The 70,784-nt window shown below is 49.5% G+C and overlaps 2 protein-coding genes across 2 annotated transcripts in view; both read right to left on the bottom strand.

The window, feature by feature from the left end:
- Positions 1-8,094, bottom strand: part of LOC127022480 (sodium- and chloride-dependent GABA transporter 1-like) — a 24,408-nt gene extending 16,314 nt beyond the window's left edge. The window contains exons 1-3 of the mRNA XM_050906099.1: positions 7,860-8,094; positions 2,975-3,106; positions 2,185-2,285 (exon numbers count right to left, since the gene is read on the bottom strand). Of these exons, the coding sequence (XP_050762056.1) occupies positions 2,185-2,285; positions 2,975-3,106; positions 7,860-8,094 (468 nt within the window). The remainder of the gene's footprint in view (positions 1-2,184; positions 2,286-2,974; positions 3,107-7,859) is intronic.
- Positions 8,095-31,886: 23,792 nt separating this feature from the next.
- SLC6A12 (solute carrier family 6 member 12) lies at positions 31,887-70,088 on the bottom strand. The gene is made up of 15 exons (XM_050906111.1): positions 70,063-70,088; positions 62,305-62,501; positions 58,530-58,664; positions 57,002-57,142; positions 55,339-55,426; positions 53,597-53,729; positions 50,545-50,679; positions 48,229-48,332; positions 46,543-46,667; positions 46,140-46,252; positions 44,640-44,777; positions 43,071-43,173; positions 36,606-36,706; positions 35,347-35,517; positions 31,887-32,030 (listed from the first exon to the last, which is right to left on the bottom strand). The coding sequence occupies exons 2-15, from the start codon at positions 62,495-62,497 to the stop codon at positions 31,887-31,889; spliced, it is 1,824 nt and encodes a 607-aa protein (XP_050762068.1). The 5' UTR covers positions 62,498-62,501; positions 70,063-70,088.
- Between the last annotated feature and the right edge of the window lie 696 nt (positions 70,089-70,784).

The raw sequence follows: 70,784 nt of genomic DNA, 5'->3' as shown, positions 1-70,784 counted from the left end.
ATTACAGCTTTTGGCTAGCTTCACTCAACAAGTGGTTGGACTTTCCTGCACAAAGATTTGTTTCTTCTCTCTCATTTATACCAAGCTCCAATGCTTAAAAAGCAATGTGGCATTGAGAATGGGGGCTAACGGTTTGTCTACACGAATGAACTACTGCAACATAAGCCCAGGAGTAAATTTAAAGTGTAGTGGCTATTTCATGCTGTCCCCTGCCTGATTACCAGCAGCACAAAGGGATTCCTGGGAGATGTTTACACGATAGGTAGCAGTGTGACGGCAGCACACCACTACAGATTTAATACAATCAGCTCTGGCGCTGCAAGCAATGAAACTGCAGCATCAGGGGCTGTGTGAGCACTCAGGGCAACTCACCCATGCCGTGTAGTGCCACAGCCGAGGTAGCCCAACAAGGGCAGCTCAGATATGCCTCCATGTGCAGCGATCTCATTTCCTGAGTGCAGTACATGTAGATAAATGCAGAACGGCTATTCTGGATGATTTCCCTCTGCAGATAAGACCTCAGGCTCCAGCTCAACAAAGCTTTAAGAAGATGTTTGTATCCATTCCTGTTCATCCACGAACACAGACCCCTTTAGAAATATTATCTGTGTTTTAAGTGCTTTGCGGCATCAGTACCTTTAAGTGCTGCCTTCACCCCCCATCTAAATCAGTTCACTCCAGCAGGTGATACCTCCTAACATTCACGCTGGCTTAGCAGAAGAAGGGCTATGGGAGGGGCAGGTGGGGACACCCCGGTGGCCACCCAGGCTGTTTGTACCCACCCAGTGATTTCATTGTGGGCTTGCTAATTGCACTGAAGCAAATGCAATGGCTCAAGCAGCACCGCGCAGCAGCCCTTCAGCCAAGCGGTTTCACATCAGAGACGCTGTGCAGCTCTTATAAGGAGGGGCAGGCAGGGGGACGGTTTGTTGCTGCTCCCTTTCCTCTGAATTTCAGAGGAGAGAAACTGCAGAAGGCAAGCTGGGTTCCTGTTGAAGTTCAAAATACTCCTAGTCAAATTTAGGAGGAACAGGGGACAGGCATCAGCCTAGCTTTTTTATTTGTTCCTTGGCTCCTTTGGGGAATCTGGAATTATCTCTGGTAAAAGAAAAGGCCTTGAGCCGAACACCTGGAGCTGCCTGTGTAGATACAAGCACTGTCACCAGTTGGGTCTGTGACACCTGACTGTATCAAAGCCTCATGCTAAGATGCATCCTGCTCAGGGCGGAACGGGGATGGGTTCCTCTGGGGTAGACTTTTGTTCATCCCCCAAGGGTCCACATAATCATTCACGACTGACAATTTTGTCCTGGACCCAGGAGCCTACAGTGGGTGTTGGCGGTAGAAACACAGCTGGGAATGCCAAACAGAATATTTTAGCAAAAGTCTTGATAGATACTTGAAATTTTTGATCAAACAAAACGTGAAACTGGATGTACAACATTCATAACAGCATTTCAGGGTTATACCTAAATGAAAAAAGATCCCATTTGAACCATGGAGTTGATGTCTTTAAGGCTGCAGGTTGCTCAGAGAGTTAAGTTAAGGGAGCTCTTCCCAGCTGCTGGGCTGAAATAAATCATTTAGCTACCTAGAAGTTAATGTGGGGCGTGATTCTGACCTTGTACGGTAGAAGACTCTGCTATGGAAGAGGAACCCACTGTAAACCACAATGCCAAAGTACATGCCAAGGGACAGCCACAAGCAGATGTCTAAATGCTTTCTGAAACATTTTCCCAGCAGAAAAAATCCCTGGGATTTCATTTATCAAGAAAAGCGTAAATGAGGACTAATTAAGATCAGGACTAAGTCCCGGGTAATAAGAACATGTTGTGACAAAACCAGTTGTGGAAATGTGCAGCTCTTAGATTCACACAGCTCTAGAAATATGACAGAGACACAGGGTGGGTTTTGAAGACTGATGTAACTGGTAACAGTTCCCAGAGAGGGGACGGGACCATCCGCTCCAGAGGACCACCGTCTCCAGAGGACAAGCATCAGTACCCATCTTCTACACGACTGCCCTCTTTGGGAAGGGTCCAGCAGGGTGCTGACGAAGGCTCTTTGCACAAACTACAAGCAGTTAGTGCACGTGTTGTGGCATAAACAACTCCTCCCCATAAAGCAGGGAGTAAGGACCCAGAGCGCAGACAATGCCATGCTGCAGACATGTCTGTGACTCACCGTGGTGAAAGAGTTGAAGAGATAGTAGAGAGCCCAGGCGATGATGACAATGTAGTAGATGTTCAGCCAGAAGGAGAGAACCACAGCTGCCAGCCCCACTCCTGCGAATGAAGGCAGAGAGCAGCATCAATCCAGGTCTCCAGTGCCCAACTGTGCTCACGGACATCACAACCAGTTTTGTGGCAGAGCCAGAAAAAGCGAACCAGCTCATCAATGCAGCACCTGATACAGCTACACTGAACTGGTCAGCAAGGGAGGCTTGTTCTCTCACATCTCTCACGCACCCATTTCCGCTGGGTGAACACTGCTACCTTTCAGTATGCTACAGGTACTTCAGGGCTCCATGAAAACACGATCTGGTCACTTCCCTGACAGAATTGCTCTTTCCCACATCCAAGGTCTTTCTAAATCACCACTGGTCTCCAGAATGCTGCTACTCCAGACATGCTGACAGATTCACGTCCCCTATCTACAGCTTTCCCATGCAATTAAAGGGAGCCCACTTGGGGGGCTTGGGGCAGGTCTTCTGCAACCAGAGCCCCTCCATCACAGTCACTGCTGCTCATAAAGCGCCTTGTCACCATGCAAGACTGCTTGAACAGAGCACAGTGATGCTAGTGACTGCAGGCATCAGGGTCAAGGACAGCTTGATAAAGACAGAGCGAAAAAGCTCCCGTCACCTGCCACCCCATCCCAGTCCCCAGGGATGTGCTGATTTGCGTCCCAGACCATTAAGGGGTTTTTTTCTGTAGTTACGCGCTATTGCCTTCACAAACTTACAGTACAGTACCTTTAAACATGGGTGCTAATTTCCAGACTCCCAGTCCGCCAACAGAGGTATACTGGCCCAGAGCAGTTTCCAGCAGGAAGAGAGGAATCCCAGCAAACACCAGCGTCAGGAAATAGGGGATGAGGAAGGCCCCTGAAAGAAGGAGCAATGTTATCAGACAGCTCCCCCTTTTACCAAGAAGTAAATGCCTCCAGCTGTGGTTTCTTGCTCCGCAGCACCCACGTGACAAGGAGCAGATTTGCTCGGAGGTGACAGTTTGCAACTGGAATCAGTGTGTTCAATGAGTCTCCCATTGAGATCACCACTGCCTTCCCCTTATCTGTTCCTGTCACTATGGATATATACGTATCATATATACATATATACTGGCATCACTAGCTATGTGCTGCCAGTCTCACTTTGTTGTTAGATATTTGGGCAATGCTAAGCCCAATCTGACAACAAACCCAAAAGCTTGGACACTGACATTGGTAACTTCTTCTTGTTGATGTTTTCTGTCTTACCTGCAGCAGCTCCCAATTCTTCACCTTGAGGGAAAAGGGCACAGGAATATCTGCCATTGGCTGCTACTTTCTTTGTTTATAGCTGTTTCAGTCTTTTAAGGAAACTGTGGCTAAGACTGTATGTGCTCTTGTAACATGCATGTGCTGGAGCATGCCATCATTCCTGAGGAGGACAAACTCTTGCAGAAGATGCTGGCTGGGGAGAAAGAGGGGACACTCAGTTTGCTCAGAAGCAGCTGGCCGTGTTCGGAATGGCACTGGTTTCTGCACTAGCCGGAGGGCCGAGCTGTCAGAGTCTTCTTCTCCAGATATTAGTGGGAAAGCAAACACGGAGCCAACAAGCAAAGCCACTCTGGAGAGCTGCAGCCCAGCTTGCACCTGGCAGAGCCAGGCTCCAGCAGCTGCTCTCCAAGGGCAGGGAAGCAGCAAGGCACAGCCAGGGATGCTGGCTCAGGGGACACCCAGCTGGGGATGCTTGCCTGCCAAGCGGGGAGCTGAGCCCAGCTGGGAGAGGCAGGCGCCAGCACCCAGCGTGGGCGTCCATGGGAGACAGCATGCAAGCGGAGCTGGCAGCGGGTGGCAGGGAGAAAACTCGCTCCGGGCCAACAGCTCGATGACCATGAGCCTGAATCGCAAGCTGGCATGGAAGTGCAGGCTCTCGGCTTCACCAGCAGCCTGGCGTGGAGGAGCAAACAGCTTTGAGCATCGCTGCAGGAGGAGTGCTGACTGCTCGGCATCCTCCCCTGCGCTATCTCTAGCAGCCACAGCCTGCAAGGTCCAGCCTCCTAGGAGCCCTGCAGGAAGCCAGGGTCTGCTCCAGGGACACAGATGCTGCCTCGCTACCTTTGTGCCTCATTGTAGAGTTTGGAGACTGAGCTTATCAGCAGTCACAGTGCCTCGCTCGCTCCTGTGCAAGCAGCTAATGAAATTTGGGCACAGCCCTGATGATCCCGCATTTTTCATCTACGGCAGGCCAGGAAGGTTTGTAGGTGAAGGATTTTATTAGACTATTGAGAAAAAAACAGACAAACTTTTGGACCCAGGCATTTATCCTGGCTTGACAAAAATCATCTAGAATAGGGGAAAATCTACAAACCAGACCGCAGCCTTGAACTGAGGACTGTTGGCAATGACGTTACCACTCTGGAGGGTCAGGTCCCAGAGCAGGCATGGATAACATCCCCAGGTGCTGTACAGCCAGAGGGGAAATCAGTTCTGAAATTTGTACCTAAAGTTTGCATGCCTGTGCCTAAATCCTTGGCACAGAGAGAAAAGGATGGTCTTTAATCTCTGGCCCTGGATGGGCTGCTGAAAGGTCTGGTTCGGTTCCTGGGCCTGCTACAAATGATTGTGTGTGACCTTGGGAGAGTCCAAACTTGTCTCCAAAGTCCCTGGGTCAAAGGGGTGATGGCGCTGGTCCTGCCCTGCCTGCTCAGGGCACTGGCCCTTGGAGGCAGGGAAGGATCACATAGCGCCTGGCACTCACTGTGCAGCCCCAAACCTGCCTGCCATCTCCAGCTCCTAATGCCGTAGAGCAAGGAATAATAATTAATCCTTAAAATGGTGAACACTGCCCACGAATCAAAAGTTGAGCATTACAAGCTGTTACATGGCGTTGCTTGGAGTCTCGATGTGTAAATGAGAAATGCATGATCCTTATTTAAAGAAATGTTCTTCTCTCAAGTTATTCAAGCTCAGGATCTCACAGACAATTTTTAGCACCTACTGAGCCACATTTAGAGTCAATTTAGAGTCTGGTAAAATCCTGTTGACATCAGAAGGACTGCATGAGGTTAGAAATCAGTGTAGAGGCTGGAGCGTTAGTCATAGCTGAGCACATTCAGCTGTGTGCAGAGCCAGCAGGGAGCCCAGGCATCACTTTGGGTAAAGCCTGCTCCCCGCAGCGGATGGGCCTTGTGCTGGGCTGCCTTACCCTGGCTGAATATCCCCTAATTATGTGCCCGATTACAATGCCGAGCAAATGAGCCGTGAGCTGATACAATGTGACAGTGGTAAGTGAGACGACAATATTTCCATTCAGTTCAATTTGCCTGTGCGTAATGGAAGCAGCCCACACGACCATGCTCTGAGCAGCGCACATGCAGGACACTAAAATTAGAGTCCCACCCACAGTCTGCTCTGCTCCGGAGGCGCCTCCGTCGGGGCAGAGCCAAGACGGTGCCCACCCGATTGCGAATCAGATGCCGTGCGACCCTTCCTCGCTGCTCCGCATCGGCTCCCAGTGACGCTTTCGTGCGTCAGCTCTCCTGCCTGTCTTCCAGCATCAGCAGCCTCCACTTGCTGCTCATTATTGCCGGCTGCGGGAACAGTCGTGCCTGCAAACAAACTGGGTAGAGGTGAGAGGAACGAGTGATACAGGCTGCCACGAATGGCATGAACCAGCAGGCGAGGCAGGGCGTTTGAGAGGAGGAAGCCACCAATTCCCGTGTTTCATCTGTCCGGCATTTTTGCTCACAGCCGGCTGACCCCTCTGCGTGCCTGCAGCTGCTGGGGCAGAGATCACCCTGTGTGCCATTGCTAATGCTAATAATAGCGCTCCACACCTCCACAGCACCCTCTGTCCTAGGATCTCAGCTGACTTTACAAATAGGATTGATTTTAGCTTCAAAACACCCCTTATCTAATTATAGATATCATCATCCCCACCTTTATGTGTGAGGAGACAGAGCCATGGGCAGCGCATATCTGGTGTGTTTGAGATGGCACAGTAGTCACAGGGCAGAGACTGGGCTACAAACCAGTCCTGGGACTTAGCCACGGGGCTAATGTTATATGAGGAGGGCTAGCGCAGTGAGGTGCCAGAGTGTAGCTAGATAAAAATGGCAGACTCGCACCGTGGCTCCAGAGTGGTGGCACAGGCTTCCCTAGGTAGACCTGGCTGATTCCCATAAACCTCACCTGGCTCAGCTGCACACTCGCGCCTCTGCACAAAATGAAATACTGAATTAGAAATCTTGTCAAAACGGATAACTGTCCGGTCTCCCACTGAGGCTCGCTCCATGTGCTTCAGAGAAAGGGCCAAGACCCCGCTAAATGCCATGGAGCTACATGGACAGACCTCTGCAGGGAGCCAGACCACTCTCCTCTTTCCCAGGATGGGAGGAGAAGAGCATCCTACACCACCTACGGCATGGACAGGAGAAGTGGGCTGGCAATATGAGAAGTCATAAGAGCCAGAGACAAAGCAGGTTTTGAAAAGGGAATTCAAGGCAAAAGGAAAAGAAAAAAGGTGTGGAGAATATGCATGAGAAGAAACCCTCAGAGCAGCATGAATGAACGTGGCACTGGGGATGGGGACTCTGGGCAGTAAAGAGCTAAGAGGGAAGCCTCTGCTCTACTGTCATCAAAGCAGCTCATAATCCCCTCCACAAAAGCATCTCCCTGCCAAGGCTGAAGAAATAGCACCATTTTAGAGGGGAGCTGAGGCACAAGGGTGTATTTTCTGACTGGATCCAAGACATGCAGAAAGTCTGTAGCTGGGCAGGAAGCTGATCTCCCAGATTTCTTGATTTCGAGCCCAGCACTGTTTCCCCATCTGCTTGCCTTTCTCTAGCCTTGCAATGGTTTGGCAAAGTTTCGGCAAAGGACTGGTAAGGAAAGGATGTAGAGGGGCAATAATAAAGAGAGTTAAAAAAGCTGGTGTTAGCTGTCCGCAGAGGAAGGCACTGCTGCCAGCTGCATCACAGTTACTGTAAGTCCTTTGCCAGCTGCTGCCTTCCCTCGTGGCCTCTGTTTTCCAAACATTAGGACGGAGATGATAACTGTGACCCTTCTCACAGCACTGTAATAAGTCAAAGCTCATTTCCATCCACAGATGATGACACTTACCTGTGCCTTTGTACGTATGTATGCCTGCTTGTATATATGTCTACATGGCCCTGCTATGGTCCATGCAAAGCTTCTAGTCAAAACTCCTCAGACATGTGACCCAAACTCAGATGCAAAACTGTTACCCCTTGAGAATACACTAGACTGAGGAGAAACCCACCATTAGCAGATATAAACTGATTTCCCTGGGAAAGTCCCAGCATCCAGCTGGGTGTGTGTGTGCATAGCCCTCCTTGTAAATAAATGAGGTCCCCAGACACTCTTTGTTATAGCCCTGCAAATTTGGACTGCAGAAGCTTGACAAAACTCGAACTTCTTGTTATATTTCTTTGGGCTGCTTCTTCCCAACTTGCACTTGCTGGTAAAGCCCACAGACTGGGGGAACTAGTCTCCCGACAGCTTAATAACTCACATCGTGAGGGAGCACTCTCAGCCAGGGGACCAGCCACTTGCCCAGACCCACACCAAACTGAAGCCCGTTCAGGGGACAAGGCTGCTCAGGGACGAGCGCAGGCGCTATGCTTTTTTCTTACCTCCTCCGTTCTTGCCACAGAGATACGGGAAGCGCCAGACGTTGCCCAGCCCAATGGCATAGCCCACACAGGACAGCAAGAAGTCAAATCTCCCCTTCCAGGAGCCTCTGTCTGGGATCTTCTTCTTCTTGGTGCTCACGGCCTCGAGGGCGATGGGCTCCGACTCCTCCAGAGCTGCCTGCTTCACCTCGGAGGGAGAGCTCAGCTCCACAGAGGTGTTGTCCATCTTGCCCATCGTGACTCAGATGTATGGCCACTCTTGCTCAGGGGCTGGAGGAGCAGGAAGGGCAGCCTCCACCCTGGCCAGCACGGGTGAAATGGGAAACGCTGGGCAAAGCTCCTGATGAGAAAGTAGAGAAAGAAGGTATCCTGTGTTAGAGTAGCAGGCTTAGGGGAGGGCCTTGCTGGGTCTGGACTCACTGGATAGACTGGTGCACATCAGGGCAGCCTATCCATGCCTCCTTACTTTCCCCAGAGAGAAAAAGAAGGATAATTTTGCCTTGCTCCACAGCCGCCCTTCTGAGGAGCCATGGTCACATAGACTGCTAACAGGCTCAGACCTGTTTGTTACCAGCACACAGCAAACCCCTCAACTCTCATCTTATCTCCTCTTCATCCCAACACCTGCTCTGCAAGAAAAGCTCCAGGACCAGTATGCATGCAGGGAAGTCACAGCCTGTGGGTGACCCACCACAAAAGAGTCCAGGCAGAGAAATATATCTAGCGTATATAAGCGATGGTGGAGAAGGGCATGATGGAGGTGCCACGTCCCTCAGGGCTGGGGCCCAAAACTGAGTGCACCAGCCACGGAGTCATCTGAGCGATCGTGTGGCCCAGCCAGCCATGCATGGCTGTGACAACGTAGCCTTGCAATGGCACCTGCGCTACGGACATGCCTCACATTGCAATCACATGCCCTAATCCCCTGTCATGGCAGCGACACAGCCGTGATCACAGCTGTTCACCTGCAATGCCTGGCAAGGAAATCGCTGACCTGCTCAGCACCTCCTTGTACACCATGTTGCGTGTGATATTGTAATCGCCAGGTGTATTCAGATGATGCTCACTAGTGAATATAGCCAGCCTGTGAACCACTGAAATCCCACTAAGTCAGGACTCCAAAGTCCTGAGGATTAGTTGGACAAGTCTGACTAAAAATTTAATGAATATTTCCATTGATTTTAGGCCCTAAGAAGTATATAACCAGCACACCAAAACAATTCAGAAAGAAAGGGAGAACAGGCTATGTTATTACACCGGTGTCTAAAACAAGATTGCACTCATGTCTTGAAAGCTAAGTGCAGTTCTCCCTTCCCCTTACAGAAGCTATGGCAAAGTCAGAAAAAGGCATGGAGGAGAGCCAAAAGGATGCTCAAAAGTGTGGAACATCTTCCATATGAGGAAAGGCTAAATGAGCTAGTATCCATCGTCCTGTGGAAGAGGTGACTGACAGGGGCCTATAAACCTATCAGTGTCATAGAACAAGAGTATTCACCATTTCTGACACAAGAACTACGGGGGATTAAATCAAGACAGCAGGTGGTAGGTTTAAAAAGAGCAAAAGGTGATACTCCACAAAATGCACAGCTATGGAGTGAGACTCCCCACCCCAGAACCTGCTGGATGCTAAGAGTTTACATGACTTTAAAAGGAAATTAAGAGGAAAAATAATGGAGGGAAAATCCACCAGGAGCTACCACTGCGGTTCAGGAAATCCCTGAGCTGCAAGTTGTTGAACGTTGAGGGACTCTTCAAAGGAAGTATCACTGCCTACTTTTCCTGGTTTTATCCTCTCCCCTCAGCATCTGCCCTCAGACAGTACAGAAGACAGGGTCTAGGACTGGCATGGCATTAGCTCTCACCCAGTTCTCAGCCCATTTTACACAGAGCCAAATTTAAGCCTCAACCAGGGGCCATAAGGGTGACCAGTGCTACAATCTCCCAGAGAAGTCTGTTGACAAAAACTTTCTCAGATGCACACATTAAAAAAAAAAAAGAAAAAGAAAAACCAAGTGGGTATATCAGGAAACAAAGCAATGCTATGAAGAGGTGGCATGCTCTAGCAGTTAAAGCTGGCCTTGCTTGAGCTGCTTACTCTTGGCAGTCTTGTCTGCTAAGCAAACAGCACCCATTTGCCCCATGGGATGCTTGGGGGACTCATTAACTAGCGTTTCTAAAGCGTCCTGAACAGAGATGGTCTCCCAAGCCCAGGCTCAACGGCAGTATCGGCTTCTGCTTACTACAATTGACACCCCATGATTGCAGCAGATGGATTTCCTTCCCCCACAGAATTTGTCGCTGAGGTTAGAAAAACTGTGTCAGCTGTGAAGGGAATGGCTGAACCAGCAAATAACTGTAATTCATCCTGGTGCATCAGTGGAGAAGCCAGAAAACTCCTTGCTGTGGGATGAAGGCTGTAACCAAAGCCCTCAGAACTACCGAGCCAGCCCCGAGCCTCCCAACTCCTCTAGCCCAAGCACGGTTGCAGGTAAGCCCAGAAATAAGTGGCAGCACAAAAAAGCGTTCTGGGAAGAAGAGACTGTTTCACATAGCCCATGAAGCAGACGCCAGAAGGAAGCATTGCTGGACACCTGAAGCAAAGGCTTTGGTCAATGGATCCGCTTTCTGTCCTACACCTTGTGATAGCACTGTCACACCAGCTCCTGGCTCCTCAGTAAGGCAGGGAGCAAAAAGATTATACGGAACGTGTAGGAGGAAAGTAAAATAAAGACAATTTATAAATCAAAACAGAAGAAATAGCACCAAAACCCCTGGGAAGAATTCAGAGCTGGGCCAAGTCAGGATAATTAGCTATGCCTGGAGACATAACAAATTAGGCTCAGCAGAAGCCATTTTGACTCACTCTTTTTTCTGAGACAAAAAAAAGCAGGTAAGCTGCTATCTTAAAAAAGTATGTATATATCCTGCTCTCCCTGTACTCTTCCCCCTATTCTTGCTGCCACAGTTCTGGAGTGATACTGCAGCTAGATGATCACACCTCGTATTTCATATACTTGGGGTAGGATGATAGAGGAGCAGCAGACCATACTGGCAGTTTCTTCTTACCTGAGAAGTGAGGTCCTTCATCTCCAGCTCAAAAAGAATAAACTAGATTTATAGAGGTTTCTCCACAGTCAAGAAACAGAAAAACAGTCAAGAGGATCCACTGAAGGTTCATCCCACCTACACTGTCTCCTACAGTGATGGATGATTAGGGCAGAAGGGCTCACGCATGTCCCGCAGCCCGGCCGCGCCATGTCCTTCCCCCGACACGCAGCTCTGACCAGGAAAAATACAGGCATCAGTTGCTCCAGGCTAAGTGTTTGATTCCTATGTTTAGACATCAGCTCACATGCTGGACAAGTGGTCCTACTGGGACAAAATGCACCAGCCCCCCCACTTATCCACATTGGTCTCCTCCAGTGCAAGCACAGGGCTCTGCCCTGTGCTGACAGCCTAGAGAGAGCAGAGTCGGTTCAGCAGCTCTCTGTCATGTCACATTATTCCTTCTGAGAAGCACACGGTGCTTTGGGCAGAGCAAAATGCCTGAAGGACTCAAAATGATAATCAATAAGAACAGAGCTATGAGCTGGAGGTGGGCTCTGCTTCGCAAGGGCTTGAAAACAAGGTCAAAGAGTTTAAACATGACACTATAGCAGGTTTCTCATTCGGCTTCTTCTAAATACATCATATTCTGAAGCCAAGACTTTCAAAGCAATCAATAAAAGCTAGGGTCATAAATCCCTGGCATTAAAGTAGTGACCCAAGTTTCACCAAGTCGTGCAGAAGGCCTGGTCTTCTGCTGCTCAACTCAATAAAAACAATTGCATGGTCCCCAGCGGGTGCAGAGCCAGGCTGAAACGCATTCTGGAAAACAGTCCTTCTCCTCCTTTTTTTGAGGAATTTCACTTCAAATAAGAAAATAGCCCTGAAAAAGTATTATGTCCACTTGAAATGCTGCTGCCTGAAACTGCTAACAACGACCTTTTTGCTTTCCCCTGCTTCAGTGTGAAATATTAACAGTCTCCTCAAATTTGACAGAAACCAAAAATTTCAAGGGCATAGAATTGCCTGAAATGAAACAGCAATATTACCTGTGGAAACACATGTAAGAAATACTTTCACACCTCCCCACCTCTTATTTGTCAGTGCTTTAACAGCAACACAAATCACTTCTGACCCATGCAGGTAGAGCCACAATTAGTTTAATTACACGGCGCAGGCTGTTGTTCAGTCAATTAGACTTTTCCTTCCATCCACACCATTTTAATGACAGCCAAGTAGCCCCAATGCTTTTGCATCTTGTTTAGAGCCGTGACTGGTTGATCAGGGCACAGCAGACTCTCGGCCGATTTTCTGCTCGCTGCAGCAGCAGCATATACTGGAGCTTCCCGCATCCATGAAAGCTGGAGGGTCTGGAGAAGAGCCCCCCATGGGAGCCTGAGGATGCTGGTGGGGTGCTGGGGGCCCCACGTGGAGCCCTCTCAGGGCTGGAGCATCGCTGTCCTGCCCAGTCGGGTCAGGCGGACAGCGCTTGTGTTTCACAGCCCTCTCCACGTGCTGCCCAAAAGGCAGTCACTGCAGCCACCCAGTCTTTCATCTCCCTCCCCCTGAAGAGAGGCGATTGCTTGGTTACAGGAGAAACCAGCGCTCACAGAGGACACGAGAAGAAAATAAATCAGCTCTCCTGGGTGATGGAGCTGCCAGGTGGCCTCCACCTCCACCCCCCTTTTCCACTCTCCTGCATGAGATTTGGGTTGTTGATGTCCAGGTCTGACCTGCAGCTGTTGCCCAACCTCCCTTCTCTGCCAGCAGCCCCGGGTGACCCGTGTCGCTCCCGATAACGTGGCAGGTGAGGTTGGCACCACACCACAACCCTATCCAGATGAGCAGAGGGGACAAGGCGGGCATGAGCTATGTTTCTTAAACCCTTAAACAAACAGAACGTCTACACGAGGCCAGAACACATCTCACAGCCCCCGGCCATGATCCCGGGAGGGCTGTGGCAGTTCCTCATGGCCCTGAAAAAAACAGGTGAAGAACCACTGAGCTGCTGGTGCTGGCTGCAGCCTACTGCGTGGTCGCTTTGCCAAGCAGCACGTTGATTTTTGCATTATGCATGCAGGAGGAGTCGGGTCAGCTATTGCAATGCTCTCCCTGGCTCCGAATGCCCACTTGAATCTCCTCTGGCTCCTCATCCCACAGGGGGAAGTGGGGTCAGATCCTGCTCCCAGCCGCAGACTGTGCTTCACCCACCACTGCTGCTCTCAGCTTGGTGGCTGGGGCCGCCTCACGTTGCTTCTAAGGAAAGAGGGATTTTTGTGCCTTTTTTGAAGGATGTAAACGGTGCGGCTTCTGAGCTGTTTTAGCGCTCTCATTTAAAGCTCATCCTGGCACCTGAGAAGCTTCCCTGGGGAGCAGAGACCCGGCAGAGCTCTTCCTCGGCTCCTGCAGACTGCCCAGGCCCAGCCCGAGCGGCCGCAGCAGCATGAGGATCGATGCCGGGCCATGTCCCGCTCCCCTCGTGGCAGCCTCCGAGCAGACTGCAGGCAGCTCCCTGAGCCCCCGCTGGCTTCGAGATTGGAAAAGACAGACAAGTGGCTTAAAGGCATCCCTGTCTCCACCCTCCTCAGCAAAACTACCACATTAAAAAGATTAAGGGCCTATTTCTGCCCATTTTAAATGTGCTGATTAAATTAAGAACCGTTTTCCTTTTCTTATATAGTGCAAGCTGGCATGCTGGGATGCCAGTTTGATGATACTGGTAGTTTATACAGCTTTGCTACATTATTCTTTTGCCCTGCCTGAAGCAACACAGACATTTTTAGCCCAGCTTTCTTGTACAAAGACCCATCTGTCTGTTCCCAATCCCAGTTACTTTTTGAGCTCACTGGCGAGTTTCACCCATACTTGAAAAAGGAGCACAGCCCTCAAAGACATCAAGTTCCTCAAGAAGTAGGGAATGGAGAGAGGGAAGAGACTCAGGTTAGTGCTTCTGCTGAGGAAGGGCTGTGGGGTGACCCTGGGAGTGCCCCAATGTGCATCATGCGCCAGCCAGCCAGCGTGCACGGGGCCAGGGAGGACGGAGGCAGCTCCTAGGAGGGCAGCCTGGAGACATGTGAGACAGGCAGGAGCACTGAGGATGGGGTGGTGTGGGGGACTAGAGAGACAGTAAACACTGCTGTAAGGGACCTGTCATGAGAGGTGGAGGGACAAAGGACATTATGAAGAGAAAAGCAGGTATCATTAGTTCTGCTGAGCAAAAAAAAACCCAACTCACTCTTCCTCCTCTAGGATGGAAGCTGCTGTTTTGCATGTATTTCTCCACTTTTTTTGTACACACATCCCAGGAATAACATTCTTTGGCCTCCTCTGCCTGCCTTGTTCCTTGCTAAGGGACAGTCCCACTCCAGGGAGGCTAATGGCAAAAACCTTCCAGTGACTTCAGCGAGAACATCGCTGGGGCAGAAATGCCTAAAAATGAACGCAGAGGGCAATTTCAGCTGGAATTTCTCGCTTGCCTTATACCTCCTGTTCCCTTTCATTACAGCCCAGCATGATGTCCAGGCACTGCCACCACAGTGCAGGCAGGCATCCCCGCTGGCCCCTTGGCCCCTTCACTCTTTCCCCCAGAGAGGCTGCAGTGTCACAGCTCAGCTGATGCAGCATGAGTTACTGCTCCCGCTGGCCACCACCTTACCAAAACTGCGCCACTAAGCTAAGATTTTAGCTCAAACCCTGAGCTGCAGCAACATCCTCAGTGAGACTGTGGCCTTCACAGGGGTAAACTTCCCCTTCTCACCAGGAGTCACAAGTACTGTGCAAAAGGCATGACTGTGCAGTGCATGAGGAGTGGAAATAATAACTTCATACACGTAGAGCTGGATTTGATGCACTTCCAGAGACGTTGCAAGTAATGTCAGTGGTTATTTGCTGTATTGGGCTTGATATGTTTTGGGTTTTTTTTTAGTTTTTCCTTTTTTTTTAATGAAGTCATTGAACAGAGCAAATTGGGTGAAATTGGTCTTGCAATGGAAAGTGATGACCTTCACCTGAGAAAGTCCCCTTGGACTTTGTTGCCACAATTTAATAATGAAAAAGTGAATTAAAAAAAAAAGAATTGACAAGAAAAGAGCAGAAACAAGCATGAGAATTATCCAGAGACTGCCCTGAAGTGTCCAGCATGGCAGGGGAGCGATCATGGCAGGGGAGCGGTCTTTCCTCACCTTGCATGGCAGAGGAGCAAAGGACTAGCCACTGCATGTCCCCTGTGACTTGGAAGCTCGCAGGTGGGGACATGACCCATCCGCAGGGCACAGACAAATCCAGCCCGCTCCACACTGGCCAGCACCTGCTGCTCATGGAGTAAGATGAGCAGGTAGAAACCCTGCACTGCCTCAAAAATCTCTGCTCCTGCATTCAGCTAAAAACACAAAGGGGAAGACAGATGGGAGAAGGAGGAGACAAAACGCAGACCTTCCCCCTGCTCCTTCTGGGCAGGGTCACAGCAGCTACCGAGCACTGCATCAAGTCACCAAGAGCTCATTCAAAACGTGGCACCTGTGAAACTGCCCGGCACCACTCTAGCACGCGTATTCAGCTCTGAGAAAGACCAGAGCCTCACCACACAGAGCACAACGTTTTCCTGCTGCAGCACAGCCAAGCCAGAGAGGAAATCTGTGTCCCACTTTCAGATGCCAAACTCTTTGTTCTCCTTCTCCATGAAACTGGAGAGACAATCATGCCCCAGAGCCCTGAGGCTGCTGCAAGGCTCCATTTGTTCATATGGTGTTTTGGGGAGGAAAATAGAGAATAGCAGAGCCAGCTCCCTCCGCAGGAACCACGCATGAGCATTGTTAGCCGGCAGCCCCTTGGCTGAGGTTTTCCACGAAATAGCCCAGAAAACGTGCTCATTACCCAGCAAGGGCACAATTTCCCGCCATCTAAGATCAGCTTGCAACTAGCTGGGCATTATTATCTCTACTACTTTAACAGCTGGATCTTCCTTCTCCTCTCCCTACTTCTTGTGCTAAGCACGATACAGTGGTGCAGAAGGAGCAGCTCTTCTCCTGGGGCTTGTGATACCAGGAGATAAGGCAGATGAAGGAAAGGCTGTTGTCCCTGTTGCCTTGGCTAGAGACCCAAGCCACAGCTCACACAGCCAGTCCATACCAGAGTGCAGACCCTGACCCTCCAGGGCCAGCCACAGCCTTTACTGCATGAGCATCTCCACAGGGGCCAGACACGGCACTCGCTCTATCCCCAGGAACAGGACCCAGCGTCATGGGGAGGTCCACCCTCCGTATAAGGACATTAGTCATTTGTTCCTTGTGCCCATTAAGTTTCTCCAGAAGAAAACATATTTCCAGCTGCATTTCTTCAGCCTGATTTTTGTTCTCCTCAGAACAAAATCCCAAACTGTCGCAGAGCTTCTCTTGGAGGGATGAGAACCGAAATTAAATGTGCTGGAGGTCTCCACCAGGCGCTGGCAGAATCACAGCAAGGGCACCAGCGAACTGGGGAGCCTTTGGTAGCCAGGCTGCGGCTGTCTCTTCCTCTAAGCAGCACTCGCGGGAGGTGGGGAGCAGGGAGTAGGAAGGGAGGGAGGGGGCAGATGAGTTTGGCCAGTTCTCCAGTGCTGTGGAGACAGAGGAGGGATGGGGAGGGCTTCACCTAGGGAGTGAGGCACCTCCTTCAGGGTCAGAGTCTCTTGGAGATAGGAAGGAAGAACACAGACATAGCCCCCTGAAACACCCCAGCAGCTGTACAGGCAGGGAAGCTCAGCTCCACTGTCAGAGACCGCCAGAGCTTGCAGGACCTCTACAAAGGGGTGCCAAGAGCCTGAAACGCTGTATTTCAGGTTGATCCTTGGGACTTGGGACTGCAGCGCACAAGGCTGGGAAGGGCTGTCCCAGCCCCAGGGAGGGGCAGCTGTACCCATCCCTCTTCTATGCATATCACCTAGACCATCCCCTGAGCCCTACCCACTGGAGACCCTCCCCAGGGAATCTTGCCCTGGGGTTTCACCTAAGGGCTGTTACAGCATCTTTACTGAGCCATCATTTAAGCTCACTACATCTACCCCCAGCCCATAGGCACTGTAAGAAGCTTTCCACTTTCTGGGCCCCCAATACCACTTTCAGGTGCTGCTCTGAGACCGCCATCGTCCCCCTCGCCCTGCCTGGCAGTGCCAGCTCCCCGGATGGGAGCGAGGGGCTGCTCACCCGGCAGGGCAGGGATCAGCGCCCGCAGATCCTCCCCAGCCACCCCCACTGCAGCATGCGGGGGGTGATGGCTCGTGCCCCGCTTCTCCACTGCAGCAGAAACACCCTCCCCAGCCCAGGCTTTTGCTCAGGGTGAGGGGGTTTTGAAGTGGAGGTTGGTTGCTGCAGCTGCCTGTTAACACCAAGGGGAATCCAGTTAGCTCTGTGTGGTAGTGACAGATGGGAAAGATGCTGCCTTCCCAGCAACTGGTGTCTTTCTTGACCAAGGGGACATTGCAATGCCAATGGTAATGGCAACTGGCAGAAGAAATCTAGGCATAGCAGTGGTGCAGCTGAGGGTAAAGCATAGACAACTCCTGTTCCTGCTTTGGGCAGCATACCTGCTTCACACTGCCCCAGTTGAGCACCAGGCAGGCAGGTCTGCCCCCATTTGCTCACCTCTCCAGCACCTTTTGGGAGGCAGAAACCATCCTTCATCCTGCCTTGTCCTCAGGGTGCTGAGCCCCTCAGCCCCACATCCAAACCAGTGTGGATGGAGGAGAGCTCAGCACCTGCAGCGGCCCTTCCCCAGGGATGCTCATGCAGGCAGGCAGCTCTTCCCCACCACTGCTGCAATGCTCCCTTCTCCAACCCCAGCGCTCACGTCCCCAAGGCCAGACACTGCTCTCCCAGTGGACGCACCTACCTCACAGTGCCGGCCGGTTGTGGGTCCTTGGGGTGCGCAGAGCTGCTCACGGAGACACCAGCCTGAGGAGGCACGTACTGACCTGCTCCCACACGCAGAGGGGAGCTATGAGCCCCTCCGGCCGCAGGGCCCTCTCCCCCTGCCTCACCCCATGCAGCCTCTCATTGCCCATATCGACGAGCCCTTAATGAGCTTTGAGCTCACGTCCAGTCAAATCAACACCCTGCATGTCGCGGGTGTGGGGCGGGGGGGTACCCAGAGCCACTGGAAAAACACACGTCGCTGGGAGAGAAGAGGCTCCAAGGGCATGGGCAGGAGGGAGGGCAGGAGCGCAGGCAAAGGGCCTGGCACCGAAAAAAGGGGGGAGGCAGCAGGTGAGTGGGTTGTATGGGGTTGGTTGCACCCATGTTGCTGCAGCAGTTTCTGCAAGGACAGCTGCAGCAGTACATAAGAGGCTGTGCTAAACGCACAGTGCACACCCCTTGCCCTCCATGTTTGCAGTCAGACAGGTGTCTCCATCTTCTCTGCGAGCAGGGCTGGTTGCAGCCATGCAGAGGACGCAGAGGTCCAGCATGCCATGCGCGGCAGGGAGGTTGGGTCTCTGTCCATGAGCGTCTCCTGCTTTCACACAGCCTTGCCAAACACAGCCCTTGCACAGGGCCAGGCTTGCAACAGTGCAGCCCTGTGAAGGGGGAACAGGGCAGGCAGGGCTCAGGAGGAATCGTCCCAAAGGACACCACAGTGTCACTGGTCAGGTGCACTGCTGGCTGTGGTCAGGCTTTTGGGGTGTAGGGGGAAGGCAGAGGAAGAGGGATACTTCTCGTTTGAAGTGTCAGGTACCAGCCACCAGCCAGGGGAAGGAGCCACATGCGAACGACCAGTTGCTTAGCATGTAAATCCTGTCATTGGCTCTAAAAGGGGTTGCGTGGAGCCTTTATTTCCCTTTTCTTTTTCTTTCTGGGGCCCCAGACAATTTGCATCCACTGGGAGCACGGAGAAGTCTCTCTCAAAGGCAGCGTGTGGGAGCTGCCGGCTCTGCGAGCATTGCCTCGTTAGCGGCAGCATTTTCAGAGGCGCAGGGGAAGGAGCCCAAGTGAATTAAAGTATAATTCTGCCCAGAGCTTGCCGACAAAAATGACACCTTCTCACTTACCAGCTCCTCTCTTTGTGAGAAAGTAGAGCTAGGTATGCTTAAATTAGTGATAAAAGTACACTTAGTGGCTTTCAGCGCTGCGGAGACAACGTGGCCAGTGACCTGGATTCCCCCCGTACCCCCCAGCCCATACACAAGGGCTTGCTTCACCTCAGCCATGACCCCGCACCAGCTCCCCAGGTGCTCAGGTGGGCTGAGGGTAACCCAGCAATCCCACACGTTTTATTCCTCGTTAGCAAAACTCACCTTCTTTAAAGGTCCCCCATGTCTCCTTAGAGCAGGCAATCACACCCATAACCCATCACAGCTAAACCTAATGCAGCTCATCTGCCAAAGCCCTTAACCCATACGGATGCGAGGAAAAACATGCTGCCTTATGTCTTTGCTGAGGTTGCTGCTCGTGTTCCCATCTACGACTGTGCTAATATCCTGCCAATGGGCTACATTTAAAGATCACGTTTCAGGCTAAGCGGCCACTGGAGGAGCATGGAGGAAGCAGTAAGACCCCCACCAGGTTATTTCGACCATTAAAGGAGAAAGACAGTAGTGCCAGGAGGACTGGCAAGGCTGGCGAGAGGGAAAATGGAGAAAGAAAATTATTTTTGCTGGGTAAACCCAGGAGGGTTTGAGAGCTGAGTGGGAGGATCGCACGCAGGCTGGAGGCATCCTGACAAAAAGGCATCCTCTCTGAGCTGAAGCAAATGCTGTGAGCGGGAATCTCTTCTGAGAGTGAGCCATGGGTCTGACAGAGCACCCTGATCCCTCTCCTCTGCCAGGGAACCTGTGTTCCCCACGCCGCTCTGTGAGCTTGAGTACCTCTTATTTAGCAGCTAATAAAGCTAAAAGAGAGGTAAACTACATCTGTCTCAGAAATCCTTCCTTTAGACTCTTGTCTGGGATAAAAAACAGCCAGTGAAAATTTTGTGCTGCCCTCGCTCCCTCGAAAACCCATTCTGTGTTTATGCAAGTGAGCACAGCCTGCACTGGCCAGACCTGCAAGGACAGGGAAATCATTATCGCCCGTCATGGCATGGAGCTCTGCTGGAACTGCTGCCAGTTGAGCCCTGCAGGAGTGAGATCAAGTCCCTGCCCCATGAGCCAAAGCTCGCAGTGTTTCAGAGAGCTTCTTCACAGCTCTTGGTGAAAGCAGGACTGGTGCACTTCCCCTGTCCCCTGGGGAATGTGCGGGCACAGCCCTGGATGTGCTGGACCATGTAGGAGGCTCAGCTCTCCCTCATCTGCCAGGCTTGCTTTGCAGCCACCACAGGGCCCAAGCCAGGAAAGGGCTTTTTGAATGTAATGCTGTGTTACCAGGTCAGATTTACTTCGGCCAAACAAACCAAATTAGAGCAGGTACCTGCAGATGGTAGTTTCAGTGGGGAGCCAGCAGCAAAGCCCCTGGCCTCCTTTTGTCAAAAGGAATGAAACTTCAGCTACCAAGGTATCATAACTCACCCTTTCCGCAGCATGCCGTGCCTGGCATTAGCCTGTCCATCACTGTTACCTCTTGGTCTTCAATTTCTCCTCAAGGCCCATTGCTGATGTGACACCTCCTAAAATAAAAAGACAGAGAGAGACAGTAGCAGTTTGTTTGCAGGGCAGGTGCAGATCTCAGGCCTGAGGGAATCAGCCTGTTATGTGTGTTTTCACAGCTCCCCACACAGTCCTGGCTGAGGACCACCTGAGAACCACAACAGGTCAACTGGAAACACCAGTTGCCATAGGTAAAGACATTCACTCCTTTCACTGGAAGCACAGCAAACCATCTCCCCACTTGATGCATTGCTGGTCTGGAGAGAAAACAGGCCAGAAAGCAGCCATTTCCACTGAAGGGATAAAAATTGATTTTGAAATCAACCAGTGTTTTCTGTATAACATGTGTTGTGCGAGTTAGAGGCAGAAGCAGGCAGTGAGTATCGAAGGCACTGGGGAGGAAGAATGTCTCTCAGCATCAGTCTGAGCAATCCCTTCCTTTCCCAAAGAAAGGAAAGTGGGACCAAGAAAAGAAGAGAGTACATGGATATTTCATACTTGGCTAGAACCAGACACGGACTGGTAAGCCCAAATGAATTTGGGAACATGCCTTAGGAGAGAAGCGGAATTTGTTTGGAAGAGCGGGATTTGGAGCTGTTCTCTTGGTTGTTGTCCATAAACATTCATGAGACTAAATTTTGATTCACCAGTGTGTTCCCAGAAAATGGGAGCTTGGCAGATACTCAAACAAATACTCGCTGGCTTGAGTATTTGCATTTGAAGCGTTTGGGCTGCCACCTCCAAAGCTTTTGGTGGCTTGGGAAGTATCCAGCAAAAGAGCCCAACCCCACCATATAATCTGGGTGAGTAAACACAAGTGCAAAGCGTGTTTTCTGAATAACAGCTATTGGATGCGATGACAGCAGTAAATGCAGCCAAATAATCAGGCTAGGCATCTCTTGGTTTAAAATTCATTTGCAAAAATCATTAGCACAATCATTGTAAAATAAGCAGAAGTATAATCACTCGAGGATAATTTGCAAAGAGGAATAGGGCTGCACTCACTGAAAAGAGCTGCTGCTAGCTGTGAGGCTGCCTGGCTCTGACTAAGCCCACCAAGTCCACCACCTCCAAAGGGAAGCAAGGCTGGCCAGCACAGCAGGTCTGGCAGGCATTGCTTTTTTCGGCCCGGTCTAAGGCAACCTCCTCCGCAACCTCAGTGATCCTGCCAGCCTGCGGTGGGGGCCAAGCTGGCTTGCCTCCTTCCTCCCTGAGCAGGCTCAGAGCTCAGGTCTGGTCTGACTCCTGCCGCCCAAGCCATCCTCCCTCAAACGGTGGTCAGCAAGGTATAGACAGGGAAAATGTGTAAGACCAGGGTAGGTAAGGCAGGACAATTCCTGTGCTCAGTCCTCCCAGCTTCCACCCACAGGTGCTATACAGGACTCCCAACCCAGGTGGCCTGTTGAAAACTCACCTGGTGGGATCTAGAGTTGCTTTGTCAGCAGTGGCTGGGCTGTTAATACCCAGTAACGTAATCACCTCCCAGCCTCGCTGGCCTCTTCTCCCCGGGAAAGCTGCCACAACCTGGGCTGCTCCCGATCTTGGGCACCTTGTGCAATCACTCCCAGTCAAGTTGGGACAAGCCAGTCCTATGACATAGGGACAGGTCTTGCCCCACACATTTATAGTTCTCCACAGGCTGCCAGCCATGCTCCTGGGACACACAGCTGCTTTGAAATATCCTTCCCCTGGAAACCTGTCCAATATTTTCCACAGCTAGCACTTTTATTTACAGTTGCCTTCACCCACTGGTCTTAAATCTACATTTATGCCGCTTGCCCCTGCAGCTGCTAGGAGCCCTTGGGAGCAATTTCATCTGGAGATCACTTGTTTCAAAGACTGGGCATTTTTAAATCACTTCCACTGCCAGCAGCACAAACAAAGCAGAACATGGTGGAGGAACAAAAAATATAAAAGAAATATAGTAAGAACAATACTGAAAATAAGTACAAGAAAAGAAAAGGAATTTCCACTCTGGAGGAGATTAAAGGTGACCTGCAAAAGGAAAATAGATTGGATTGGAGCACTTTTGTTCAGGGCTCACCTATTCATTTTTTTCCCCTGGAATACTCTGGAGACAGGGAGAACTAGTGAGATAATGTCACTGGGGATACTAGCAGTAGGACTTCATCAGCCGTGAAACAGCCAAGTTCTGTTAAGCTCAGTGTTTTTTTCTGTTGTTTGTCCTGTGCACTTCACCTTAATTCATGTGGTTGAGAAACACCTGGGAGAAAAGCTTCCTCTGCTAAAGATTTATCAGCACTGAGCTTTCAGTCAGCAAGTGAGACCTGAAGGACCAAGAGTCCTCCAGCACAAAATGAAGAAGATCAATCTGACAAGTCCCGAGATGTGTTATGGGAGGAGGGGGGATATTAGGTAGGAGAGAAAGAAAAGGCCACTAAAATAAAATCCATGCATTCAAAGAGGTCACAATGGCATTTTCCCTACTCCTTCTTTCAATGAAGAGCCTTCACCTCCAGTTTGTTTGGGTAGAGTACTTCTAGGTGTGTGACCAATTTTTCCATTTGACTGAAACAAATAGGGCTGTATATATGGAAGTTTCTGAGAGGAGAGAAACACACTGCTGCACAAGGGGTAGCATGCCTATGCCTTTTGTTGACAGCTAAAGCACAGTGAAAGATCAGGCCTCTGCACTGTCACAACATCTCCTTCCCCGGCCGCAGCAAAAATGGCGATGGTGCTTGAGGATGGCCCACACCTGTGGGCAGCCCAGCCCATTCGTCTGATTGTGCCGATAGCTACAGCACCTCACTGCGACACAGATTGAGTTTCCTGCTGGGCAAAACCAGACCTGAGTTGCCCTTCCAAAGTGCGAGGTTTAATTACCAGCGCCTGCATCCCAGGAGCTGCCAGAAAGCTCTCGAGCTGATTGCTCATTAGTCTCCAAGCACTGGCAAGGGTATGGCACCTGCCATACCCTGCTTTCTCCAGAGGTGCTCCAAAGGCCGGAGTCCCCCGAGTGCAAGCGTGCCTGGGGTCCAGGTGACACAGGGACACTGGTGTTCCCAGGGGGCCCCAGAGGGCCCAGGAGGCCACGCAACACTGGTGTCCGTGGTGGGATTTGGGAGTAGACTCTGAGCACTGCAGAGTCTCCCCTTGCCCCCATCTTCCCGGCGATCTCCCCTGCCGCAGGGGTATCTGAGTGAAACTGGGTGTCCAATGTCCCTGTGAGGTCCACCTCCTGGCCAGCACACCAACAAGGGGCATGAGGCCCCAGGAATCAGAAGCAAGAGCTATGATGGACACCAGCCACGGGATTTCTGCAGGGAGAAAGACTTCTGGCAGGACTTGTGTAGCAGCAGGGTTACAGTACCTACCCACTGCAGGGAGCTCTCTTAGGTCTTGTCTGCGCATAAGCAACCAGTGTTGCCCATCTAAATCAAAACCAGTTACACTAAATTAAACCAAAACAGCCCACTTTGCAAGCATGGTTATTCCAGTTTAAAGACTATTTGGGTGACAGGTGGACATAGTTATGTTGATGAAAGTGTGCCTGTGTCTGCAGGCTGTTTTGATAAATGTGGTGAAAAAACCTGAGCATCTTTCTATCAGTGAAACTGCTCTCACAAGGGGCTGTGATGATTTAGCTCTATTGCTTCTAATCCATCCAAAGCAGTGTGAAAAGTAACAGTGTTCAACTTAGCTCAAACTTGATCCTGATGGACTTAATATAAATTAAAATTAGTGTGAATGGAACATAAATAGAAGTGTCCTCACATACTTTGGAAGATTTAACTGAAATCACATACTGTGTTAAACCAACCTAACTTTAAAGTAAATGTGCCCTTAGGTCTAGTTACATCATTAGTATAGCTCTGCCAGGAGAGCATATGATTTTTTCCCTCTTTATTAAGAGGTTTATGCTGATAAAGCTCTGAGGTAGATGCTTTAAATCAGCATAAGTACAGTTATACTGATAGAGCTTATGCCACTTCCCAGTACAACTGTATGGCAACACTCTGCTATGGGGAGAAGATGCCTTATTGCGCAGCTGTGTTTGACCTCAAAAGCACAGGGGTGTGGGGAAAAATGTGATAGGTGTGGAGGAAAAAGAGGACAGATTTGGGTATGAGATGCAAGCCAGGGCAAGTTAACAGAGGCAGTATAACCACTGCCCAACACAGGTGCTCCATCAGGCCTTGGGGACAAGAGGAGGAGGAAGAGCAAAAGCGTGGCTCCTCTGTGAAGTGCCACGCAGGTGCAATCTCATTTATCACCACATAGGAAGGGACGGTGCCTGCACTGTGAGGGAAAACATCTCCAGCCTGCAGCCTTGCTGCTGCTTGCCCATGTGATGCATACAACCAAAACGAGCCCTTGTTTGCAGCAATCGTGCTTCATCCCCAGGGCATTTGCTTCTATCGATAGAATCGGATGGTGGGAAATTGCTTTGCCGTCGTTCGATGTGCCGTACGTCAGCCCGTCCGAGGGACTTTGGCCACAACAACCAGAAGGTGCTGCTGACACCTCTGTCCAGGGTCAGTAAAACATCCTTCCCTTCCTTCCAGAGAGGGAAGAAATTTTGGAAAGTTTTACCAAGATTACAAATTAGCTCTATTTATAGTCAAGGTCCGGAGGCTCACAAACTCAAAACGCCGGCAGCAACGTATTTACTCACCGTCTCTGTCACAACATGGACATCAGTGATGTGATTAAGACACAAAAAATACCAAAGTGTAATTCTCTCCCAGATGCCCTGACACAGGTGCAGCCACGTGGAGATGCGCAACATCTCAGATCACTATCTCTAACCTTCTGAAAAGTTTTGCATTTCTCCTCTCCACGCAGGGCCCCGTGGGAGCCCAAGGATCCAACAGCAAAGGTTTTGCTGCCACCTCCCATGATCGCAGGCTGTGACAGCTGCTTGGAGAGACCCACCAGAAGTAACCACACAGGTCAGCACCCCCCTGCCCTAATAAAGCCCAACTCCAGCTGCCTGGAGAGCAGGAAAGCGGGACTGAGCTTGACCACCCCCATATGCAAGGGAGATGTCACCCCTGTCTTGAACTGCTAAGAAGCTGGGGTGGGGGTCATATTGAAAATTACATTATGTAAAATTTTAGGCATCAAATAACTTTTAAAAGCTGGATCTTTTAACTGCTGGCTAGGGCAGGTAACTCATAGGAAAAAAAGAAAAGAAAGGAAATTAATTCCTGGCATTTTCCCAGCTTGTCACTGTAAAATCAATATGTTCTTAAAGCGTTCAAATATCCTCCACCTACAGGCTCTGAAAAAAACTAACTGTGCCGGACCGGCACTACTTGCCCATGTGGAGACAGGCACTCTTGTGCTTGGGCTCCTGGACAAGGAGGTTTATGGGACAGGACAACTGGAGGCTGCCCCCGGGCTCCAGTTTTACTTAGCTGGTAGCTTACGCTTTAGCTAAGCAGCAGGTGTAAAGCTGAGCCCTACAAAAGCAGCTGGGAATGGGAGAACCCAGTGTTGGTGATGGGACAGATACCCATGGGACAGGACTGCATGAGGCATGGGAGAGAGGACTGCACCGCTGTCTCTCTGTTACATGACTGACGTACACATCACACCAGTGCCAATGGGAGCCACAGTCCCCTGGCCTGTCTGGGGAATTCATACCTCATCCAAAAGCATAACACAGAAAACTAACACTGCCTGGACATGTTTTCCCCAAAGTTATGAGATTAAGCCCCAGCACTGGGCCAGTTCCCATTGCCAGGCTGCCTCCTGCCATCCTGAAGAGGCTAACCCAGGGTTTCTGATTTATGCCGCTGTGCCTTGTCACTGGTGCGATTTCTCTTCAGCAGCTCCTGGGCCCACCTGTGCGCTGCTTGCAGCATCCCAGCACAAAGCCCTCTGGCCTCAGAGAGCCTGGTCAAGAAACACCGGGCTCCAGCTCTCAGGTCACCCCCACTTCAAAGCTAGTGCGTGGGGAGGAACACTCATGTTGCATGACGCGGCGATGGCCCTTCTCCATGGGGAGATGGGATGTGGGAAAGTGACAGGTTGCTTTTTTGTTTGGGGGTGGGTTTATTCCTCCATGAGAAAAAGAAGCTCATTTCATCTCCTGTTGAAATATGAGGTTGAGAAAGGCACCAGATTGCCTGTAATCACTCATCCTTCTCCAGAGACCACTATCTATACCATGGCACAACAAAAGCCTCACACTCGATAAAGCATATTTTGGAAAAGTCTAGTGGCCACTGGCAAATAACGAATGAGCGTGAGCACACCTCTGGTCCAGGGCAGCCATCCTAGACAGCTAGCTGGGTAAAGCCCCCCATCCTGGCTGTAACCCAGGCTGGGCAGGAAACTATTCTACAGCCTGTAAAAAAAAAGAGAAAAAAATCAAGAGACCGTTTCACAGCATGGTCTTGGCATGTCACCAAAAGCAAGATGGGACAGAGTCACCCACAACTGGCTTTGCACAGCCATTGAAAACATTTCTCCCTGGGAATCCCTTTCTTTTCCACATAACTTTCCAAGCACAGGCTTGACAAACCAGAACAGACAGCTCTGAAAATACATGTCCTCCTTTGCAAAGACAGTCATGGGTCAGGGATTCAAAACAGAGCGAGGATCATGCTCCAAGAGCAGTTGAGGGGGCAAAGCTTATTCTGGGTTTCAAACAAACAAAACAAAACAAACTCCCCACTGCCCCCTCAAGCACTGTTAGACACGTTTCTTTCTTCCCTTGGCCCCAGCAAGAGATTCGGGAATAAAGTCTTTGACTTTGATGCCCCAGCCCTTCCCTGCAGCCCTGCGGGGGGAACTGGATGGCAGCATATACACATCGCCTCATCCTCCCAGGTCTTAAATTTTAATCCTTACTTTTTGAAAGCTTATATTATTTTATCACCTTCTCCTTTGATGAACATTACTCCCCTCTTACCCTGTTCAAACCCAACTTAGCTAATTAGTAAGAAGTTACCATACATAAGCGCGTGTAACCTAATAAAGCAAAGAACAGCAAGATGATCTGATGCTCTCTATACCCTCATGACTGCAGACTGCCTCTTTCCTGGCCCTTGTTGGCTGTGCACCCAAGTCATTTGGCTACTGCCTCTTGTTTCTACCTGGGCAAGACCCACCTCCCTTCAAGACCAGGAAAGCACCTCACCAAACCCCTCCTGCCACACACCAGGGAAGCAAAAGCTCAGGGAAGTCCCCAGATGCAAGTGCAAACCACACAGCCACTGCAGAGCACCCGTAAATCACACAATGCAAACAAGACCCAAGGTCCCTGACATCTGAGAAACCAGTCTCCCCTGCTCTTCTAAGGGTTTTCACAAACGAAAATGCCCTGTTTCCTCCAGCTCAGTCCCTACTGCCCTTTGTCCTCTACTGGCCCTTGGCAAGGTGCAATACATGCACAGGATCAAGGGAAAATCAAGAGCTTTGCTCAGGATGGAGCTGCAGCTCCCATCCTTGCTAGCTAACCCCTGTGCTAGGGCTATCGTGGGCATAGCTTCTCTCCACCAAAAAAACTAAGATGAGGGCTGGAGGGAGGGCACAGCCGCATCTCCAGCTCATTGGGAGCTACAGCAGATCACCGTCCTTTGCCTGAGGGCTACCATGGTCACGTGGCGCAGGGGAAGGTTTGAGAGCCGAGCTCCAACCAAGATGAAATGCCACTGCAATTCTCCTCCCCCCCCCAAAATATATTGAGCGTTGGAGTCATGAAAATTGAAGATATCCTGACGATGAGAAGAAATACATATTACTTCATGCTGGACAAAGGTAGAAGTGCAAGAATTGCTGTAAGAGTCCTCCAGAGCCTGGATGCACCCTCCAGGGCCAGGATGGAAAGGGCTCCCCGGCCGGCTGCAGCCCCGGCGCCGCGTGAGGGACACCACGGTGTCTCCCTACCTGACCAGGCAGTAGTCCAGCCAGACCAGGAATCACCTTCATTCAGATGAGGATCTAAGGGAAGAGGCTCAAGAACGACATGTTTCTCTTTGGGAAAAAGAAACTTGCCAGAAGGCCGTGGGAAGGGGCTTGTTTGGTGCACACAGGGATGGACACAACCTCTCTGGCTGGGCGGGTGGATGAGCGGTGCAGGGAGCATGGCAAGCAAATAACTCTTAACAACTTGTTTGGCTTGTTTGCCATTTGTTTTATCTTTCTTTTTTTCAAATTTTGTCTAGTACAAGTTTTCAACTGTCATTTCCTTCTCCTTTTTTTTCCATTTGCCACTGTCAAAGGAAGAAGGGAGAGAAGGCTAAAGGGGAGGGAACAGGAGAAATGGGAAGAAAAGAAACAGAGGATGAAGAAAGGAGAAGGAAAATACAAGACCTTTTGGCTTGATTTCTTTCTTAACAGACTATTTTCCTGGCTTTCCTTTCTGGAAAGAGGGGTGAAAATGGTCTTTTAATGAAAAAAAACCCCTGAAAACCCAAAAGTGGTCATTAGGTGCTTGATGGATGTCTGTCCTTTCTTCTATATACAGTGTTTTTCCTCCGACCAGGAGGAGCAGCACAGTATGGCCACCTCGTAACTTCCCTTGGACTTCAGCTTCAAATGCATCATGTCTTGGCCTCTTATCAACAATTACAGGGGGGAAAAAATCTCTCCCTCCTTTCCATACCACCCCTTTGATAGCATATTTACATGCTGGTGGTGCACAGGAAGGGAGCAATTTCCCATCAGATAGACTCAGAGGTCTCCAAAGTGCCCACTTCCAGGGCTGATGGAGACCTGTCAGATCTGTTGTACGCATGCAGCAGTGCCCGAGAGGTTCGTATCATTTTAGCAAACCATCGCTTGGTCTCTCACCATGCCTGCATGCTGGGGGTCTCATAGCAAAAGACAGCCATTGGTGGCATTTTCCCCTGTTCCCCCAGCTGGGTGTACCTGGGTCACTGAGCTTTCCCTTAAACTTCCTGAGACTCTGTCAATCCCATCCAAAGTGTCTGGATGAATTTCCTGATCCTGGGAATTTTGTAACTGCTTTCAATGGGGACACCAATACCTCCTCTGACTTTATTAAAATATGCTGTTTCCTGGCAGAGTTGGGATGCTACTATCAGACTATACATAAGCAACAGAGGAACCAGTTCATGCAGTATTTATTTTCAATAACACAGCCCCATATTTGTGCTCAAAATTGAAAAGTGATTTATTTCTATCTAAGATTTTTGCAGTGTTACCAGACTACCTCAAAAAAAGGAGTGAACACATCTCCACGACTTCTCTGGCAGTATGACACTACCTTACATCTTAAAGGCATGGCAGCAGGACCAAAGGGGTTAAACATCCTACCAAGGGTCGTACAAGAAACCCGTGATAATACCTAAGACAGACTCTGGATGGCAAGTCCCAGTCTTTTAACTTTCCTTTCTGTTGCTTGAAAACAGAGAAGGCAGGTTTCCTTCTCAAAACCAATACCACCATTTTGACCACGGGTACTGGCTTTTGCTCCAGCTGCATGTAGAGACCCGCTGCAGGGAGCTGCTCCCCCCACCAAATCGTGAGCAGCACTGCTGGGAGGGAGAGGAAAAAACACCAAAATGCTTACCATGAGGCCTGACCGCAAGCCTCTGGATGTTAAGCTCTTCCCACGACTATTGCTGCAATATGACATTCAGCTCTTTAAAAAATAAAAATAAAGTAAGTGGTATCTTATGTGGTGCTGCAGTCCTTCGCAGGGAACAAGAATGAGGTTTGCCAGCTATCTCTACCTTTTACAGTAAATCATCTCCAATCAAACGATAATGTCCCAGAGAGGTACAAATTTTGATACTTGACTTCCGGTGTTCATTTCACAAACAGTTTTTAGTTTTTAGTTTTTAAAGGAAAGGAAATTAAATGGGGAAAAGATTGCCCTGTGCTAATTCGCCAGATAAACTCACAGGAAACTGCAAAAGATAAGGTTCCCATAGCAATTGGAATAGGTACCTCATTGCACAGATGAGGCCTGATTTTCCTGCTTACTTTCAGTGCTGGTGGTTTATCTCCACATAGCACAGGGAAAAGCAATTACTTGGAACAAGGAACAAGGGAAAGGAGCCTGTGGCATCTCTGATTCTTTTTAATGGCCATTCTCCGGTGTGGTTTGATGCGCCACTATTGCAACTCAGCCGTGCACCAGCGCGTATGCCCTCGACCACAGCAAAGCTCCTGCAGGGATGCTGCCACTGTCTTTTCCTGTGGTTTTAGCTGTGAAATTCTGATAGGTATTCAAGCAGGTTTTGTCAGGGAGTTTTACAGCCCCAGCCTCCACAGGACAGAGCTGTGTGGCACCGCACCAAACGCCACATCCGAGCGCAATCCCTCCAGCCATCGCCTCACATTCATGACTACCCTGGCAACGACAGACCTTTAATTTGACACAATCTGCTTCCAATGAACCCATCTTACCTATTAATTATTGCTTTATCTTGCCTGAGCTTATGATTATTGCGCCCGATTATGTCTTCCTTATCCCCTGAGCAGTCATCTGCAGCAAAGCCGAGGGAGCGCAATCCTTCTCCCACCGTCACCCCAAAGCTACTCTGCAGCACAGAATCAGGCCCATCAACTCCTTCATTAATTCCTCTACAAAATGCCCCAGCAGTGTACTTAAATGTGTGGGCGTGCAGTCCCCAGGGTCTCATTTCTCCCTGCGGTGCTGCAGCTCATTTTTTTTACCAACTGTTCTGGGACTTTTCCTGTACTCCATGAATTTTCTGAAAGAATTTTCAAATATTCAGCTGTTTCATTCTCGGATGCATTTTCATTGGGCCATGTAGTTTTGACCAAGAGTGAGTTCCTTAGATAGTTATTCCTCACCCCCTTTCCAGCCTGAGACTGCCTTGAGATCCATTATCAATAACTCTTATTGCATCAAGCACCCTGTCACTCTCTTCCCTTTCAGTGACAACTGAAGCCGTAACTACTAACGCTGCAGCCTCCTTTTATCATTGCCTATGATATGTTCCTGGCTCCCTCTCCCTCGTACGTAGATGACCTAGCAATGCACTTTCCTTTGTCAAGTCCAGCTTCTTATGTACTTCTGAACCAACTTACTTATTCCCTGCGCTAACGCCCCATCGTTTTGTGCCTTTGCATCCCTAACTTTGCTCCTGCACACCTTTATTCTCTGCTCTCTCTCACCAGTGTGGTTTCCTTTCCTCCTCCCAACACGACCGCTTTTTTTTCTTTTCTTTTTTTGTTAATACGTTGTTTTTCTCTTCCCCACCAGTGTCAGTATTGGAGGACACTTCTGACAAAAACGTGTTGCTCTCTCCCCGGCTGCTGACAGGGAGAGTTGTCTCCAGGGTATCAAAAGAAATGCTGTCCCCAGTGGGCGCAACCAGCTGGCTGGAAGGAGAGGGTGTCCCAGATGCTTCTGTCTCAGACGTGAAGGAGAGAAAGGAAGGGTGCAGAAAAGAAAAGAAACCAGTTCGGGAAGGAGAGAGCAAATCAGTCCGGGGTATGGAGGAGACATCCCCGGTGCCTTAGAAGTGGGTTTCTCTCTCTGTGACGCTGAGCACCTCCTGGACCGGAGGGGACCATCCCTTGCTCTTCAGTTCGGAAAGCCCCGCCACATGCTTCTTCGGCTGCGGCAGATCCTCCGCTGGGGAAATCAGCTGCGTTAGCCGCTGCGGAGAGGAAGTCCCTGTTAATTAAGGTGATAAACAAACTGACACCCAATAGTGATGCACAACCATTGCTGGGGGCAAAGGCATCTAGAGAGCTAATGCTCGCAGCTCCCTGCTCCTCTCCCACCAAACGCCTGTGAACAGGAGAGGAAGGAGAGCAGGCTCGCTTTAACTGCTCTCAGTGACAATTATTCCACCTCTGGGCTCAAACCCAGGCCATGGACTGACAACCCGATGTACAGGGCTCCTCACAGACATGTTTCTTGGAGGAAGGATGCTAGGGATTAGCCCCACAAACATTTTCTGTGGCCATGGAAAAAACACCACAAAGCCCTTTTTTTTCCCTATGCCAAGTAGCCATGCTTCCCGTTGACTTTGGTGGGAGCTGTGGAGCCTTCCGAATGGTCTTACCATCAGAAAGTGCTGGGCACCTCCTGCTACGGTCCAAAACAGGGCGGTAGGTGATACCTACCTCAGTGGCAATTCCCTGGTAAAGCAGTCCCTCCGCAGACTGGTTCTGGCCCCCAAGCCATCCCAGCTCCCCTCTTCCACCCAGACAGACTGCGATGGTGCAGGCAGGGGTTGTGGGGCAGCTGCCTGCCCTTAGCTCCCCCCATCCTCTGTAACACAGGGGTGCTGCAAGCTGTTCCACACACATGTACACTAGTGTTGTGTCAGCTTTGGCGAGTTTATTCTTAAAAAATGCAAAGAACTTGGAGCTCTTTGGGCAAAAGGTGCTGGCCCACAGAGACAGCTGCTGTGAATTTCTGGTCTTTCTCATGCCATTTTTGAAGCCCCTCTGGTACCACACACCTTCCTGAGCACCTGGGCTCCTTCCAAAGCCAGGTAACACAGTGTCCCACAGCCACCTGCCCGGCTCCATGGGCCAATGTATCACTTCCCTGCTGAATACCAACTTTCAGAGTTACTTTTTCCGTCACAAGCTGTTCAGGCCAGTGCACGCTCCTCCCTTGCAGAACGCATCCCAAGCAGAGCAGGCAATTTATCCCTGACTCGTTGGGTTAATTTCAGTGCTTCCACTCCTTGTGAAGTGCCTGCCAGAATCCTGGATTTTGCTCATGTATTCAAAAGTGTTTGCCCCATGATTTCTGAAATCGGCCTTGGCCTGCAGCTGCTCTGTGAGCAGTTCATTGCAAGTCTTCAGTCTTTAGAGCTTGAGCTGTCTTAATCAGACACATTAGGAAACAACATTTGTGTTTCTTGGTCAGTCAAGTGTAACGAGGAATCAGTTCATCACAGTGACTGATCATAATTACCAACTACAAACTTGTTTTCAGTGAATGGTTTGCAATATTCAGTTGAAAGGCACTGTTCCTGGAAGCATCTGTGTCAGGAAATTAATTCACTACATTTCTGGGGTGTGACTGGAAACAGGGAACAGGTATATTTTGAGAAAACCTGTTTTCAAAACAGGAGCAACTGTTCCAGGAGGTATCACGTGGTTGGCTTTGATTGTCCCCTGAATCAACCCAGGCTTAGCAGCTGATTCCTTCCTACATGCTTAAACCACATCCTTGGAAGTTTCTTCATACTGATATAACTGAGAAGTCCCTGGAAATTACAACTAATGTCATCAAAACCAGGGCAAATACAAAAGACCTCAATCTGAAATTGGTGAAATCAGTTCCTCGGGTGTGCTGTAAAATAAGCATTAACACTACTCACAGCAACATTTCAGTCCAAAGGCTCAAAGCACTTTGCAACAGGTGAGAAATATTGCTTGTTTAGCAGGCAGGACATTTGGGGAATTACTTCACTGACAGCTCTAAGTCCTCATTTCAACATATGAGGACCTCTGAGCTGTGGGGAGTCAGATGTTGTCAGCCACCCAGTCAAACTCTGCAAACCAGCCACGGGAAAGGACAGATCCATAATGGCCACCACCAAATGGCCCGGAGCACAGCAGAGGGCTGTAAGAGGCAGGACTCACAGTCTGAACTTGGAGCAAACCACATCACAGCACCTTGGCACAAGATTCACCTGGAGTTCCTCATATTGGGAAGTGTACAGCTCCCAGCTCCCTCCCAACCTTGTCATCTCTTCATGGCCACCAACAGCAACCAGGAGGCCCAAGGGCCAAAGGCAGCTAAATAGGAACTATTTCATAGCATCGTGCTTCTACTCCACCTCCCTGCCTGCATGGCTTATGCCCCTCTCACTGTGTCATTGAAGACTTTCATCGCAACTGTTCCTGTCTGGCCATTGCACTGTATCTTCTCCTGAGCCTGAGATGGGCATTAGCCAGCTCTGCCACAACTCCTGTCACTCCCTATTAAGTCACATCTCCCAGCCAGCAAATAAGAGCCCCTGTGGGCACACATTCACCTTCCCTGAGGCAATGGAACCAACGAGGACATCCTGCACCCAGCCCGTCCCTGGCTGTGTTGGCAGTGCAGGTTCCTCCTCCCCACAGTCCCACAATGTGACTGTCACACCTACACCACAGCCACAGGGATGTTCCCGTCCCCTGTTCACCTGCTCCCCACCCCAACCAGCTGCAGATGAGCCTATAGTCAGTGAGGATGGGGAAGGACCAGAAGAGAAATTGTGCAGAAATTTATGTGCACTGTACATCACTCAGGTCTTTCTTCATGGGTCAGGTGGGGTGTCATCTCTATGACACCATCTTCCTAGACACGCTTCTTCCTAGGACAAGGTGTCTACAGTGAAAGAAGACAGGCTTGGGCATGGCACAGGGTAGACCTTTACAGCTTTGTGAGCATGTCCTTTTTAATAGCCACATGTCATTTCTTCAGAGAAAATAACACAGTCCTGACCCAGGATTAAAAAGGGAGCAGGGGCAAGGGACAAGAGGTAAAGGCAAAACAGATCCTGGTTTTGCACCTGGTTTGCACTGGCACTAGTCAGTAACGAAAGAGGAGGCAAAAGTGGTGGCATGCCATCTTTACTTACACGGCCAGCAGCACCACCTGAACCATAAACCAAACCAATCAGCCTGTGGCCTCAGGTAGCCCACACTGAGGGAGTCCTCTGCCATCCAGTGGAGCCAGCGTTAAGAGACGCTCTGCATATGTCTATATATTGCACTGAGCATGGTGGTGCAACGTCTCATGGGAGACTCTGGATATTTGATGGTCACTCTGGAAGCTGTGCTGAGACTCTCCAAGCCCTCCAAATTGCCAGCAAGAGCTACGGGGCATTCTGGGTAAGGGCCATTCTCACCCCCCTTGCGTTCTCAGAGGAGAAATGTGCCATGTACATCTTCCCTGGCACCCTTCCCATGAGCTGTCTGGGGAAGCAGCAGCAACTCACCCAGTGACCACAATCCCAGTACCTGCTTCAGGGGTCCTTTGGTTTTCAGGAGGATGAAGATGGCGTAGAGAGGAATGCAGACCATGGAGGAGAGTGCCATCAGCCAGCCCACCACGTAGCCCCAGGGCGGGTACACGTAGGAATTGTTGTATTTCAAGGGTGTGTATTTGATCAGGGAAAACAGGAAGACGGCCTGAGGAGCAGAAAACACAGACATAGCCAGAGCAAAGGGAGCAGCAAAGCCAGGCAGCCTGGCCACCCTGCAAGCACCAGCTGGATGGCAATGAGTGTGATGTCTTGCATGAGCTAGCATGGACATTGTTAGCTGCAGCGAGGCAGAGCTTGGTGCATGCTGACCACACAAGGAGTTATCTCAGAGCCAGGGCCAGGCTTCTCTGCACTGTAAAGCCTTCAGGCTTCTTAAGGGTTCGACCTAAGCAAAGTTGGCAGCGGCTTTGAGGGTCCAGCAACACTGAGATAGCCATTTATTCATATCAAAGTCAGGAATTGTTGTTGTCCCGGGCAGAAGCCCTCCAGAAGTACCACACGGGCACAGATTTACCCCTCTCGGGGCTCTCTGGCCACAGAGCTCTCAGATGATTTGGGCTGGATCAGGCTTGCTTTGAAAATTTCCCTGATACTCAGCTCCTGCTGGAGCCTGAGGACAGAGGACTAGAAATCTTTTGTAAGCTGTAGCTATAGATCCCATCTGTGTTCCCACTGAGGTCAAAGAAAACAACTCTCAACATCAGATGCAGGAGCAGAATTTGGCTCAGAATTCATGTAAAAGTCAGTGGAGCAAGACTGGACATAAACTCAAAACAAGCAAGAACTTGCCTGATTTAGGGTGCATTTTCTTTAAACACAGTTGTCACAGAAGTTTTAAAAGAGATTTAATAACATAGAAAGCAAATGGCTGTGGAAAGATATTTCTGAACCACGGGAGGTCACAGGAACACAGGCTGAAGCAAGTATTTCAGAACAGGATAATTCTCACTGGTCTTCTGTTCAAAAGTAATCTGACCAAACCTCTCCAGACTTTGAGGATACGTTTCCCTTTGCCTTCATAGTAAACAAGTGGCTTTTGAGGCTCAATTAATTTTCCAGGCAAAAGATAAGGCTTTATAAAGGAAATAAATTGCCGCCTCAGCTATGGACAAGCTTCTGCTACTCCACAGCAGTTTGAAAAAATTACAGCAGCACCTTGAAGACAAATCAACCTTTCCTACTGAGAACCCAGGGACCCAGAATAATATGCCATGTTGTCATAATTACACTTACCAAGCACAGACCCGGGGTGAACACCAGCCAGCATATCTTGATCAAGGGCCACGGCCGGAAACCAATCATGTCCTCAATGTTGTCGTAGAAGCGGTTGGCACCTTGGCCACCAGCCAGCACAGAGACAAAGTCAGAGGTCAGATCATTGTTGTTTCCTTCAACCACTATTCACATCAGATCCCAACTTTCTTTATCCTCAGTGTTTACTCCTGGCAAAAACACGGCTATCCTAATAATATAACAGCAGGTAACGGGCTTTTCTGGCATTGAAAAGGCCCATCCGTGGCTAAATACAGATGGAGGTTTTTAACTTCAGCCATAAGTTATCAGAAAGCTTGACATCATAGAAGAAATGCCCTGTCCCTCAGACAGCAGCAGCCCACGTGCCACTAAGAGCTGGTAAGGACTGGCACAAGGCAAGGAGAGGTGCCTGGTTTATAGGTCAGCAAGGGAAAGCTCTTGCAGTTTGAGCACATGGAACTGTTTGAGCCCAGAGTGCTAAAAAGAACAACGAGAGTGGGGGACACCAAACAAAACCCTCTCTTTATAACAAGATCAGCACACCAGGGAAGTCATGTCAAGAATCCTGACTGAGCTGGGCATTTCCCCTCTTATCAAGAGCCTGCTTTCCACAGAATATTTTATTTTTGGCATAAATCCAGAAGACCTGGCAATCCAAATTCTGCTGGAAACCAAATCTTCCATCTGCAAGTGCTGCTGTACTGTCCAATGGGAGCTGTCCTGTGGGTGCCTGATCTCCTTCTTCTCTTTTCATTAGTTTCACTTCCTAGATTATGTTGTTCACAGTATGCAGGACCCACCTGAATCTCATGGTGCACCAGAGTGGGATATACCTCTGAAGAGCATCTAAAAGTCCTGCCACTGGCCAGACCCTATCCATTGACTCTTCCCAACCCAAAGCACAGAGAGGAAATGTATGCAATAGTATATAGAGGAGACGGCGTAATGCAGATGGACTTCAGCAGACCTTGTAGTAAGCTCTAAGATGTCTTCAAGGAACAAGAGCCTAATGTTGGCCAAAAAGAGATGTAAAATGAAGAAGAATCAAAAAGTCATTCATAAGATGCCCTAACTTCTTTCTAACTAGAGCTAACCAGAGGTACTACATCAGACTGCCTCAGGTAAAAAAGAGTAACAATATTAGACAAAAAAACGGAGCTAGACTGTCCATAGAAAGGGATACCAACTAAGCACCTCTGGGCTGAAATAATACCATATTTGTCTTATTGAAGCTTAATCACAGTGCTTAGCTGATAAAAAAGGGCTCTGCCTTTAGGAGTGTTCATCCCGCTGTGAACTCAAGGTCATGCCACTGTTCCCACCTGCAAGCATGATGAGACCTTGCTTCTTTGCATCTTAACACCAAAAGGCTGGGCTGGGCAAAAAATACTCCTAGAGGACTGGCCACACTTGCAAGTGTTTGGGGTTTGGTGAGTTTTATTTTGGTTTGTGGTTTTTGTGTCTTAGAATTAAATTGCCGTATTACGTTTCCTTTAAATATATGAATTCTACAAAAGCACATTATGTGTGCTTTTCTTTTTTGTAATTCCTTGCATTATTTGCTATATCCCATGACTAATGTTTGCAGGAAAGCTCTTTTAAACACAGCTTTTTGAAGTATTTAGGCTGGGGAGGGCAGGTTCTTTGAACAGCCCATGGTTCCCATCATGAGTTGGCAAGTTAACAAGTAGCCTCAAGCAAAGACAACAAGCTGTGGCATATCAAGGGACAGGTAGCCTTCTGTGGGAGCCCAACGTACACCAGAGAACAGAACCCTAAAACTTCCAAGCTGTAAATATCATGAGACTTCAGATAGCATTTCTGAAAATATACTGGGGATGAAAGGGAGATGGTATAAAAAATTTATTCTGCCAAAAAGCCAAAATCTTCCACAGGGTGAGAAAAAAAGGAGAGAGATGTAAATTATGTGACTTGCAGTTTAGAACATGAGGATAGCACAGTCTCTTATACCATACAGTGTTTCCACAGAAACACACTATGATGTCAGACATATGACGGATAAATTCATTTGCAATACAACTTCGTGGAAGCTAGTTTCACTGCAAATTTAGATCTAGGATCTAGTGGAAGAGACATAGTGATTAAAGAAATACAAAGATGCCAAACAAAAAGAAAGACACAACAGACATCCATCCTCCACCAAGAAAAAAACCCAAAATTTATGTTGTTAGTTACAGTGTGCCTCCACCTGTCCTTATCCCTATTCTCTGTAGTACAACCATCAGGTCCTGCATTTCCACAGCCACTGTGGCAGTCGGTAGGTGATGTAATGAAATACAATGGGGACTGACATGAACGTCCTCAGAGAGTATATGAACAGGAGGTTTTACATGTTCTACATTTAGCAGGCAGATGAAAAAGTAATCAAGCTTAAGAAGTCATCAGTTCAATCACTCAAATTTGGCTTTTTGAGCAAATTAGAAGCTGGAGGACACGTGCAGTCTCCCCTCCTTCCCAGCACATTAGAAGGATTAGATAAAGCTCCTGCAGAGAAAATGATAAAGATTTCCCCAAAGAGATTTTTGTTGGAATGAACAAAGATGTTTGCTGTTATCCCCAATATCCCAAGACAAGAAAGAATGGTATGCAGGCACAGGGCATTTATCCATGCATGTTGGTACCACTTCTCTTGTGCTGAGCAATCCCATATACCTTCAAAGCTGTTGCATGCTTTTCTGACAAATCATTTAATTTTGCTACATAAATTCATGGGAATAAATTTCACATGAACCCAACTAGAGATTTGTTTACAACTTTATGTCTTGTACTTATGGAGCCCTTCTCATTTTACGTAGCTTATAACAGCTGCAAGTGATACCCAAACTGAAAGGGACAAAGATTTTATTTTATTTTTACAATATCCAGAAACAGTGAGTTTCACAGAGCTGCTAGTTTGGAATCTATGGAAAAGCCCCCCCTTTTAAATCTTTTCTCCCAAGCTGCATTTATTTGCATTCATCTGTATCAAATTTCAGCCACAGGATTTCAATAGGTGATGACCCCGGCGCTATGCCATAGTGCTAAGCTTGTATCTGCTCCCTCTCTGTCTCAAACCTGCAGCATCAAGACCTGCGCCAAACCTGTGCAAAATGCCAGCAGCAGAGGCAGTCGTTACACTGCAACAACTGCGCACCCTTTGGGTACCAGGTGCGCAGAGCAGGCCCCTTATTGCACAGAGCAGGCCCCTTATGGCCCATAAATAACTGTTTAAGATTGCCTGTAGCTGGTGCGTCCGAGAGGAATAAAGCACACGCAGCCAGAGCAAGTACGACAGGCAGGATCCAGGCAGAAGGAGGCTGCCGCTTCTGGTAGCCATGCTGCATGTGAGCAAGAGAGCAAGAGAAAGATTTATACCAGCACAACACGGGTTCACCCTAGAGCCACCCACGGGTACCTGCTGGCATCAGTTTGCTTTAGTTTTGTAAACAGTCCTAATGGTTTCAGCCCCAGCTCTCCTGCGGCGATGGAGGCACTTGTTTTCTCCTGGAACAGCTAATCTTAATGTGCATGCTGTGACTGCCTGGAAAATATCCTCCCTGCAGCACATTTTGGTGGCATCATGTTGTGAATCCCAGTGTTCAAAACCCATTCCTGCTTATATGAGGGCTGCCTGTCCCAAAGTGGAAGGGAGAGAGGAGAAGAGGGGAAAAAAAAACCCCAGACTCTCCAGCACTCCCGTCTAGGGAACACGATCAGCAGGTCCGATGCTGTGCGATCCTTTCACAGGCAGAGAGCAGTACACAAGGAAATCCTCAGATCTTTGCAAGAGCAGCTGCCTGGCAGCAGAGGGAAGCTGCCAAGTGGTGGGTGGTTGGCGTATGTGCTGGGAGAGGGGAAACTCAGAACGCATATTTGTGTTAGCAAAAATGCTGTAATTCTTCACAGTGTAAGCAAGAGGCTCAGCCCTGCCAATTCTGAGGCTGGGGAAAAAAACATTGATTGGCACCAGGCACTTTTTTTTCCACTAAGATGCCTCACCTTGGCCCTCTGACTACATTTCGGAACAGAATCAGCCCAATGGACGCAAAGTAGAACATCAAGAGGGTAAAATCCTGCTGTGTGGAGTGGGGCAAATGAACCCATGGTGGTGAGGGAAAGGGCCATTTCTCAGTCCCCGGCTGCTCTGTCCCCCTCCCGGGCTGCGGGGGCAGCATCACCTCTCCTGCTGCTCATTGTCCCCCATTGCTCCTCTCCATGGGTCGTCGGAAAAGGTGTGTGGCCTGTGTGACCATAAAAATGGCAGGGGGGTTCTATACATTAAAGCATAACTCAGTTTAATGTAACTGAACATGGTGATGATGAAGCATGTCACAGATGGATGGGAATCTCCATCCCCCTGTAAATCCCACAGGGACTGGGTAGAAGGCAACTCTAAATTAAAATCTGGCCAGGGTCTGGTATTGCAAGCTCTCAGGTTAGCTTCCCTTGCAGGACACCTCTCTAAAATAAATCTCTCTTACAGATCTGCTTCTCTTGCATTCCCTGGAGGTCAAGCCCAAGCAGCTGGACCTGCTACCATTTCAGTAAGGGAGGAGTCCATCCAGACTAGCAATTGGCTCCTGCTTTACATAAACGGCTTGAAGAAACTGATAACCCCTTCATCAGAAACTGCACTACAGCCAATGCAACCTCTATAAAACTGTAAGCACCGAAGAGAGCACACAGGGACTGACTGTTCACTGTCTCTTCTAAAATAAGACAAAGATGGCACCAAATGAAACTAGCAGGTGGCAGATTCAGAACAAGGAAAAGAGAGTGACTCCTCACACAACACCTGACCAAGCCATCGAGCTCCTTGCTGCAGCATTTTGTGGATGATAAATGCTTACCTGAGTCAACTGGAAAAATTAACAGAAGAGAAATAAATAGATTTTACTTCTGGCTCTGGAAATCCCTGGACAACAAGCTGAGTACTGCATCTGGCTCCAGGACGCCCAGCACAAGAAAGACATGGACCTGTTAGAGTGGGTCCAGAAAAGGGCCATAAAAACAACTAGAGGGCTGGAACCTCTCCTGTAAAGAAAGGCTGAGAGAGTTGGGGTTGTTCAGCCTGGAGAAGAGAAGGCTCCAGGGACATCTTGTTCCGGCCTTTCAGTATATAAAGGGGGCTTGTAAGAAAGACAGAGAGAGACTTTTTACTACGGCTTGTAGTGACAGGACAAGGGGTAACAGTTTTAAACTGAAAGAGGGCAGATTTAGATTGGATATAAGGAAGAAATTTTTTACTATGAGTGTGTTGAGACACTGGAACAGGTTGCCCAGAGAAGTTGTGGATGCACCGTCATTGCAAGTGTTCAAGGTCAGGTTGGACAGGGCTTTGAGCAACCTAATCTAGTGAAAGATGTCCCTGCCCATGGCAGAGGGGGTGGGCTAGATGACCTTTAAAGGTCCCTTCCAACCCAAACCACTCTATGGTTCTATCATAAGTTGTTAGAATTTGGGAGAATATTCACAGAAAGTATTATTGCTAACTTTTCTGCTATTATACTCCTTCCTGAGCATCCACTCCTAGCCATTGAAAGAGACACAACATGATGCTCATGCCTGCAATCTTTTCCTTAGCTTAGGATGGCCATGCTGCTTGGCATAGCTAGAGGCAGCAGATCCGTGATTGTGGGATGTTGAGGATCTGGTCTAAGCTGGCATCTACTACAGCTTTGCATGATCCTTAGAGGTACCGAACTCCTGTAGCTCCATGAAGCTAAGGAGAGAGAGTAGCTGCTCTGCATCACACACAACTAGACCCTTTGCCCGAAAACCACCGGCCTCGACGCGAGCTTCAGGGAGATGAACTACAGCCTGTGTGCTCAGGCACCATTCAGCAGGGAAGAGATCTCCCGTAGGATATCACAGGATACTCTTCTTACTGCACAGACTAACAAGCAGTTGGTTTCCTTCTGATAGTTCGTGGAGCTCAGTTTAATCCTACTCCTGAGTAGCTTAGTTACAGACTTCACTGAGAGCCAAAGCAGTCCCTCCCATTTTTTTTAGGAGTGCCATCACAGCCCATGCAAACAGGAAGCGGGTATTGTCGCAGAAGTGGCACACAGCAAGTCTGCATCCCAGCATTTTGTGTTAAATTAACTGACAGGACTAAACTAAAGGCACAATGTAAGCAGACAGTAACAGAGACCAAAGAACAGCAGTATTAGTCTCTATAGTTGATTTTCTAATTCAAAGGGCAGATGGGAAGAGCAGCAAGGTAGTTCAACATGAGGGATCTTCATAGAGGGAAAAGCCATTCCTACTCTAAATGTGGAGTAGTTAAGAAATGTTGTGAGGAAACACAGTGGAAACCAGACAAGAAAGAGGGTAATTACAGCATTTCTTTGCCCCCTAAGGATCTTTTCTATCTCCTCTCACTTCTCAACTCCCCATCCTTCCCTTGAGAAAGAGCAACACAGATTTTTGTCCTCCACTTACCGTACACCCATCCTATACAGATGACTTCAAAAATGGCCAGGAAGAGCAGGCACGTGCCGCTGGCAGCATAGTAGTCAAAGAGCTGGAAGATGTACATCCCACCCTGTTGAAGAGGTAGAGGAGAGAGAGTCATAGCAGGACTATTCCATGTGAGGGAAAAATGACTGAGGCAAGCAGAAGAATAGCAGCAGAAGCACTGCACCTAGAGCAGGTGGGAGAAGGAGAAGAGCCTTCTCTTGGGGCTGCCCCCACTCTGTCCTAAAAAGGCAGTCAGGCCTGGTGGCAGGAGAGCATTTCATGCCCATTTTATGATAATGCTGGGCTAGGCTGGTTTCTATGTCCATAGAGGCAGAAGCCAGTTTGTGTGCTTGTTTTAAACCAGTTAGCAAGTTTCCAACATAATTTCAAAATACCATGTAGCAGTGCAGAACTTTGCACCCAAGAAATTGGGATCCTGAGGATCAGGACATTCTGACACCTCATTTTAGCTGCATCCATCTTTACGTATTGCTCAGGGTCCAAGCCCTGCAATGGCAGAAGCATGTGGCTTCCCTGCTGCCTCTGCCTTCGAGCTGAGACCTGCATAGCTGCCATCAGCTACCTCTACAGGTCAGTGGATGACTCCTCTCTCATACTTTCATGTGTTTTCTCAAAGAGAAAGCATCTCCAATACAAGTCAAGCAGATGCTTTCAAATAGTGCTGAAGGGCTCTAGACACTGCCAGAGCAGCAGAGCAGTTACCCCTTCATCCCACCACGTATGAGGTGACATCCTGCGATGATGGGACTAGATGCCTCCATGCAAGGGGGCATGCAAAAGCTAGGGGAACCCTTAATGCAATTTCACTCAAAGCTCTCTCGATCACAGTGGGAGCTGCCCTCAGCAAATCCTTAGCCAAGATCCTGTTGGAGGGTCATTCAGCAGTGCCTAAGAGGTTTAGCAGGAATTAGCTGTAACTACACAGCACATGGAGGCAACACAGAGGAGTGCTAAGACCCCTGCCCAAGCATACAGTATGCACACACAGCACAGCACACCACACCACACCACTGTGCAGGAAGAGGTGCTTGGCTATTAGCTGCAGAGCAGGGCAAACACCATGCACATAGCATCGCACCAACACAGCTCTGCTCCTTCTAGTCCCAGGGATCACAGGCTTCCCACTGGCTCAGGCAGGGTTATGGTGCAGCCATTACCCTCAGCCGCCCCTCCTGCTGATCTGCTTCTTGTGGAAAGCAGCCAGCAAACGATCGCTGCCCTTAGAAGAGCTTCTGCTTGTGCAGCTCAGCTTGTTTTAGCCAGCAGGCCTGGTATTTGCACAAAGCTGTATGTCAGGCAGCCTCTCTGGGCTGCGGGACTGTCTCTCTGGAAGGCTTAGTTATGCAGCGAGTACACTAGCATCACACAGGGTAAAAGCAGCACTGGCTATGAGAGACACCAGCTAATGCATTAGGAATGAAGGATAATTAACAGCATCAAAGACGAGCTTGCTGTGTCTACCCACTCCTCCAGAGCAGTCCAGCAGAGTTTCTGGTGCTTGGCTGTATACCCCACCTACTCCTTTCTTACCTCAGTGACCAGCAATAAGCCCAGCAGGTAGCATATGACTGCAATGGCCAGGATCAGCAGCTCCCGACGCCCCTTCTTCCGAAACACTTCCGGGAACATGTCAATAAGAGCTGTCACCATGCTTTCCACACAGACGAACTGCAGAAGAAGACAGGTCAGAAAAATCAGTGTCTCTGCTTCCCCAAGCACAGACTCCCTCTCACTGTCCTTTTTTCCTCCAGCCACCCAAATCCTTATTTGTTTGTTTTCTCTTTTTGTCTGTCTTGCTTCCACCAAGGGACAGCTGCAGCTGCTAGGGACCCAAACACAGCTCAGTGTATCAGTGAGGTCTCCTCTGGAGCTGCAGACCAAAGGGGTTAAAAGTACTGCTCCATGTTGGGGGGATGAACAGTGAGATGTACAAGGAATTGCCTCAAACCCAACAGAGCATGCTGCTGCACAGCAGGAATGATCAAGTTATGGGGAGGCAAGGGGCAGACTGTGCCCCTTAAGTAGGGTGAGGAAGCATCTGAGATGGCACAAGGAACCCTTGTGACAGAGGGGAGCTCCCCCTGCCACTGTGAAGCTAAGGGGAGCCAGGTGACTGTGGGGGCACAGCTCAGCCCTAACATCAAGCACACCCCTCGTACAGCAGGACTGGATGCAAAATATGCCACAACTGCCTGGCACAACCCAATAGAGCAGGCGGCCAGGGGTCCTGCCGCTGAATTGCTGGCTTTTGGGGCTGACTGTGGGGCAGGATGCCTGCTCATCACTGCGTGGCTCTCGGTCCCACAGCGCACGTCACCCATGGTGTACATAAGAGAACATCAGCCACTGCTAGGGCAGCCCAGCCAGCATGAAGCAGAGCCATAGGTGAGATGAGGCAGGAGGGGACCTCGACCCAGAGAAACAGAGGAAAGAGACCTCATTCTCCAGGTGCGGGGGCTGAGGTTCTGCAAAGCAGAGCCTGACCAGAGCACCCTGCCTGGCAGATGTGCCAGGACATCCCCTGCTTCCCTCGTGCTAGCACACCAGGGTTGCACACTGCGCTCCACAGGGTGCTCTGCTGGGTTTTGCTCCTGGCATAACAGGAGTATGGGAGGGTGAGAGATGTGCACACCAGCAAGGAGAGCACACAGGGATTGCTCTGGTGAGATGCAGCTGGGAGAAAACAGCCCCATTCCCCTTCCCAGACTGCCAGCTCTGTGCTGGGCGTCACTCCACAGTGTGCACTGTTTTGGTACTGGCACAGAGGTGGGAGGGGAAGTAGCTGTAACACCCTCATGTACACACAGGGAGAAGGATGCCGAAGAGAGATGCCAGCACACATAACCACTGGCCTCCCATCAGCCCTGGCTCTGAGATCCCACAGTGTGAAAGTGCTGCAGACAATGTGGAGAATGTATTTGAGGTACCAGCAAAGTACATAACCACCTTATCCTTTCCCATGGCCTTGGGGAGTGCTCAGGATGGGGACAGGCACCTGGGTGTTAGATGAGGAGGGGGTGTTTGCTGTACCTGGCTGTCCAGTCCCAAGAAGATCAACATGAGGAAGAAGAGGCAGGACCAGAGCTGAGACACAGGCATCATCGTTACTGCCGTTGGATATGCTATGAAAGCCAGGCCAGGACCTGCCAACAGACCACAGGATGACCACGTGTGACCCGCACACCACCGCCTGCCGCCACCACCGTGCAGCACAGAGTGAGCTCACATACTGCTTCAAAGTTCATATCACCATGGCCTCTTGCCCACACAGGGCTGAAAGCTGTGTCGGGGAGCACTGGTCCTGCAGACCTCACTGCAGACACCCATAGCGATAGAGGATGTAGATAACATCCTGGGCTTCACATCAGAAAAGTCCCCTCCCCTTCAGGCATTCTGTTTTGCCATGGCTCTGAAGTCTCCCAAAAAAACCTACCTGACTCAGCCACTTCTGCAATGGGTACACCCTGCTCTCGAGCCATGAAGCCCAGCACAGAGAAAATGGCAAAGCCAGCAACGAAGCTGGTGGCACTGTTCAGGAAGCAGAGCATGATGCAGTCCCTGCAGGGGGGAGACCAGAGAGAAATCAATGTTTCCTGCTGCAGAACGGCTCCATTTGGGATCATGTCTGTACTCAGCTTCCCCAGTCGGACAGCATGGACCAAGGAACAGCAATGCTGCTCTTGAACTCCCTCAGAAGTAAAAAGCTCAGAACAGAGCCAGAAATCAGCCTACCTACCGTGTACCCCACTGTTCAAGAGCTATGGGACTATACATGGCACAAAGAGAGACGTAGGGCACCACCAGTGGCTTATGAATAGGATGCCACAATGATATACGTAGGGAGATGGCAATAAAAAGGTTGACAGGAGTCAAGAGAATAAGAAAAACAACAGACAAAATGAGGAAAACAACAAATTAGAAAAGGGAAGAAGTTGCAAAAGTAAACATAGTCAAGAAAGAGGAGCATCTGAAATCATGAACATGTACAGGTTCAGCAGGTCTGGTAAAACACGGACTAATGGGTTAACGAAAAATCCTCACCTGACAAGGGTTGTGTCTACACTGTCTTTATTAACTATGTTCAGACGGAGGCTGGAACATGCTATGCTACTTGTCCTGAAACGCTTATGCACTTGCTCCCTGCAAAAATGGGGCACCAGTCTGAGCTGGCTGGGCTGGAAACCCCACACCCCGGGATCCTGCCTGGGCAGCTGCCAGAGCTGACCCACAGTGCCAGCTGCTATGGGGCAGTGTGGACACCCAGCACATTTGGGCCACCCAGAGCTAAGATGCCAGTCCAAGGCACCTAAGGCATTAGAGGAAGGCGTCAGTGCACTGCTCCATTGGTGACAGATACATTTCGGGAGAGCCAGGGGAAAGTATTAATTGCCTGACCAACAGCCATGGCAGCACCTATTGAAGAACAGAAGAGGAGTGATGATTGATGTCTCCCGAGTACCATTACATTTTCCCATCCATGTTGGAGCAATACATGAAGGAATAACACAGCTCCTGCTCCTCGGGGCTCTGTGGAAGGTGTCAGAAACGGTCCTGATGGCTTCACTGAGCAACATGTCAGGCCATGGATAAAATAGATCTGTAATTCAAGGGCAAGGAGGACGCCAGACAGACTTGATTAATCTCCTTGATAGGATCAAAATGCCACTGGCAGTACATTACCCTGATGGTAGTAAAGCACTGGAGACAGGGGGCCCAGCCATCATCTTAGTACCATCTCCCCTGCCTAGCAAGTGACAGGAGAGCTGGCTGTGCCACCCCTGCTCACTCACCCTGTCAAAATAGCCCATGGTGTCTCCACAGTGGCTGGAGACACTCTCCATTTTCATTCCCCATCCCCGACTCCAATCTCTCCCATTTCCAAGCTGACTCATATGGGAGAGCACTACTAAAGCCATTTTCTGGAGCTCCTGTGTTCCCTCAGCCACTCTCCATCCCTACGTTGTGTCCTCTGCAGCTTCCACACTCTGAGCAGCTTGTTAGTCAAAGCAGCATGATCCAAGGTCTCCCCTGGGGACAGAGCCTGCCTCAGATGCAGCTCTGTGCTGTTTGTCTCTGAGCAGATTTCCAGAAGGATACGAGGAGTCCAGGCTCCTCTTACCTGTAACAGTTGTTGGTGTATTTGTTGTAGCTGCCCAGAGCTGTCAGGCACCCCTGGCAGATGGCATAAGAGAAGAGGATCTGAGTGCCAGCATCCATCCAGACCTGGAACAGAGAAGGTCAGTGGTCTCCAGACCTGGCAACAAAATAAACAAATGGCTGTGCCCTGTCTAGCAACAACCCCTCCATCCATGCAGAACAAGAGACAGAGAGGGGTTCAGTGGATGTAGAAACCGGGATACATCTCTGGGAAAACTGAGCTATAGGACTGAAAGCCCTCTAGGGAAAGTCTCCTGAGGGGACTGTATTTTCACATCCCACTCAAGGTGACACCACTTCTCCATTCCGCGCCTTTGAATTCTGGGTGGAGATGGCATCCCTGATAGCATGGCTCCAGCTGAAGTTGACACTGCAGATGTCTGTGGTCCCTACGTGGCTCAGGGTTCATAGAGCCACTGGTTAGTCATCCCAAATGAGGGCCAGCGAGTTCTTTGCATGATCAATATACTTCCCTCCCTGCTCCCCAATCTAGTTTCCCACATCTCTGAGGCCATGGTGCAGGGTGAAGGGCAGAAAATTGCCGGGCTGAGAGATTTCAGGCCAGTGGGGTGTCATGTACCCAGGTTACCCTTTGCTCTGGCATTGCATGGGAAAAGCTGAGCGGGCTTGTTCACCGCTCCAGCTCCAGCCCTCTCCCCCATGGAATAGTCCCTTCACTCCGTGTGTTGTGGGCTGAACTGCAGCTCTGCTCTCACGCTGTCCCAGGGAAAGCCCTGAGCTGCGAGTTAGCAGACAGGCAGGAAAACAGCCCACCTTTCTGTTTGTCTGTGTGTTCCCTCTCACTCTCTTTTTCCTCTAAGCAGCCCCCAGCTGCAAACATCCAGGCAGCTGCAATTTGGCAGCCTTCAAAATATCCCAGCCCAGGCATTGCTGCTTAAATTCACACGAATCTCTCACAGATAGGCATGTACATGGGAGCCCTTCAGGCACGGGCACGGGCACACATCCCACTTTACACCAAAGCCCCACATTCTGCCTAAACTCAGTAGCAGGATCTCTCACGCCTGCTATGCTGGGTTGCAGCAGCCTGGAAAGACCATGTCAGCTTTAGTTAGGCTGTGAAAGATAGGGAGGTTTTCAGTGAATAAGCTCTGACCATGAGTAAAACACGCTCAGCCCCAGTCATACCCTGTTATTTATTTTGATATTAAAATGCCATTTATGTTCAGCTGGCTTTTTGCATTCAGCGCACCACAGATTTTGTATTGACAACACATAATTGCATCTGAAAGCCATGTGGGGGAAGACAGTGTGTTTGGCAGCTGGGTTGGGAGCAGCTGGGGCTTTGGCCATCTGGGAAGATGCGGGAGGTAAGCTGAGACTGTGGGCTAAGCATATTGCTTGGCTGCGTCCACGAAAAGATTCAGTGGTGGAATAATTAGCAGCAGTGTCATTTAAATGCTCTTCTGGGGAGGGTCTGCATTAACATCTCCCTGGGATGGTGGAGGCAGCCTGCACACCATCACTGAGCCCACATGGGAAAGGGAAGCAACCTGCTGCTACAGAAAGGTGCTGGAGCAGACACCCCGGGGGGATCCTCCAAGGAGGGGTCCTGCTGCCTGCCCTGAGCAGCCCCCAAGGGTGCTGCCCACCTACTGCCAACTTGGGCTACCTTGCAGGTCCTGGGTTTGGCTGTACCCTCTGCCCTAATGTGGACTTGCCCTCCCTGGGTACACAGCACCCTCCCTGCCGGGGGGAGGTTTCCAGGAGCTCCAACGAGCGGTGGCAAGGACTGACCCTTTGGCCAGCCCCTGACTTGGGCAGGTGGGACCAGCCCCCGGGACAGGTGAAGGGAACCTGTTGCCCAGCTAGGGCATAGCCTGCGCTACCTGTGTGCACTTGGTCTCTGAAGCACAGGGGCCCTGCACTCCCTGGGATGGCCCTGTTGGAGCCAAACAAAGTGCTAACCAGGCCAGAAAAAAAGAAAGAGGTAGATTATTTCCCTCCACCTTCCTTAATTATTTGCATTTAAGACCCAGCAAAACCGTCTGTTACATGCTGAATATTTCATATACTCTTCTGGTTTTGCTGAGCCCATGAGTGGAAATGACCTAATATGTCCATATGCTGCAGATGCATGAGCAAAAGGGCTGTGCTGTGCAGGGGGACTAGACCCCTCTCAGCTCTTTTAAGGAGGTCTCACTTGTTCGCTGGTCTCCTTTCAGAGAAGACAGCTAGATCCTCAGCTAGCAGCAGATCCGAGGGCCAGGGAGCTGGAAACCTTCCTGTGGCCAGCACTTGCCTGACCCCCACCCACCTGCGGGTCTGCCAGCCTGGAAATGTCCGGCTTCAGGTAGAAGATGATCCCCTCGGCAGCACCGGGCAGCGTGACGCCTCGCACCAGCAGGATGATAAGCATCACGTATGGGAAGGTGGCAGTGAAGTAAACAACCTGTGGGTGCAGGGAAACAAGAGGAGAGAGGGTCAGCGGGGAGGGGGTGCAGGCATCATCTCGTCTCATCTCATCTGCAGGCCTCCACCCCAGCAAACGTCCCCGGACTCTGCTGTTGGCTATAGCTACTACTGCTAGTGTAGAAGAGGGGTGGGAAAGAAATTAAATCAAGGTTACATCTCACCGGTGATTTAGTTAATCTACATTTTGTTCCTCACCCAAGACTCTGCCACTGGTTGCTCTGCTTTATTTTCTCTTTCCAGTCAGTGTAATTTCCCTGCTCTCCAGCTGTTCTCTTCATCTTTCTAGAGCTGCAGAAGAAACCCAGATCTCTTCCTGTCACTGAGTTTTAATGAGGAGTTATTAAAATGGTCCTATTCCCAGCAAGAGTTTTCCAAATTAGATAGCAACTTTTGCTGTCCAATTTGAGACACCCCTGAGGGGTCTCATTTCCAGGGGTGCTCATGCGGCTCTCTCATCCCTTCAATGCCTCTGAGCTCACAGGTAAAAAATGGGGGCACCTCAAAGCCTTTAAAGAAAATGTAGAGCATTATTTTTGTAAAACCTTCTTTTCACTTCTTCTTGTGTGTGATGTAAATAAATATTACAGTAGAATTAATCATCATCTCTAATCCATTGCCTTATGTAACATACTTTTTTTTCTATTTGCAAAATATCCGTGAGCAAGTTGCGACTTCCTAACATTTATTCATTATTAAAATTCATCCAAGTAATGTGAAGGCTGTTTACTCTATGGATTCATAGTGAGGGGCCTAAAATAACATTTTTTCTGGTTAGTGATAATTGGTTGAATAAGTCACAGTAGGTGGTACTTTTGCTGTTCCCCAATTGAATGAGAATGCGAGCGCTTTTGGCACAAGTACTAAAATCTACCTTCAGAAATCACTTCTGGGGAACATTTATATATACACATCAGCTGAATGCATAAGGAAAGGAAACATGGAAAGAGCACAAGAGTGGGCAAAATGAATAAAAGAAAAAGGCTTTTAAAGAAAATGAGTCTTCACGGAGTTATTTGAAATTATTTTCCTAAGGTCACTATTGTTTCTTTAAGTTTGGACTCCTTAAATCACAGAATCGTAAACACAAGGGTCTGGCAGGGTTATCCAATTAGAGCAGCCTCTCAGTCAAGCACAACATCCTGTTTACTCTGCAGCTGTTAAACAAAATTATGCACCTACTCAGAATTCCTGGGACCTCCCTATTGCTTATCCTAATACGTAGTCAGTGAGGAAAAAGAAGGAAGGAGTTGATTTTTCTGACAGTGCCCCTGTAAAACTCAAAATGACTACCTGCAGAGAAGACAACTGGCCTGTCTGACCTGTGGTATGTCTCGGGACAGAAAAACCCACCCTGTATTGCTGCACCATGTCCATAACATCTGGCTGGTAAAAAGCAAGCCCTGTATCCTAAAACTTGCGATGGAAAAATCTTCTGTGGTCCCAGGAAAACCATTCCAGCTACTACATGCACTCACTGTTTCCTCTCACTTTCTGGTCTGACTTTGCCAAACCCGATCATCCCAACCAGCCTGACTGAACTTCTTTAGCTTTCTCCTTGTGCAGGCAAGCTCTGCATGCCAGGGCAGCACCAGGCAAAGGAGAGACTCAGTGGAGAGAGCTGAGAGCTGAAGAGAACCTGGAATGAGTTAATTACACTTCCATGCGGCTCAAACAGCCTCTCAGACCCAATCTCCCAAGATCAGAATGATACTTCTTATGAAGATGGCACTGTGGTATTCAAAGCAGGGAGCATCAGAGATTTAAGATTTAAAATGTGGAGCATCCCCTCTCCCCGTAAATGTGGAGTCTGGCTCTCCCTCCTTGAGAAGTGGTGGACAGCAGGTCAGCACCAGCAAGAGCCAGAGTCATCAGCAAAGACTGGGAGAAACCTAGCGAGCAGAGCAAGCTATTGTCTTGCTCTGTTAAAATGGGTGCCCAGTGCGGTTTTAAGGTGGGAGATGGGATTTGACACTGAAACACGGGTGTCCAGTACTACAGGGAACATCTGCCAATACTAGGGATAGCGATTTGAAGGAAGAAGTCTGGTGCAGAAATCGGTTCCCCTCCCTTTGCTATTGGGATATCCCCTGGACGCCCACAAGACCCAACCATCATTAATGACCCACCCATCTCATTGCAGCTCCAGGAAGGAAGGAGGTCCTGAACAAGTCAAGGCCATAGCAGCGTCCCTAACACCCACCCCAAGGCAACACACACTCATTCACTCCAGAAGGATAACCAGTCCACCTGATCTACGGGATGAACATCAGGAGGGAGCGTTGGTTCCAGCCTCACTAGCAAAATGCAGAAAGTGACCCACTGAGCCAAAAACCGCAGAGCCAGGGAGAGTACAAAGGAGAGCACAAAGGAGAGCACAAAGACACCTCTCCCACCCCAAGTATTTTGCAGGATAAAGAAGCAGAAGAGATTCATTATCTATTCACTGAGCTGGTTACAGGCAGCAGCTTGTCTGCTTTGCTCAAGTGTTTAATTATTGCCAGGGATAGGAAGTTTGCCACTGCAGAGGATCTTGTTAAAAACAACAGCAAGCCACACCAGGACAACACCCTGGTGAGTGGATGATTCCCAAGGGCACTTGGGGAGTATCCATCAGCCACTGTGGGTATCTGCAAGGGAAAAGGTGACCCAAGACTCCCCTTAGTTCCCAGGTCTTTCCCTGTTCTCCCCTCCCTGTTTGACCTACTCTTTTATTCTTCCTCTTATGGGTCAAACACAACTGGTGTAAATCAGTATGGCCCCACCAGGTTTTAGGTTTGACTTTGGTGCTGTGTGTCTCCTGCCTCTACTTCAGGAAGAGGGAAAAGAGATTGGAGAAGAAATGTAAGATGGGTACAAGGAGGCTTATGGACCAGGAGGACAATCTCCGTTCCTACTTTGCCTGTGGACTTGACCCCTTTCCAGATGCAGAAGTAGCAGATGATCCACGCCAGCAGGAGACACAGAGCCAGCTCCCAGCGCACAGTGCCCAGTTTGTGAATACCATCCGTGAGCCCCAGGACTCGCTTCCTGCCAGTGTCCAGGGACAGGGAGAGAAGCGTTAACACCCCAGACCCCACTCATCTATACAGACCTTTCCCACATTACCCCATCCAAAGACTTAACAGACTATCCACAACACATCTGCCCAGGGCTCCCAGCTGTGCGAATCACCCCAGCTCTGCCTAGGGCTCCCCCCTCTGTCGTTCCTGCTGATGCTGCTCCACTGTGTCCTGTCACTGGCCCGAGCCCTCCCACTCTCCAAGCCCATGGCGCCGTGCCCGTCAGAGCCACGCAACACAAAATCACCACCTGCTCCCCATTGCTCCCCCACCCCGGCAGCTGCCCAGCAGACACTACTCAATCCAAAGCAGGCCACCAATGCCATCATCACCCCATGGCCACCGCTCTTCCTCTGGTCTCCCCATATACTACGGACACCCTATATATAAGCATAAATGGCCTTTATGATTCCCATGCCCTTCCTTCAGCCTCATTCCATGAAGACTCAGTCATGAAGGTGGGCCACACGAGAGCTCAGCACTGCAGCTCATGCAGTCTCCAGAAGTCCAACCCCACACTTAGGATTCCTCTGCACACCCTTCTCCAAACCAGTCCCCTCAGGGTCCCCTTGCCCTTGCAACCTCTACAGAAAACCTGAACAATGGTTTCAGAGGGGTCACAGCTCTCGCTAAGTAGTATGTGCAAAGAACAGGGTGGGAGAGGGGGTCCAGCACTGTGCAGACTCTTTCTGCACCCATGGGCGCATATCATCTTCTATGTGCCCTGTGGTGGCTGCAAGGGACAAAGGACACTCAACCCTCTCAGAGGCACTTTAGGAGCCATAAATGGGGAAAAAAAAAAAAATACTGCTGAAGCTGACCCCCTGGCACCCCTCTTCTTTAAGAGACCTTCCTCAGTTGAGTGTGGAGAGGTAGTGTGGCCCTGGTAGCCATTTCAACCTCTCCAGGCTACAGTGATGACCCTCTCTGGGACACTGCCTGGCCTGCTGCAGGACCCCTCCCTCAGAGGTGTTTTGTTGCCTCCAGCCCCATGACCAAACCTCCCCGAGCCCCTCTCTGGCATCTCATGCATGTGCCTCAGATCCCTGCTCTCCAGGGATGAGCCTGAGCAGCCTGATGGACCACTTCCCTTAGGCACCATGCAAGACATGGTCAGAAGAAGGGAAAAGGCAGTTTTGTCCCTTTTTGTTTCACTGTAGAGGACTGTTCAGTCTGCCCTGGCCTCTCATGCTTGCCGGCCAACAGTAGCCTGCAACACTCAACACAAGTACCCCCTCCTTACAGCAAGTCCTCATCTTCTTTTGGTGCCTCTTTCTGTGGCCACACTCGCCCAGGCACCTCAGTGCCAGAAAGGGAATACACCTGTGTAAGTGAGCATACGAGCACCCTTGGGCAGGCACACTGCGAGCAGCCTTTGGGGTGTATCTAGTCCTCATGCCCCTGGACTCTGTGCCGATCTCCTTGGCAGCTCGGTGCATTGTGCTCCCCATGTTCGGGTCTGACATGTGGCACCTCACTTGGTCCTACAGAGACGCACAGCCCTCCACCCGGATACTCCTACAGCTGCAGCCTTTGGATGAGAGAGGAGCCTGAACAGAGGGAAAGCGATCACGTACTCCCAAAACTCAATCATTGGGGAGGTGGCGTTCGCAGGCAAGGTCCTGTTGTCCAGGCTGGAGCTATTCAGAATGTCCACACAGAGATCTACCAAAAGAAAAGGAAGCTGATGAGCCAGAGAAATTCTCCAAGGCTCCTCCATGAGGGATGCTCCTTCCCCTCTGTACCCTAACCCTCACTCTGGCAGCACACAGACCCTTCACCCCATGCTACAGAGCATCTCATTAAACTCTTGCATCTCGTTAAACTCTGGCTCTCCCCAGCTACGAATCCCAATCCCGCAGTAGCCAGAGGGCTTTGGGAAGGGGAGAGGGGAAGGAGAGAGCAATTCCCTGCCAAATGGAAACCAGATGGCTGCAAAATATAGGTTATTGAGGGATAGCCACTATGAGTAGCCAGGATAGAAAAACCCATTCTCCTCCCACACCACACACCATTCCCTGTCCACACATGCATGCATATGTTCACACACACCACAGATGCCTTCATGTTCCACTCTGCCATCCCCAACTCTGTCACATAGCATGAAATTACTAAAAACGGAGGAGATGCCACGCATCCAAGAAATGCACCTCATCTTGCATTTGGCAAGCAAAAGACAATCCACCAGAAAACCGAGGAATCCCAGCTCTGGCTGGGAAGCTTCTGCCTGTGAAGAGAACATCTGTGGCTTTCCTCGCAAACAAACCCATGCTGGGGGAGCTGAAGGAATCAGATCAACTCTTTAAAAGGCTGGTTACCTCTGCTGGGGTGAAGGGGCAGAAGAAGCTGTGAGTGAATGGCCCATGGGGTGGAGAGTTTTAACACATCACAGAAATGTATCATCTGACCCAAGAGAAAAAGGGATGGAACCGAGCTCTCACCAAAGCTCTTTCCAGCCTGGCTTTCCACTGAAAGCAAAGCAACCTGTTCAACATGGTAAAAAAAGCCTGTCAAGGACACCAGATCCATGAGGATTACCTCACATCTAACCCATCTTCCCAGGCACAGCCCAAGTGCCTTGAATAAAACCAAAGCCAGGTCTTCTCTACTGGGCATATGAGGAGATGAGATCCCTGGCCAATGTAATGGTATAGAGGCTTGTATGGATGTGATTAGACCAGAAAAACAGTGCCTTTAGAGTTTCGTGTTACTGGTTCCTGCATTGGGAGACCTGTACTGGCAAAATCCTCCAGTGCAGGCTTGGCCTGATTTAGCCAAAAGCTGAGTGCACAAAGGAAACTGTTCAGTACGTGGCAGCAACTGTCCCAGTAACTCCAAAGGAGTGGGGTAGAGTAATGGAACTGTAAGATAAATTGTGGTACCAGAGCTAATGAAAAGCTCCTGCCACGTGAGGAGGACTCTAGATTGGCTTGAAAACTCTTCCAGCCCACCTACCTCTCCTGTTTGCCAGCAAATGTGGATTTTTCAGTGAAATCTCAACGCCCAAAACATCTCCATGTGGAAATAGCTTTACTGTCCGCTGCTGCTAGGCATAGGGTCATACCACTCAGCCTTCCTGACACTTGCCCGTGGTGAATGAAGACAGTCGCCTTTGCAGGCGTCCCTAACCACATTGCAGCTCATGGAAGCTTTTTATCTGAATAAAAAATATTTTCTACAAAACCCAAATAATTTCTGGGAATTGCGAAAGAGCTAGAAGCCGACCAAGGGAAGGTGTACCTGAGTTCCAGGGGTTATTGCAGCTGGCCCACGGTAGCACTGCAGTGAAGGAGCTGAACAGATAGAATAGTGCCCACGACAGGATGATGATGTAGTAGATATTCAAATAGCACTCAATGACTTGTGAGGCATATCCAATTCCTGTGAAGGAAAACAAAGGAGGTGAGGATGGGGCTGCCAACCAACTCCCAATACATCGGGCTTAACCCCAAACAAAGACATAGACCATGCCCTGGTAAGAAGGGTGCAACACCAACCACATGGCTCACTAGAGAATAGGGCAAGACCTACCTCAGGGAAAGAGAAAGGATTTTGTGACTGCATGCAGACAGGAAACATTGTTGGTATCTCTAGACAGGTCTAGGGTGGAACAGAGAGAAAACCTTTCACTGATGCGAAAACTTTTTTCTGACCACTACCATGCCACTGCATTGCACTGCCTCTCCTGCAGGAAAGCCAGCTCTAGCCTTTAAAGAAAAGAAATGCCTTAAATAAAAGAGTTTCTTCCTTCTGGAAAGACTCAGGCAAAAAAGGTTCTCACAGCTGATATACATCATGCATAAAGTATGGTGTCGGGGCAAAAGCACAGACTTAGGAGCTGAGCTCTGGTCTTGGGTCCTGCTTGTGCCCATTGCTCACTGAGACATCAGCACAGTAATTGGGTCAGAAAGGCCCGATTCATTTGTTTAAAACTGGTTGTCAGTGCCCTTTGAGATGCCATTGCTGTCCACCTCCAGGCCCTGTGCCAGAGCGCAGGGGTCTCCAGCGCAGGAGGTCCCAGACTCCCCAGGGAGTTTGAAATAGCACTGCACACCTGTGCTTCAGCAAACTAACCAGGCTTTTAATCTGCCTGAGCACAGGTTTCTCTGTCTGCGAAACGTGGGTAATAAGCTCTCCTCTGGACAGGAGAATTGTGGACATTAGATTCATTAACATATTAATGCCATTAAACAGCCTTCCCCAGGGCCCCAGGAGTCCTGGTTCTTATACCTGTGCCTTAACCACAACCCCAGCCCATCTCGGGGCTGTCAGACCAGTGCGTGCATTGAGATTCTCCCCTGTTTGCAGGATGCCAGCTGGCAAATGCTGCCACAGCAGCCCTGGGCATGGCGATGGGCAGGGAAAGCTCCATAAGCCAGCCAGCCTTCCTCATCCTCTTCTCTCTTCAGTATTTGTCCTGGACTACATGCAGGTGTTTGTGTATTGACACTTCCATCCTCCTCCTCCTGCTTGCTAGCCATCCTGCTTCTCCTCTCTCCTGGGCTCTGAGCATCTCAAAGCAGAGATCGTGGCTTGGCTGGACCAGCACGGCCCCCAGCCAGCACCACACACCCTCAGTCACCTACGGGGGGGTCAGGGCACTGACCCTACGCACACAGCAGTCACCAGGAGGGGTAACAAGGCTGGGAGAGAGAGGAAGGGAGGAAGAATAAGGGAGAAAGAAAAAAACAGAATAACATTTCCAAAAAAGACTCTGAGTCACTAATTGTTAGAACGTGCTGTCAGTAACCCCCGTAACTTGACTGACCTTCAAAGATGGGACAGATCTTCCTCCATGCAGTGACCCCTCCCTGGCTGGTGTACTGCCCCAGCGCCGTCTCCAGGAAGAACAGGGGGACCCCGCAGGTGAAGAGGAAGATGAGGTAAGGGATGAGGAAGGCTCCTGCAGAGAGGGGTAAGATGCTGCCTCAGAAATCTCTTTAAAACCTTATCCCCACCACCCCTTGCCAGGTACCTGGGGCCACAGCTGGAATCAGCTAGATAAACACAAATATTTCTCTGAATTAACTGTGCAACCGCTGCTAAAAAAACAAGGTCTCCAAAACCATTATTTTTCAGAAAAAAATACAAGCGTGGTCTGTCTTGTGCTACCGCAGTACTACTGCATTTGGTCTTGGCCAACGCCTAGAGGTAAGGAGTAGGCAGGCAAGGGGATGAAAAAAGACAGCACTGGAGAAGTTCTCCCTGCTTCACTCTCCTGACCTCGTTCTAGCTTTCAGCAGGAGTCAGGCGAAGCAAAAGGAGACCTTGTTTCACATAACTACATTTGTTCTGCCTTTCCTGGGACTCACAGCAAAACTCCCACTTGCCCAGAGGATACAAACCTGGAGGCTGGTGACGTTTCTTGGTAAGTAATAAATTTGCCAGGATACAAATTTGCTTGAGACATATTTCACATCAAATTTGAAAAGCAGTTTGCACCAAAAGAATGGAAATAGGGGAAGGGCAACACAGTATCTTTCCAGCATTTCCAAAATGAAAAAGTTTAACTTCTCTCTTCAAATTCAATTTTTTATTAAAATATAGAGAAATGTCTTAAGAGAAATCAGCCTCAAATAGCCCTCAGATTAACCCTTGATGAAATGGAAGGGGAAAGGGGGAGAGAGCAGGTTTCTTTCCAGAAACAATGACCAACAAAAACAAAACATTAAAAAAGACAAAACAACAACAAAAAAGGTTTAATGCCCTGTTCAGCTGTCTGAACCTTTTTTTCCTTCGTTTCGGTTCTGCTGCCAAACCGAAACACCTGATATTTTCACTGTTCTGCTCAAAACTGCTCCTGAGATCTCAGTTTCACTGCTGACCTTCCTTCTATCACCTCACAGTCTTTCTCCCCCACCATTAGTGTAGGTTTTCACACTTTCACTCCCCTCCAAACAGGCCAAGGCGACTGCCTTCCTCACTGGAACAACTGTCGAGGTCTTGCCATCCCGTGCAGTAAACTTTTGGTCATGAGTACCTCCCACCGCCAGTGCCTGGAGAGCATCTCGGCTGTTTGCAACCAAGATGAGGGCCCCTTTCTCAGCCGAGCTAGGCATTGTCCCCCAGGCCCTCTCCTCCCCTGCTAGCACAGGCATTTGCACTGAAATTCCTTCCCATGACTATTAGCAGCTAGGAACACTTCCCTTTGTTTTTAAGCCAAAAATGTTACAATAACAAGCAACATCCAAATTTCCCCTAAACAAACACAGCTGTGCCGTAGCTGCAGGGGACCTGGGGCCAGAGGGAGGGAGGCTGGTTCACAGCATCAGTCCAGGTTTGCAGAGCAGGGAATGGGAACTGCATGTGTTGAACTAGAGGCGGCTGCTGCTTTCGGTGCTGCAAGACATCTATCTGTATGCCAAATCTGCAAGACAGTTTTATTATCCTGCACACAGATGAGCCTTTCAGCAGGTCCCAGACCCTCTCTTCTGATACCATTTGTCCCAGAGGTTGATCCATTTTGGTCTCTGAGTAATGAGGGCTTTCTTACACCTCTGTTGTCTTGTCTCTCTTAACCTTCCCGGAGCAGTTACCAGCTGAAATTCCGGTTGTGATCTGCTCCCCAGTTTGCTGCTCCGCTGGAGGAGACTCAGCCCTCAGAGGGGCCCCCAGAAACAGACCCTCTTTCCTTGTGAGTCAATAACAAGTTCAGGATGCTGAGCAATTAGATCAAATTTGAAAGTGCAATCATAGATAAGTTTACACTTGATTGCTTTACAGCAAGTTAGCACAATTGTTTTTATGACATCTGTCTTTACAGCTTTATAACCATCTCACTGCATCCAAAGGTAGAGAAAGGTGACAAGACAGCAGTCTCCAGTTTGGGGGGAGGGGGGGACGACACAGAGATGTGGCATTTATACGTGGAAAATGTCTTTTTTGCAATTTCAAGGACTTTTCCAATGGTGAGAATATCTTTGAGTGTCATGGGAAAGACAGTGCCTTGTCCCATACTAGTTTGTCGGCCATCTGGTTCCCTAGAGCCGTAGAGAGAGAAATGTACCTTCTACAGTAGTAGCATACTTTCTGCAAAGGCAGTCTGTAAGCTGTGAGGGAAGGACTCTCCCATGCTAATCTTTCCCAAGCCTAGCCTTGTTGGCCTCTGAATCACAGTCTTAGATATTCCAGAATAGTTTAATTAAAAAAAAAAAAAAAAAAGTTATTCAATAGATGTCTAGAATGAACAAAAGGAGCCTTTTCACTTACACAAATTAGCATACAAATTGCAAGGACTACTGAACTGGATACCATAGGCATAAACTATACAAAGATATCATCTGAGCTCAGGAAGAAATTTTCCATACAAAACCCATGACTTCTCTCTCAAAATGTCACTGCAGAATGGGCTGTTCAATCAGGTGTACCACTAGTGTTTACTAACCCATGCGGGTCTGACTTGCTGTTGGTGCCTCCAGTGCCTACCATCAAAACCTCAGAGAAGGAGACTGGAGGATCTGCTAAAAACTGTCCCAGGTTCAAGAAAAACTCAATTCCATTTTCTTTAACCATCCTCTTATCCAACCCCCATTTGGTTCAGAGGAGACATTGTATTGACTCCTGCTTGATTTGGATAAACTCCAGTAACAGCACAGGGGACAGGAATTTGGTAGTCCTGGGATGAACTACAGCTGAATCACTCATCCATTTGTGAAAGCTCACAGCACCTTGGGAAAGAAAGGCCTTTGTGGTGTGGTCTGCAGAGAAAGGAAGTTTAAAGTGGGGGGAACATGCAAGTCCCAAGCATTATTTCAAGGTGTCTCTAGAGAACAAGAACAAAAGAGAAGTTATTGCTGTATTTGACATGTAATTTATTATTCCTCCTTTTCTTTTATAAAGTTAGACTTTGATTCAGCAAGAAAAGTTAGTGACAGTCAATTATTCCCTTCCTTTTTCCCCGTTTCATTTTATTGTTATGAGAAAATTTAATTTTTAACCATGTAATGATCTTATTGCAGTGTTATTGGAAAAGGAGAGTCACGCAAGAAACAAAAGGGAAGGGCAACGAACTCTTCCTGGGCACGGGTTTGCCTAGCAGTGGGTTGACTACTGGGAGAACTGTTCCTGGGGAAAAGGTAGCAATGTCCTTCTAGGGGGTATCAGGCCTTGGCAAGGATACCAGCACCATCAAAGCCTTTCCTCCTCTGTAACAAGGGCCTGAGAGAGCTGGGAGTGACACAGAGAGTGGGAAAAGGGAATTATGTGGAAGGAGGTTGCTGATGGCTTTCTGACCACTCGCAGCATTTGATAGTTTTGGAAGACCACCTGTTTCTCAAGATGCCCAAGAGCCTTAAAGAGTTACTAAAGTTCAATTCGGCATCCGAACTTGGGAGAGCTGCTTTGAGAAACAGTACCCGCTGGGGAGCTGGATTCACTCCTCAGTTTTTATTCCTCCTGATTTTGGCAGGAGTTAACTTGCTGGAGGAGAGAATAAGGGATTGCATGAGAGGGCATATGAGGTGCAGGAGAAATGGGTCCAGGCACGCACATATCTCTTGTCATGCCTACAGACCTAGGACAACTCATGCATGCTATGAACTTACCGCCACCGTTCTTGTAGCAGAGGTACGGGAACCTCCACACGTTACCCAGACCAATGATCTCCCCAGCCACAGACAGCACAAACTCCATTTTGCTACTCCACTGGCCTCTCTCTTCCATTTCCTCCTTTTTTATCTCTTCGGGAGCTGCGATGGCCCCATTGGGCTCTCCTTCCTTAGCCACAGCTCTTGTCATGGCTCTGTGGGATAGAGGAAGAAAAGAGCATGGGATGTAGGGAGTTGCTGCAGGACACACTGGTGGGAAGACAGGGAGGGGACCAGTCATCACAACAGATGTCTTCCTAGTATCACCATGAGGTTCCCTCATCCTTTGGAAAATGGCTTCTTTAGCATCAGCACAAAGCATTTTCCCCAAGTTATGTCTGTGGGACAGAAAGTCTGTGCTGAAGGGACAGAGGAAAGGTCACTCGTCAGGTGAGATGGGCCCACCTGCACCACCCCTCCACTGGACTCGCCCCTGAATTCACCCTTCCCGCCCCACAGCCCCCTTCCTCATCCTTCCCAGACCACCAGCCTTAGTGTACCTCCATCTGCCCCTCCGCACCCTGACTGAATGCTCTGCATCTCTATTGTTGCTGGAAACTTGGCCAGGACTTTGGAAACAGCAGTTCAGAGGAAGAGAAAAGGAGCTGGAGCTGAAGCGGGGCATGGGGACAGAAGAAGTTTCCCTTCCCCATGTGCTTTATACAGCAACTGTCTCCTTCTGGAGTGGTTTCAGAGGGCAGGATAGAAACGTTACGGATTAATAGTCTGAACAAGAATGGATGACCTACCATCTTACTTCAAGGCGTTGCCAGGAGCGCTGTCTTTGACCCCCTGGACACCATTTTACACTATCATACAGCCTGCCACCTCAGCAAAATGCTTGTTTGACTTAGGCTCCCTTCAGTAACAAACAGGCATGAACGCCAAACCTCCACCTTTGCCCAACCCTGCAAAGAATACAGACCAAGGAAACAAAGTGCCTGAGATGAGCAAAAGGACCTCATACTTGTGAGGTGTTTCAGGTCTGGGCAAGGGAGTACTGAGATTAGACAAGCTCAATTATTGCAGTGAAAATGTTAGTAGGAAAAAGCCCAGCTGTGGAAACACGGAGAGAAGTCACTGTTGGAGGAGGCACGTTGAATGTGACTGGGCCGGTAGGGTGGTACAAGGAAGACACTCTCTGGTCTATACTAAATCCTGAATTATGTTTACTATCATCTTAATTAAGCAAAGTTAGTGGCTGCTTGTTACAAGACACAATTTTCTATCAATCATACACAAAGTCCTTTAATTGGCTAGTTAATTTAAATTCAGCCAAAATTCACACAGACCAGACTGAATCTTCTTTTTGACAACATTTTCGGATTGTTTACAGGCATGTGATTATGAGAAGAAACTAAAGTGTGAAGAGAGAAAGCTCCCTTTGACTTGGCTAAAAAAATTCTCCTCAAAAGCTTGCTCTAATGAGTTGCCTGAGGTAGGGATGCACATGTGAGTCCAGCCAGAAAGCACAGACCTAACATGAGCAGGGTAGCTGATGAACTGTGCCAGGGAAGTCCTAACTCTAGCTATGTCTCACTGGTGGCATTATGGAGCAGAAGTTGGCCTTTGAAGGGATGATTGGCATCAGCAAGGGATACACATTCCCATGTTGGGATTAGGAAACTAAACTGGAAACAAGCCTCTCCAAAGCAGCAGCATCTGTGCTTCCATTCCCACCAGCTGAGACTGCTAAGAAATCAGGGCTTTGTTCCTTCACATTAACTTACAGATTCGGTTTGCTGGTGGTTTGATAGGTTTTTTAATAGCACATAATTCCTTCCATGCCTCCTAAGGGGACATCCCCAGGGAGCAGCAGGGACAGCAATCTGCATCACCCACACTACTTAACTCTTCCGCTGCCCCTGGATCTGCTCTGGACCTCTTCAGCTTGCTCTCTCCCAGGCAAAGTCCAAGCACAGCTCTGGAGGCAGCTCAGGCCAGGGACCTCTCCCAGTCACCAAGTCAGTGGTGAGCAAGACCTCATCACCCTTGACGTCCTCCATCTGGTAGGACCACCAAACCTATCCATCAACCTTTTACACCAGGATGGTGCACCAGAACCATGATGGTAAACTATTCCCTCCCTCCTTGTGCCTAGTCTCTCTCCAGTCATCTCCATCTGGGCTAGCATCAGGGTATGAGCCATATCATGGCGAGTAGGGACTACCAGGGAGTCTGACCTAACTGAGAATAAGAGCAAGTGTGGTCCTAACATCAAACTGGCCCAGCAGCCTAGAAACACCATGACACTTGTTTTGGTGTAGTTTTCAATGAGGCAAGGGGGAAGCAGGAGCAGGAACTGGTTGGCCATGCTTGCACTTACTCCACACAAGACAGCACCATTATCACCGTGTCTCATTTGCTTCTGTAAGTCGCCCAGTGCAAATGAAATTATTTCCTAAATGCTAACCCTCTGGATATATCAGGCCCTAGGGCAAAGAAAGATGCTTGCATATGAAAAGACAACTTCTGCTGAAAGTTCATAGCAAAACAAGCAGGTTTTTTGCACAAGGTGTGTTTCCTCCCTCTGTCATTCAAGTAAAGAAAGGAAGCCAGATCTCACAGTGTAATACACCAATTGCTCTCTAAATGCCCAGGGCAACAAGAGTCTTTGTTCCCCCACCTGCCTTTGTGCTTGTGCTGGTTTTGGCTGGGATAGAGTTAGTTTTCTTCACAGTAGCTAGTATGGGGCTATGTTTTGGATTTGTGCTGAAAACAGTGTTGATAACACAGGGATGTTCTAGTTACTGCTGAGCAGTGCTTACACAGAGTCAAGGCCTTTTCTGCTTCTCACACCACCCCACCAGCGAGGAGGCTGGGGGTGCACCAGAAGCTGGGAGGGGACACAGCCAGGACAGCTGACCCCAACAGACCAAAGGGATATTCCATACCACATGATGTCATGCTCAGCATATAAAGCTGGGGGGAAAGCTGGCCAGGGGCTGCTGCTTGGGGACTGGCTGGGCATCAGTCAATCGGTGGCGAGCAATTTTTTTTCATTTGCATCACTTGTCTTTCTTGGGCTTTATTTCTCTCTTTTTTTTGTTATTTTCCTTTTCATTACAATTTTTCATTACTATTATTATTTCATTTTATTTCAATTATTGAACTGTTCTTATCTCAACCCACGAGTTTTCTCACTTTTACTCTTCTGATTCTCTCCCCCATCCCACCGCGGGGGGAGTGAGCGAGCAGCTGTGTGGTGCTTAGCTGCCGGCTGGGGTTAAACCACGACAGTGCTGAAGGGCCTGTCCTATTCCCTTTGAAATCAGCAGCAGATTTCCATGGACTCTGAATGCAGAGGACTGAATCCTGTGCAAAGCATTAACACTGCCTTTAGTAAGAGGGGCTGCAGCAAGAACAGGGGAGCATAAACCCTGGAGGAGGGCAGTCAGGGGTCAGTGAAGACCATCCTCCAGGCTATATAGCTGCCTCTTTAAAAACATTGCAGAAAAAGTCTTGTCCCCTATTAAATTTGAGAGTTTTTTGGAGTTATTTCCAATAAAGGCTTATATATGGGCAGTATCGCGGTGGGCACAACCAGTTTCAGTGTCAAATGCAGATGCACCAGGGCACTAAGGAAGCAACCTCCCTTTTTTCCCCAGCCCTTGCCCTTCATGGTCCATATGCTGGAGGGCACTAATTTACTGGTATGGCTTGCACCGCCCCAAACCCACCAAGTACTACAACATGTGTGAATCTACACTTGAGTGTGAAGCTGAATCAGTCCTCTAACAGGCTCATACAAACCCCACATTTAAAGAAGGTGGTGCAACCCAGAAATCAAGGCATGCACCCTAAATGCTGGCTGGTGCAGAGCTAGCAGCTCTGCAGCTCACCAACAGCTCACCAGCATGGAGGTCCTCCCAGTTCCAACTTTGCCGACCTCATTTAGCTCGCCTACTGGGTTGGATCAGGAGGTACAAACATCAGATCCTCCCGCCAGTCTTATCTCAGCTTCTGAAGCCCAGGCAAGGCCCCTTTCCCCACTGCCTGCTTGCAGCAAGGCCTGCCAGCTGGCTAATCAGTTCATTCAGATGCTGCAGCACAGCCTCCTCATCTCTGAGAGGAGCAGAGCTCCACGCACTGTCAAATGTGAGAGAAAAAATAACACATACTTAATGAAACGTGTTTGATCTGTCACAGTCCTTGGCACATTCCAATTTGCTGCAGTCCAGGGCACATTATCAAGTACAATGATGCTTGAGTCTGGGTTTATTGAAGACATCATGAGAAGCTGACAGGAGAGGACTTAGCTAATTCTTTGATTTTATTCTTTTAATGCAAGGTGGCTCCAAAAGCCAGCCTATTTCTACTAATATTTGTGTTTTACCTGGTTTTGTGTTAGACCTGTTTCACACATGGGGGCAGGGGAAGATCACAATCAGGGAGTCACCTCCTCTCACCTAACCCCAGGAAGGGAATGCCCTGAGTGCCAGCCGGCAGCCTCAACCCTGTCACCAGCCCCTACCTCAGGGAGACCTGGACCAGGGCTTTGATTCTGCACCTGTCCTCTGACTCCTGCATAGGCCAACGCGAAGGACAGAAGCTGGGACACTGCAATGGGGAACAGGGCTGGGGCAAACACAGACCGGGAGGGGAGATGCAGCACTTGTGGCTTCATTTTCATATTTTAAAAAGGGGGAAAGCACCCTGGTTATGGAATCAAACCTTTTCAACTGGGAACAGGTGGTAGATTAAACCAGTGCCCAAAGTTCTGGCCCTTCGTGGCACGAGCTTCAGCTTCTCCCTTCCCAGACAGTGACGCACAACACTACACATCCCCACTACTTCCCTCTCTGCTTTGCCTGCTGTTTCTATGAGAAAGCCTATTCACACACCTTCTGGCTCTTTTCCTGAACATCTAGTCCTACTGTGCCCCTGCCCTATACATTCTCAGGCCAGATGGGGATTCAAATCAGTTCTTGTTTCCAGCTAGGAACAATTTGGCTCTCCCACAGCAGCCACAGCCACCCACTGTGTTACATCCTCTGCGACAGGCAGACATTTTCTTCTCCATTTGGATGCCCCTCTCCTTAATACACAAGTCCAGAGAAAAGACTTTGCCCCTCACTGTCTGCCTGCACTTTTTCTGCTGTTCCTTCACCAAAGTTTGGAGAAAAATCCTCTGACTCCTTCATTCCCAGCCTCTTTTTTCCCTCTGCCATAAAGTTTTTCCAACTGTTAAGACGCCACCTGACACAGTCCACAGTCGACCCCTTTCCTGGACCTACTCAACCACCATCACCACCACCACCTTCCCTCCTCAGCTCCCTCTGACCTCGCCAGTTTCTTCTAGAGGTGCCCTGATGTATTCTCAACCCTCAGCACTTTGAGGAGTTGCCTTTTTCCAGGCCTGGAGTACCCTTTGCAGACACGACTCCCAGCCTGTCGTCTTCCCACAGAGAGGAGGGGGATTCCTCTGTGCCCAGTGCAACAGGCAGCTCCGTATGAAATGGTACTGAACTTGGTACTGGGCTTGGTGCATGGAGGCAGCCGCATTTTTCCCCATGAGATTTATTGCTGAGAAAATAAGAATACACCTGGATTGCCCCAGGCACTGGAAAGAGAGCAGGCATCATGCAGGCAGCCACAAACACAGACCACACCAAGTTCCCTTCTTCAATATTTGAATGAGGTAGCCCAGTTTCCTCTTGGTCACGAATTTTGTGCTGTGTTTGGCCCACTCCTGCCTCCATGGGATCCTTCAAGTATGGCTACAAAAGCCAAGGAAAACCGAGAACACCTTTAAAGTGCTGTGGACACTCACCAGTTGGGTCTGATGTGCTGAACGCAAGATGCAGAGATGCAGGAGAACAGCATTTGTTGGCTTTATTTGGGAACAAGCTGCGACTAAAGGTGGGAGGCAGGAATCAGAAAAAGAGGAGAATGAAAGTGTCCTTTGAAAGCAAAACATGGTGGCATCCTCAGCCTCTCCCAGGGCAAAAAGGGCTTATTCAGGGCTGCTCCGGTGAGACAGGGAACAAGAAAGAGACAAGAGAGACGAGAGAGAAGCCGCCTGGGGTTTTGGCACCAGAGGAAGAAGCCATTAGATTCTCCTAAAGCTTTTCTTCCCGCAAACTTACTGCCTGTTCCCGACTGCCATCACAGAGGAGCTCCTGCTGCTGGGAAGTTAACATCCTCTGCTTGACCTCTTCTGCTGTTTTATCTTAAGGCAAATGAGAGGAGGACAATCTCAAGAGCGAACAGTGAAACAGAGCAAACAGGGAAGTCGTTAAAAAGCAGCCGATAACACTTATTAGAGGAAGCACAGTTTTAAAGCACCTTTGGACACTCGTATGTGCTGCCTGAGCTGCAGAAGGCAGAATCACAGGTGACGCTGCAGACAGCTGCACTGCATTTATATTTCTTGGTCTCATTTTGAAACAAGTAGCAACCAAGCACGTAAACTGCAATTTAAGGTGGGGAGGGAGGAATCAGAAAGCAAGCAGGCTGGCCTGTGTTACAAAAGGAGGAGCCGGAGGACACAGAAAATTCTCTGGTTGCACAATATGAGCCAGCAGTTAGTCGACAGCTGAAATCCTGCATTGCATTTCGATGGCAGGAGGCGCGGGTGGTTGTGGAAGCAGAGACAGAAAATCAGGGCTCAGTGAGGAACAGCAGTGCCAAGGTACAGCTTAAGGAACAAACCAGGTTAGATTAGTGCGTGGGGGCTGCTACTGGAATAGGTCGTATTTGCAAGATGGACAGGAAAATATTAGCAGTAGAAGTCAGTGCTTTCCAGCCAATCTAAGAGCAGCTACGTGAGCGGGGACGGCTGCTTCAACCACGGCTGCTTCCAAACCTGAATGCTGCTGGAGAACGGCTCACTCCAGCTGCAAAAAGGAGAAAGGCAAGGAAAGATGTAGCAAGAGAAAAACTGATCAACTCCAGGACAGCAGTTGAAATTAAAATGCCTTTCATTTCAAGCTGTTGAAAACTAGTTGGTTTCTTTACACCTTCTAATTAACTTCTAGGTTGTGTGGGCTGCAGGGCATTCTCAAAGCATCTGTTCAGCAAGGTTCATGGGGCACAGGAGGCTGTCACAAGAAGCAGATCCTGCTTACATTTTCTCCAATGTGAAATAAGAGCAACACTTCTGCAGTCAGTGAGTTTGCTGCTTACTGACACAGCCAAGAGTGAGATAAGAAGCAACTGTGAGTTTACTAATGACACGTACATCTGTGATATAAGCTGCAAGGATGATAGAGCATCATCCTTCAGAGCACACACCCCCAGCTCAGGAGACCAAATGGCTCCTGCCCTGTCTTCTGCTGCCAGACAGGAGAGCCTCCCAAGTACCTAATGGTGGCTGGACTTTCCTGCGGATCAGTGGCAAATCCCTGGCTAAAAGCAGCGTAGGCTGTTGTTCTCAGTGCTGGTTCAGTTCCTGTTGGTGTCCACGGCTCACCATCCCTGCTCTGGGCTACAGAGACACAGAGATGTTTTCCTACTTCAGCCTAGAAAAAAATCAAGACTAACTGATGAAGTCCATAAAAGGGGTGTAAATATGATCAGAAACCAGCCTTTGCATCAAACCAGATACTCCCAAGACCTCCACTCAGCCCATAGTCTGGTTATATTCACTGCCACATAGCAGAAGGCCCTGTAGCATGCAACCACGGCAGGATCCATCACAGTGACAGGTCTCCTACAGACACAGAGCCAGGCTGGCCCCAGCCTGGCCCCAGTGGAGCCCCTAGAGCCACCCGCCTGGTGGCTGGAGGTGTCTGGCCGAAGTCCTGCAGCTGCGTCAAGCTTGCTCAGAGGTCCTTGTGCACAGCCAAAGTGTGGGGACAGCATGTCTCCTGTCACTGGCTGCAGGAGTGGAGCAGGTGAATGGCACAGAGGGTGAAAGCCACGCTGCTCCGGCACCCGCTCTGCAAACAGGCGCAGCAGGGGCACGGCAGGGCAGTGACCTGTGGTGCAGCCCAGAGGTGCCCCACAGGGACAGGACAGAGTCCGGAGGAGGGGACACGGTGGCTACAGGGCTGCCATCTCACCGGAGCCGCAAATTCACAGAGCAAGGCACGCCACCCGGCCGTCCTGGGCAGGTCAGGTGAAGGGAGGGAGGCCGTCAGCCCCCAGTGCTGCGGCTTGGCTGCCTGCTGCTGACCCAGGTCAGCCTGAGGCTGGAGGCTGAGGGGTTAGGGAAGGGTGGGCAGCAAAGCAGCTAGCCTCTGCAGGTACATGCGGGTCCGCACAAAAATCCTAACCTCTGCAGCGCCTAAAATCTGAACCTTGCAGTCGCTTCCCTGGGGCTGCTGCTTTGGGGCAGGAGAGCAGAGGAGCCAGCACTGCTGGTAGCCAACGTCTCCAGAAGTCTGTGGTTTGGAGGCGGGGGAGCAGCGCAGGGGATTTGGCATCACACTACTCTAGGCACTTCTAGCTAAACTCCCCCAGGCAGGCACACCCTGCCTAACCTCCCGAAAGCA

This window comes from Gymnogyps californianus, chromosome 1 (genome assembly GCF_018139145.2).
Source record: "Gymnogyps californianus isolate 813 chromosome 1, ASM1813914v2, whole genome shotgun sequence".
In the NCBI taxonomy this organism is placed as follows: Eukaryota; Metazoa; Chordata; class Aves; order Accipitriformes; family Cathartidae; genus Gymnogyps; species Gymnogyps californianus.
This window is presented reverse-complemented; position numbering and strand designations above follow the sequence as displayed.

Excerpts from the sequence above, each read along its gene's own strand:
- SLC6A12 (XM_050906111.1), bottom strand. The coding sequence starts at position 62,497 with ATGACAAGAGCTGTGGCTAAGGAAGGAGAGCCCAATGGGGCCATCGCA. Across the intron at positions 48,333-50,544 it reads CCAGGCTGGCAGACCCGCAG|GTCTGGATGGATGCTGGCAC; the intron begins GTGGGTGGGGGT and ends TCTCTGTTCCAG. Across the intron at positions 35,518-36,605 it reads TCACCCCGGGTCTGTGCTTG|GCCGTCTTCCTGTTTTCCCT; the intron begins GTAAGTGTAATT and ends TCTGCTCCTCAG.